Consider the following 72,089-nt stretch of genomic DNA (forward strand, 5'->3'; position numbering starts at 1 on the left):
GATATGGCTTGCTATTGCCTAGCCTATTGCGTCCACCATTGTTGAAGCCTTGTTGAGGCTTTTGTTGATCCTTCCAGGAGAAATTTGGATGATTTCTCCATGATGGGTTATAGGTGTTTCCATATGGTTCACCCATGTAATTAACCTCTGCCATGGCAGGGTTCTCAGGATCATAAGCTTCTTCAGAAGCTACCTCTCTAGTACTGTTGGATGCATGTTGCAATCCATTCAGATTTTGAGAGATGATGTTGACCTGTTGAGTCAACATTTTGTTCTGAGCCAATATGGCATTCAGAGCATTAATTTCAAGAACTCCTTTCTTTTGAGGTATCCCATTATTCACGGAATTCCTCTCAGAGGTGTACATGAACTGGTTATTTGCAACCATGTCAATGAGTTCCTGAGCCTCTTCAGGCGTTTTCTTCAGGTGAATAGATCCACCTGCAGAATGATCCAGTGACATTTTTGAAAATTCAGAGAGACCATAATAGAATATATCTAATAAGGTCCATTCTGAAAACATGTCAGATGGACATCTTTTGGTCAGCTACTTGTATCTTTCCCAAGCTTCATAGAGGGATTCACCATCTTTTTGTTTGAAGGTTTGAACATCCACTCTTAGCTTGCTCAGCTTTTGAGGAGGAAAGAATTTATCCAAGAAGGCAGTGACCAGCTTATCCCAGGAGTCCAGGCTATCCTTAGGTTGTGAATCCAACCATATTCTAGCTTTGTCTCTTACAGCAAAAGGGAAAAGCATGAGTCTGTAGACTTCAGGATCAACTCCATTCGTCTTTACAGTCTCACAGATCTGCAAGAACTCAGTTAAAAACTGATAAGGATCTTCATATGGAAGTTCATAAAACTTGCAGTTTTGTTGCATTAATGCAACTAGTTGAGGCTTAAGCTCAAAGTTATTGGCTCCAATGGCAGGAATGGAGATGCTTCTTCCATCAAACTTGGATGTTGGCTTTGTGAAGTCACCAAGCATTCTCCTTGCATTATTATTATTATTATTTTCGGCTGCCATGTCCTTCTCTTGTTCGAAAACTTCTGAAAGGTTGTTTCTAGATTGTTGTAATTTAGCTTCTCTTAATTTTCTCTTCAGAGTCCTTTCAGGTTCTGGATCAACTTCAACAAGAGTGCCCTTTTCCCTGTTCCTGCTCATATGAAAGAGAAGAAAACAAGAAAAGAAAGAGGAATCCTCTATGTCACAGTATAGAGATTCCTTTTTGTTAGTAGAAGAAGGAAGGGGATAGAAGAATGGAGATGGGGATTCGGATTTTTGGATGAAGAGAGGTGAAGAGAAGTGTTAGTAATTAAATAATTAAATAGAAGAAGAAAAGAGAAGGAAGATTTCGAAAATAATTTTTGAAAAAGAGGTTAGTAATTTTCGAAAATCAAAGACAAAATATAATTAAAATTAAAATTTAAAACAAAAAGAATTTTTGAAAAAGAGAGGGAGAATTTTCGAAAATTAGAGAGGGAAAAGTAGTTAGGTGGTTTTGAAAAAGATAAGAAACAAACAAAAAGTTAGTTAGTTGATTGAAAAAGATTTGAAATCAAATTTTGAAAAAGATAAGAAGATAAGAAGTTAGATAAGATATTTTGAAATCAAATTTTGAAAAAGATAACGTTTTTGAAAAAGATAAGATAAAAAGATAAAAAGATTTTTAAGAAAAAGATATTTTGAAAAAGATTTAATTTTTAAAATTGACTTAACTAACAAGAAACTACAAGATAAGATTCTAGAACTTAAAGATTGAACCTTTCTTAACAAGAAAGTAACAAACTTCAAATTTTTGAACCAATCACATTAATTGTTAGCATATTTTCGAAAATTAGATATAAAGATAAGAAAAAGATTTTTGAAAATATTTTGAAAAATAATTTTTTGAAATTTTCGAAAAATAGAAAGAAAATGAAAAAGATATGATTTTTGAAAAAGATTTTGAAAAGATAAGATTTTTAAAATTGAAATTTTGACTTGACTTGTAAGAAACAACTAATTTTAAAATTTTTGACCAAGTCAACCCAAAATTTCGAAAATTTGGAGGGAAATAAGGAAAAGATATTTTTTTATTTTTAAATTTTTAAAGAAAAACACAAAAATGACCCAAAACATGAAAATTTTGGATCAAGACATAAGATGCATGCAAGAATGCTATGAATGTCAAGATGAACACCAAGAACACTATGAAGATCATGATGAACATCAAGAACATAATTTTGAAAAATTTTTGATGCAAAGAAAACATGCAAGACACCAAACTTAGAAATTTTTAATGCATGGAAATTATGGATGCAAAGATGCACATGAAAAACAACAAACAACACAAAACAAGAAATCATCAAGATCAAACAAGAAGTCTTGTCAAGAACAACTTGAAGATCATGAAGAACACTATGAATGCATGAGATTTTCGAAAAATGCAAGAAAAATTTTTAAAAGCATGCAATTGACACCAAACTTAAAAATTAACACAAGACTCAAACAAGAAACACAAAATATTTTTGATTTTTATGATTTTCTAATTTTTTTTTGTATTTTTATTTAATTTTTTCGAAAAAAAACATTTTTGGAAAAACGAAAAAGAAAAGAAAATTTTTGAAAAAGATTTTTGAAAAGAAAATTACCCAATCTGAGCAACAAGATGAACCGTCAGTTGTCCATACTCGAACAATCCCCGGCAACGGCGCCAAAAACTTGGTGGACGAAATTGTGATCACTGTTCTTTGTGCTTCTATGGATTTATTCAATAATTGTCTTTATTTGAATTCACAACTCCGTTCAACTAACCAGCAAGTGTACTGGGTCGTCCAAGTAATAAACCTTACGTGAGTAAGGGTCGATCCCACAGAGATTGTTGGTATGAAGCAAGCTATGGTCACCTTGCAAATCTCAGTCAGGCAGATTAAATTGGTTTATGGGTTTCGAAAATAAAAATAAGAAAATAGATTATAAAAAGGATAGAAGACTTATGCAGATTCATTGGTAGGAATTTCAGATAAGCGAATGGAGATGCTGCATGGCTCAAGGACGCCTGCTCTCCTACTGCTTCTACTCAATCCTTCTTACTCCTTTCCATGGCAAGCTTTGTATAGGGGTTCACCATCAGCGGTGGCTACTTTCAATCCTCTCGGGAAAATGATCCTATGCGGCTGTCACTCGCACGGCTAATCGTCTGGAGGCATCACCCATGGTTGATGGCTACATCCCATCCTCGCAGTGAAAACTAATGCTCACGCACTCTATCACAGTACGGCTAATCACTGGTTGGTTCCCGCTCCTACTGGAATAGAATCCCTTGATTCTTTTGCGTCTGTCACTAACGCCCAGCACTTGCAAGTTTGAAGCACGTCACAGTCATTCATTACCGGAATCCTACTCGGAATACCACAGACAAGGTTAGACTTTCCGGATTCCCAGGATCCTACTCGGAATACCACAGACAAGGTGAGACTTTCCGGATCCTCATAAATGCCGCCATCTATGTAGCTTATACCACGAAGAATCTGTTGGGGAATCTAAGAGATACGCATTCAAGCTCTGTTGCATGTAGAACGGAAGTGGTTGTCAATCACGTGCGTTCATAAGTGAGAATGATAATGAGGGTTACTTATCATCACATTCATCATGTTCTTGGGTACGAATGAATATCTTGGAATAAGAATGAGAGAGAATTGAATAAAAGAAAATAGAATTGCATTAATACTCGAGGTACAGCAGAGCTCCACACCCTTAATCTATGGTGTGCAGAAACTCCACCGTTGAAAATACATAAGCAAAGGGTTCAGGCATGGCCGAATGGCCAGCCCCCTGAAACGTGATCAATAGCCTCTTAGGATGAAGAATAAAACAAAACTGAGACCAAAGATGTCTAATACAATAGATAAATGTCCTATATATACTAGACTAGCTACTAGGGTTTACATGAGTAAGTATTTGATGCATAAATCCACTTCCGGGGCCCACTTGGTGTATGCTTGGGCTGAGCTTGATCAATCCACGAGCTGAGGCTTTTCTTGGAGTTGAACTCCGAGTTATGACGTGTTTTGGGCGTTCAACTCCGGATCATGACGTTTTTCTGGCGTTTAACTCCAGACAGCAGCATGAACTTGGCGTTCAACGCCAAGTTACGTCGTCATTCTTCGAATAAAGTATGGACTATTATATATTGCTGGAAAGCCCTGGATGTCTACTTTCTAACGACGTTGAGAGTGCGCCAATTGGAGTTCTGTAGCTCCAGAAAATCCATTTTGAGTGCAGGGAGATCAGATTCCAACAGCATCAGCAGTCCTTTTGTCAGCCTTCTTCAGAGTTTTGCTCAAGTCCCTCAATTTCAGCCAGAATTTACCTGAAATCATAAAAAAACACACAAACTCATAGTAAAGTCCAGAAATGTGAATTTATCATAAAAACTAATGAAAACATCCCTAAAAGTAGCTTAAACTTACTAAAAACTATGTAAAAACAATGCCAAAAAGCGTATAAATTATCCGCTCATCAGTCTCAGAATGGGAACCCCCGAGATATCGTGCCCGGAACACGGTCCAGGATATATTGCCTGCACACTCTAGTGATTTCGAAGGGATGCGAGCGAGATACTCTTGCTATAGACCTCACATCTCAACGTGAGTGGGACGAATCACCGCCTTCACGCCACCACCGCGACCTCGATAGGCAAAAATAACTACCATCCCTGCCAGGCGCATAGCGTCTCAACAATCTCATTAGAAAACAATATATCATGGGTTTTTAGAAAACACTTTTCAGTACTCAGTAAAGCCATCACCAAATCCATGACTCCCCAATTCCTCATGCCAATCGTCTTTACAATACTCTACCACCCCACTCGACTAATCCACCGTCAGTACTCCAGAAACCTAAAGCCCCGTCTTCTAAACTTTTTACCAAAAAATATCTAGTTAAACTCACTTAGGGTATTCTCTATGTTTCAAGGTCTAAAAACAAGTTAAGACACCCTAGATAAGCATTACGGAAGTTTACAAGCTTGCCGGGAAGGTAAAATAGATAAAAACAAGGTTTTCGTTGAAAAGCAGAGAATTGTGCATACACATAAGGTTGTGTGTATGAACTCCTAGAAGAATTTTCACAAAGTGTGCGTACGCATAGAGATGTGTGTATGCACAGAAGATAAAAGTTTTCATTTTAAGCGCACGTACAGATTCGTGTGAACGCCCTCAACAGAATACACTTTCCAGCGTGTGCGTGCACATGATGTTGTGCGTACGCACCAGACTGTGCTAGCGCTTCCAACAGTAGGGATCTCCCTGTGTGTGCGTACGGACAAGTCAAAACATAGCCACTGTTCAAAGCACACACACAACAGTGTGCGTGTTCACACAAACCAGAAATCACAAATTCTGCAACATCACATAATTCAGATTTTTGACACCAACTTCTAACGAGCATATCTTTCTCTACACAATTTATATTTTTACAAAATCTATACCATTTTAAAGCTCTTTGAATTATCTTTAATTTGATGTAAAATTTCAAAAACCGTAGCTCAAGATATGATCCGTCGAAGTTCACCCAAAACCCATTTTTATCAAAAATCTCTAAACTCAATTTTACCAAACTCTCAATCCACAATCACTTATTCCCTTTTCAAAATAGTCCTAATGTACCTAAGTCATAGTCATATACCTTTTATTTATTCCATAACTTAGCAACACATCAAATCACCCATTTCATACACCAAATTCTACTTGTAAACTCAATTCTCAACAATTTACCTCATCATTCATTTACAATCCTCAAAATCATCATGTTCCAATGCCATATCATACATCAACACCATCATTTACCATAATCATGACAATCATCAAAATCATCTTACATCACACTTATCATTCAATAAGTTCAACGATCAATTCAATCCAAACCTATCCTACGGTTCACTAGCCTAAGTGTCTAGAAATATTATATATTACATAGAGAAAACCGAAATCATACCTTGGCTGATTCCCAATATGCACCCAACACCAAATTTGAGTCCAAAGCAAGCCTCCAAACACCACAATTCACCAACTCAAATCCAATGCTCCAAATCAACACCAACAATAACAATTTCAAGCTATACACAAGCAATATACCAAAAAATGAATATCTAGGGTCCACAAAATACCAAATCACAAGGGTTTTTAAAGTAACTCACCTTACCCAAAGGAAATAGTGGTAAAACACAACAATACTCAAATGCTAGATCACCCCTAAATAATCAAAATTACAAAACTCCTTTAAAACGCAAAACTAAAAACGTGAAAACTGTTAGGGCTGGGAAAGAGAGTGTAAAACGTGATTTCTTACCAGTAATACTTAGATAGAAATGACGGGCTCAACGAGAGCTTCGCGTAGCCACAAACGACACGCGAATTGGAGTTCTGTAGCTCAAGTTATGGTTGAATGAAGTTGAAAGTGAATAGTATTTTTGGAACCCTTGCTCTCCTCTCTCTCAATTCACGTTTTCTGCTGCTGGAACATGGTGAAGATGGCTGAATTTTCCACTTAAGTGGCTTTATATATGATAGGCTTGGACCCAATTTGGGCCCGGTCTAACTCGTTAACGTTTTTGGCCTGTTTGGCACAACTTTAGGCCAAACTTTTAAAATTAGTGCCCGGTTTTTAATTCTAATTATTTTCTTAATCTTTTCTACTGTTTTTATCATTCTCGCTCAATACCAGACAAATTTAAGCCGGTACTACTAGTTAATTTACCGGTATACGTTTTTACACAAGTTTTCGCAGAAAATTATATTTTCCAACTCAGAAAAATCTATTGAGTCCAAATATCATATTTAAATTTTCTAATTAACATTCTAAATTTTTGGATCCAATTTTAGACAATTAATTTAATTTAATTAAGCGGTTAATTAGTCATGTTCTTACAACCAACAATTGAATAAACATTGAATTAAACAAAAAAATTTGAGTTCTAACAAAAATTAGCACTAAATTTGAGTTCCAACAAAAATTTAACACCGAATATATAGCAAGAAAAAATGACTTTTGAAATAACGATACCTAAATCCAAATATCTAACGCCTTAAATTTCAGATCAACTTATTGTCCTTACCGTTTTTACAAATCAGATCTGGGAAACCCTAATCCCTAATTATTTCATCCATTTTACCCTAGGATACCAGTCAGGTAAAAAAATAAGCACGAGTAACCTACAACAAAACAATAATCAACACTACGTATCCGGATCGGTTCTTTTGAAATCGCCTTTTCAATCTACGACTTACACGACAAGAACTGCAACAAACAAAATTAGGTTAGTTTTCTTAGCATCAAATTGAATAAAATAATGAAAATCAAGAAGAAGTAGCAATGATTGAAAATAAATACGAACCAAAATGTGAAAACCGGAGTTGAGTAGCTAGGGTTTCTCAAAAAACTAGAGATTCATTCTCTTCTTTCACAACCCACTATCATAAATTGGAGTTCATCTCCGGAAACCCTAACCCAACCGCACAACATTCCTATAACATCGGGATATCCAGACATAGATAAAGCTCTGACGACCCACAAAAACAATGTAATCCAGAGAGCGAGAGCACACAACACTAAGAGAGAGCTAATTTAGCCCATGCTTTAAAGAAGTGACTATAGATTTTTTTAGGTCACACTTCATAAACCATGACCATAAGTTTCTTTAGGTCATGCATTAAAACCGTGAGCATAAATCTTTTCAGGTCACTGTTTTATAAAATTGTGACTATAACATAGGAATGGTAATGGATCTCCATGAGACAGGGACCCTTCCCTCGCTCTCCGTCTCCATTTAGTAAAATATCCTCTGTCTCCGCTCCATCCTCGTCACGAATTCCCGTTTATTTCTTCTCGCAAGGAAGTAGATACCCGTGCGTATCCATAGATATTATTAAGTTTTAAATTTTTTAAAAAAATTAACACAACCATAATAAAATCTTATACAATCAAATATATTAAATCAAACACAATTCAAACACAAATTTAACATGATAACGTACACATAAAATTTTTAACATATAAATTAAAATAAAATAAATTATGGTTTTTTGGGAGAATTTCACGGGTCTCCGTATGGCGGGTACCTCAATCCCTACCCCCGTCCCCATTTATTTGTGGGGGTGGGTCCCGTGAGACTTTTGCGTGTCACCGTGAGCCTCTTCGTTGTGGGTAATCCTCGCGGATGGGTGCGGATTTTTTTTTACATCCCTACTATAGACACTTTTAGATAACTCTTTAAAACTATGACCATAGATCTCTTTAGATCAGTACTTAAAATCGTGATAATAGACTCTTTAGGTCACACTTCATAAGCATGACCATAAATCACTTTAGGTAACACATTAAAACTATGACCATAAATCCTTTTTAGTTGACCATTTTATAAAATTGTGACTATTGACCCTTTTAGATCACTCTTTAAAATGTGACCATAGATATCTTAAAGTCATGCTTCAAAATTATAACGATAGACCCTTTTGATCACACTTCATAACCGTGACCATAGATCATTTTAGGTCACGCATTAAAATCGTGACCATAGACCTCTTTTAGGCCATCGTTTTATAAAACCATAACTATAGACCCTTTTAAATCACTCTTTAAAACCGTGACTATAGATCTCTTTAGGTCATGCTTTGAAACCGTAATGATAGATTTTTTATGTCACACTTCATAACCATGACCATATATTCCTTTAGGTTACGCATTAAAGTCGTGACCATAGACCCTTTTTAGGTCACCATGTTATTAAACCGTGACTATAGACCCCTTTTAGGTCACTTGTTAAAACCGTGACCATATATTCTTTAGATTACTACTTAAAATCGTGAGAATAGACCCTTTTAGGTCATAATTTTTTAAAAATCGTGACCATAGGTGTTTTTTGTCACGTTTTTAACCATGACAATAGAAAACGTGACCTAAAATCTAGAATAATTTTATTGAAAAAAATTCACCCTATAAAATAGTGACCATAGATATCTATGGTCACAGTTTTTAAAAAAATAGTGACTAAAGGTTTTATTTTAGGTCATAGCCAAAAACTGTGACTAGTTTTCAAACATGGGCAAAAACACCGTAGCCTAAAGATTAAAATATTGTAGTGGTGTAATTCACAATCAAAGATTAGTGACAAGAATGTTTTGGGTGTTATCAATTTTGACTTTTTTGTACTAATTTGACTATAACTTGAGATTTAGAGATCTAAATGAGGCGGTTCTAGTGGCACTAGAAAGCTAATATCTGGAGTTTCAAAATGATATGCATTTATCTATAGTGGACAGTGAATATGGACCGCGCATGCCACCATTTTTTGCACCGCGAATCAAGCTTCACATGACACTATTAATGAAGCACGTGGCTCACATTTTGGACCTCTAAAAGGTCGCAAACTTCATATTTTTTAGTATTTAAAGAGAAAATATGAAGGAAGAAAAGGGAAGAGAATTTAGGGTAGATTTAGTTAATTTTTTTTGTCAATTTTTCTCTAATTTTAATTTTTAGTTTATTTTTTTTTTTTTTTTTTTTTTTTATTTTTTTTTTTTTTTTATTTATTTAGTCTTTTAATTTTTCATTGTTCATGTTTACTTTATTGTTACTTACTTGAGTTGATATTATTGAATTCTTATAGCGGATAGTTGTAGTTTTTATTAATTCTTGAAATTTATAATGCTTTATGTTTATGCATTCTAAGTGTTTGATGAAATGTCTCACTTAGTCATATAGTAGATTTTCATTCTTTACTATTGAGTTGGAACTTAGGTGAATTTAAATTACTAATGTCCAAATTGATTGATAATTTAGAGTTGTTAATTAATTTTGTTTTTACTAATATTAATCTTCTATTAATTTCAATTAGTAAGTTAGTTATGACTTATGAATTAAGATTAATTAAACCTAATTGACTTTCTTCAATTTGCAGAAGTTGACGAATTGAGTTTTCTCTTTGTAATTATCATGTTGTGGTTAGTTGACAAATTTTAACTTACATTCTTTTTCTGGTTAATTTCCTTAATTGTTTATAGTTTAATTTCTTTTAACATTTAGTTATTGCTTGCTCCTTTAATTAATTGCCATTTAAAAATTTTATAATTGGAATCAAATCTATGATATTTTCATAACCAATGATAATACACTTGATTCAGAATTAAATTTTTGATTATTGATTTAAATTTTGTGAAATTTTTAGCTAAACTTTGATAATGTTAAATTTCGGTTTAAACCTAAAACGAATATTGAGTTTCTTAATTTAAAAATTTTTAAATCGATATTTAACATTCTTCCAGCAACATCGTCAACGGAGACCACAGTGTCTTTGTTGTTGGAGTAAGATGCACGTACTACGACAGATTATTCATGCTTACGCTTTTTCTCATGGAATCGACCACTATTGGATCACCGTCGCCGGAGATAAAAGAGTCTAGTGTGGCGGCAAAGGTGCTAGACTTCTTCTTGAAAAAATTGAACAAGCATATGCATTAACAAGCATTTTATAAAATGATCAGATCAAATAATCATAGTACTAATCACAACCAAAAGGCATTGAGAGAACCTAAAAAGAAATTAAAAAAAAAAAGTGACACAAAGATAATGATGATGTTGATTATAGGTAGTTATTTAAAATGCCTCTGAAAATGGAAGATAATTGGCATAAAGTTCAACTAATCTTAATCTTAAGAAAAAGTATATGTAAACAATTTTTAACTGACCAATTTTAAACAATTATAATTAATAATTATTCTTAGATAACACAAACTTGCGCATGAATTTGTCAACTCTCCTCTCCATCCTCAAATACTTAGCACATTCTTTATCTTCATTCCTCTTCTTTACGTCGCTCATAAGAAGAATGCTGTTATGATATATAAAAAAAAGTTAAATATGTGAAATTTTGTTCATAATAAAAACAATGAGTTGGGATAAATTTATAAATATTCTAGACAGTTCAATTGAATGGAATTCCATCGAATACTTTGCTTTGTTCAAATTGAAAGTTACAATTTCATGAAGTCTAAGGGACGTTGGTTTAATCATTTTCATTTACATTTTCAATAAAAATGAAAATATGATTGATTAAACATTTTAAAAATATTTTTAACGAATAGAACAAAGTTAAAAACGCTATTTCATGTTATTAATCTTTTCAGTTTTAACTTTAAAAACGTTTTCAAACTAAAATACGGTATTTTTTTATTTTGGAATAAAGGTTCGAATCTTTTTTACTGTTTTTACATATTTTTTGTTTACACTATATTTATTCACTCGTTTTTTTTGTCTTCTCTTTTTTTCTCTATATCTTTTATGGTTAGGATATTCATTATTTATTTCTGATTTATAAAAAGTAAATTTTTTTTATTTTTTATTTCATTTGACCCTTTCAATTTTTTATTTTAGGTTTAATTTTTGTATTTTTGAGTTTATAGATAAGGTAATTAAAAAAAATAAAGCTCTAATTAAAATTAAAATATATATTTATTAAATTTAATATTTTATGTAGTATTGAGTATGTATTCTCCGAATTAACATGTATTTGTTAAATTTTTTTATTTTTTACCATTATTTTTTCGTTTATAAAAAATAATTTTGTTATAAAAATAATTTTTTAAATCGACAATCAATTATGAGAATATTGATAATAAATTAAAAGAATACATAAAAAACTTAAAAATATGAACAAGAAAGTTGCCTTTTTGTTTTAAATTTTTTTAACTTTAATATTTATTTATTCATTATTTTATTAATAAATTATTTGTTAAAAAATTATTTACATCAATAAATTTTGATATTAATTAATTGATTCATTTGGTATAAAACTAATTTTAGTTTCGATTTTTTGTTTCAATTGATATTTCGTGATGAGGGCTTCCGGATGGTCCGGGTGGTTCGTTGGAGGAGATGAGGACGCTTCGGTCGGGTCACACTGAGTATGGGGGTGCCGAGCAGCCGAGCTCTTGTCGCGTGAGGGAGAGGGGGTGCCACCTGCAAAGACACTCCGACGCTCTAGTCAGCTAGTGTGCAGGCGGGGAAATGGTTAGGTAGGAAAAATGTGACGTACCTTGGGGGAAGGGCTGTCCTTCCCCTTATATATTGTGTCAGACGTGGGCCCTATGAGGGCAGGCCCACTTTCTCCAAGGCGTTTCCTCACAACTGCGGATGAGCTGTTCATGACGCGTGTCAGAGTCGGTTTGGGAGTGCTTCGCCCAACCGTCTGGGTCGGGTAGCGCTCAAGTCGGGTCGACCCGCAGGAGTTTGGGCCAGGTCATCATTCTACTAGAAAATTTGTCATCGCCTGCGCTTTGATGGCTTGCCGGGGTTCGTATCGAATGTCGTATTGGGAAAGTTCAATGGACCAGGTCATCATTCTTCCCGCCAAGTCTGGTTTTTGGAGCACTTGCCGGATCCCCTGGTCCGTTCTTACGACAATCTGGTGACTTTGGAAGTATTGCTTTAACCTCCGCGAAGAGGTCAGGAGTGCCAGAGCTAGCTTTTCCAATTTGTTATATCTCAACTCTGCCCCTTGTAGGGCCCTGCTGACAAAATAGACTGGTTGTTGCACCCTCCTTTCTTCTCGTACCAAAACGGCGGCCAGGGTTTCTCCTGTTATGGTGAGGTACAGGTATAATGGCTCCCCGTCCTTTGGCTTCCCGAGGACCGGGGGTGCTGCCAGGATTTCCTTAAAGTGCCGAAAGGCTTCCTCGCATGCGGGCGTCCACTCGAACGCTATTCCTTTCTTCATGAGGTTAAAGAACGGTAAGGCCATTGTTGCCGACGCTCCGAGAAACCGTGATAATGAGGCCAGCCGTCCTGCCAACCTTTGGACGTCCTTGATACTGCCTGGGCTCTTCATTTGGAGTATCGCCTGGCACTTCTCCGGGTTGGCTTCTACCCCTCTTTGGGTTATCATGAATCCAAGGAACTTTCCAGCTTCCATGGCGAAAGCACACTTGAGGGGGTTCAGCCTCATGCCATGTTGTCGAAGGGACGCGAATACACTCGCCAGATCGTTCAGGAGGTCGTCAGGTCGCGTTGTTTTCGCAAGGATGTCGTCCACGTAGACTTCAACTGTCTTCCCTATGAGGTCGTGGAATATCCTATTCATGAGCCTTTGGTATGTTGCCCCCGCATTTTTTAGGCCGAATGGCATCACCTTATAGCAGAAAGTTCCCCCCGGCGTTATGAACGCCGCCTTGTCTTCGTCTGGACGGTGCATCGGTATCTGGTTGTAACCGGAGTAGGCGTCCATGAAGCTTAGATACCGGTATCCCGCCGCAGCATCGACGAGTGCGTCTATGTTAGGGAGGGGAAAGCAATCCTTGGGACATGCTTTGTTGAGGTCAGAGTAGTCTACGCACATTCTCCACTTGCTGTTGTGCTTTTTTACCAGAACTACATTCGAGAGCCATGTCGAATAGTCTACTTCTCGTATAAAACCTGCTTCTAGGAGGCTGGCCGTCTGCTTGGCCACCTCCTCTGCCCTCTCCGCCGACATTTTTCTCCTCCGTTGGGCTACTAGACGCGCTTCCGCCTTGACGGCTAAATGATGCGACATAATTTTTGGGTCTATGCCCGGCATGTCGGCCGGTGTCCAGGCGAACAAGTCCCTATTGGCTCTTATCATTTCGACCAAGGGCTCCTTCAACTCGTGCGGGAGGTTCTTGTTGACGAACGTGAATCTTTCCTCCGCGTCGCCGATCATGAACTTCTCCAGATCCCCTTCTGGTTCCGGTCTGGGTTTGTCGTCTACTCTGGCATCTAGGTCGGCTAGGAACACGCCGGACGCCTCCTTGGACTTCTTTCTTAGGGAGAGGCTGGCATTGTCACAAGCGACCGCCGTCTCAAGGTCTCCTCTTACGGATCCTATAGATCTGTCATCGGTAACGAATTTCATGACTAGTAGCTTTGTGTTGATTATGGCCTCGAAATCGTTGATCGTCTTCCTTCCCAAGATGATATTATAGGCGGTGGAGTCTCGGAGGATCACGAACTCGGCCATCGCTGATCTTCGGCCCTGGGATGGTCCCACTGAGATTGGCAGGGATATTACTCCGTCTGGTTTGATGAAATGGTCGCCCAAACCAATGATCCCGTGTTGGTGAGTCGTCAAATCGGCGTCCCTTAGTCCCAGTGCGTCGAATACATTGCGGAACATGATGTTCAAGTCCGCCCCCGTGTCAACAAGGATGCATTTGACGAGACCGGTTCCCACTCTGGCCGTGATGACCATGGGTGGATTTTCCGGGGCGTCGTCGAACCATTGGTCTTCCGGGCCGAAAGAAATGGATGGAGGCTTCTTAGAGTTTCGCATCGACGAGGAGGAGATCGACAATATCTTTGCGTCTTTCTTGTGTGCCGATCTGGATCTTGGTGCGGCATTTTTGGCCGTCACCACGTTTATCACAGTGAGGCCGTGATTTCCGTCTTCTGGCTCTTGTCGCTGCTTTGCTGAACGGGTTTTGCCTTCTTCGTCTTGGTCGCGATAACGTCTCCTTGGCTCCCTGATTAGGTGGGATAATGCTGCTAGTTTACCTTCCCTTATCGCTTGTTCTAGTGCATCTTTTAGGTCAAAACAGTCCTGCGTTAGGTAACCGTAGCCTTTGTGGTAATCGCAATAGAGGTTTTTGTTCCCCCCAGTGCGGTCCTTGAGTGGTCGGGGCTTCGGCAGGATTCCTTTCTCGGCTATTTGTTGGTAAACTTCCACGATGGGAAGAGTGAGCGGAGTGTAGTTGGTGAATTTCCTGACTCGGGGGTATGTCCTTGGTGCCTTGTTTGGCGCCTCTTCCCTGGTTTGTTCCTTTAGCCTTTCCCCGTTGCCCTGTTGCCGGGGTTGATTGTAGCTGGACTGCCGTTTGTTGGCAGCCACAACTCGGCTGACTTCCTCGTCATTTATGTACTCTTTGGCTACCGTCTGGATCTCGTGCATCGTCCAAACCGGTTTCGTGGTAAGATGTTTTCGGAAGTTCTCGTTGAGGAGGCCGTTCGTCAGGCAAAGACTGGCCACCGAATCGGTTAGGCCGTCGATTTCCAAGCATTCATCGTTGAACCGATCCAGGTACCTCCTGGTCGGCTCTCCTTGTCTCTGGGTTACCCCCAGAAGGTTGATCGGGTGCTTTGCCTTTGCTATTCGTGTTGTAAATTGGGCCAGGAATGCACGGCTGATGTCTGAGAAACTGTAGATGGATCCCTGCGGGAGGCCGTTAAACCACCTGATCGCGGGTCCCGCTAAGGTTACTGGGAAGGCACGGCATCTTACCTCGTCCCCTACTCCCTCCAGATTCATCCTGGCCTCGAAGGCCGTGAGGTGTTCTAGAGGGTCTTGAGTTCCGTCGTACCTCATGTCCGTTGGTTTGTCGAAGTGTTTCGGCAACCGGACTTCGAGGATAGATCGGTGGAATGGGGTGGCTCCCATTATCACAGGTTGTCGTGTCCTCGCGGATCTCCCTTCCCCGTCTTCGCGATCTCGTGCCGCTCGGCGGGTTAACCTGCCCCGGGAGTAGATGATCGTGTCATTTCGTCTTCTCGGGATCGGAGACTCCTCGCGTGTGCTCTCCGCTTCCGTTCGGGATGCGGAGGTACGTCGCGGGCGGCTTCGGTGGGAGTCTCCCTCTTCGCTTTCGGGGATGGGGTGTAGCTAGGATCGGTGGTTCGTCCGTCCCGCTCCTGGTCGGCCAACTGTCGTTGTAGGTTCTGGACCCTATGGTGTAGCTCCTGCATTATTATGGCGCTGTCGCCGCCCGTTCCCCCGAAGGGTCGTGTCCTCGTGTGCTGTTCTGTGTGTTGTCGGGGGGACCTCCGCCGCCCCCGTAGTGAGGCGACGGAGGCTGCCCCCTCCGTTTCGGCTCCTCGGGCTTGGTCTCCGGGACCCAGCGCGACTTCCATTTAAGCGTGGTCCCCACAGACGGCGCCAATGTTCGTGATGAGGGCTTCCGGATGGTCCGGGTGGTTCGTTGGAGGAGATGAGGACGCTTCGGTCGGGTCACACTGAGTATGGGGGTGCCGAGCAGCCGAGCTCTTGTCGCGTGAGGGAGAGGGGGTGCCACCTGCAAAGACACTCTGACGCTCTAGTCAGCTAGTGTGCAGGCGGGAAAATGGTTAGGTGGGAAAAATGTGACGTACCTTGGAGGAAGGGCTGTCCTTCCCCTTATATATTGTGTCAGACGTGGGCCCTGTGAGGGCAAGCCCACTTTCTCCAAGGCGTTTCCTCACAGCTGCGGATGAGCTGTTTATGACGCGTGTCAGAGTCGGTTTGGGAGCGCTTCGCCCAACCGTCTGGGTCGGATAGCGCTCAAGTCGGGTCGACCCGCAGGAGTTTGGGCCAGGCCGTTACATATAGCACTATAGAAAATATAAAATCAACTATATATATAAGAGATACCAATTTTTTTAAAAATAGTATAATAAGACAATAATTTATTTTATATTGATACCATATAAAATTAATTGTTAATTTAATAAAAAATTAAATAACTAAAATTGACATTTAATAAAAATATAATTTTGTAATTTTAAACTATTAAAAATATATTTTAAAAATAAACCAACTAAATATATTTTTATTATTTTCGATACTTAAAAATTAATCTACTTTTTACAAATCAATTACATTTTTTTTAAATTAAAAATAAAAACAAAAAACAAAAAAATTTTCACAAACCAATCCCTAGCTAAGCAATCCAGAAGAACTTAGGAAGACAAGTGGTAACGAGAACCTTATGGTATGATGACCAAAAAAGAAAATAAAAGAAAGCTATGGTCTCATAACCGAAACCAAAAGGTCAACATGCTGATTTAGGTGACATTACGGATTTGTCATTTTGGAACCGAAATCGTTGAAATTTTTGCACACAAACAAAATGTTGGTTACATTTTTTGAGGGCATGCTGGTTCTACTTCCTATAGGCGGTAGTACATATACACTTGACTTGGCCTTAGTGCTTACATGTGTCAACAAAATTAAGAACTTGGTAACATGATGATTGTCTGATTGTATAATAAATCCATAGCTCCTAAAAGTAGGCCACAAGCCGTTGTAATATATTGAACAACAACGAGAACAACAACAATAATAAACAATACTACAATACTGAATTGGGGAGTGCTAGGGAAACAATGATTATCTTGAACAACATAAATAACCACCAATCAAATATAAGTACACTACACTCTAATTTAATATTACTCATTAAATTTACTCTTTTAACTCTATTAATTCACATTATTCATACATTATTCAAGAATGTTATTAGTTACTCATATTTTTCCTACTAAATTTGGTTGTACAGCATCAAAATTGTTAAAAATTGAAACTTTATTTTTATATTAAAAAATGGGGTAAAAATATTTTATATTTAATTATTTGTAAAAATTATTCTCGTATCAATGTATATATAAAAAATTATTCACCAAAATAACTATTTACATAAAATACATATTAAAATATAAAAATACATATTAACAATGAATCAAATATATATATATATATATATATATATATATATATATATATATATATATATATATATATATATAGTAATTAATTTGATGATTGACTTTTAGTGTACATATAGTATTTTGATATTTTATTGACAAAATTTTTTTAATAAAAGATAATTTTAAATAGATTTTAGGTTGTCTACGATATCCCTTAGTCCGACAGGTTAATAACTAATTCGTCGCGGATAGGAGTTCTATTTAAAGGTTTATTGCTGGCTAATAAATTATTATATACACAAGCCAAGATTTAAATTTTTGACACTTAATTAAATAGATTAATAAACTAATTATTAAACCAATTCAAATTGATTATTTTAAAATAGATTTAGTAACTTTAATTAAAGAATCAATTTACATACTTTAAAGTCTTAAAAAGCTCTACATATAAACCAAAACCAAAGTTTAAGAAGGAAATTACATATCAATGATAAATGGGGAACATTATCCCTATAATCAGGGGAGGGGCTACGATGATACAATGAACTGCCGGTGAATTAGAATATAAAATTATAAACTCTTGATTGCATGAATCTTACTATTTTTACTTTTGCATTGAAAGCAACTTTAACAATTGACAATTAACAATGGAAATATATTTGAGGTTGTCTCTATATAAGTTCCCAGAAGCTTGTTTTAGAACTAACTAGTAGCTCCAAATTACATATATTAAGTACAACCGACCATATCATTTCATATTTATCATTCAACCTCAAAGCTCAAGGAATGCATTAACAGATAGATACCAAGCCTTATTTGTGTTCTAATTACAAGGTGAATGGTTCATCTGTTTCTCTTTCTCAGGGATCTTTTTTATTTACCCTTAATTAATTTATTTTCTTTTCAAAATAAATATAGCTTCATCTAGTTGGTTTGCAATGAATGTTTCACAGACACCTTGTTCTCTATGCATGCTAGGAGTTTTCTTCAATTAATTACTGGTCATAAATATTTCTCTATAATTTGAGGCTTGATCTTGGTATGGAAAGAACAATACTAGATGTTATGTGAAATGATCTAATTTTAATTTATGTTTTGAAATAACAGAAGTTAATGATCTCTACAAGTTGTACTTAGGGAAAAGAAGTAAGAACTTTTAACCATGCTACCTTTTTAATAAAGTTGTAGCAATTTATTTTGCATCTTTCGTTAGTTTTACTGTGATGCCACTTGCTCAATCCTATATAATGTAGACATCCCAGCCCAATGGAATATATAAAATATGTACATATATCATTATTCTTTTAACTTAAAATTAAACAACGTAGGTTGTCAAAGATGGAATGGATAAGAATGTGTTCTTTAACCAGCAATTCCTTCCTCCTCGAAATATGCAAGCTGAATGAAATTGTTTCTGAAATTCTAGTTTTGTTACGTTGTCTTGTGTGCCTTGTAAGATTAATATGGTCACTAAAACTCAACTTTACATTATTCGCAGGTTTATAACATGTTAACCATAACCCTATTCACCGTTAATTCCCAAGTATCCGACCCTACCCGCAGATAATAAAAAAAAATGCAATATTCAATAATCTGATGAGATCTTAAGGTTATAATTTAGTATTTATATATCACTAAACAATTTTAACTTTTACATAAACAAAAATTTTAAACTTCTAATTGAAGATCTTGATTTGGTGATTAAAGACTTTATATATCAACTAAAGGTTCTTGGTTCTTCAACACTCAGCACATTTTTTATATACAGATTCTCTCAATGGTGTGCATATATTTGTTCATTTATTAAGGTGTGATTGTAATACTTCTTAATTTTTGTAGTTTATTTATTGTCTAAAAAAATTACTTAAATAAATCAAGAGATTGAGAAAGGAAAAAATTTCTTTAGGAAGATAGCCTACGAAAAAGAACATATGCAAATCATGATTCTGAATTAGTCGCTCTGCCCAACAAAACTCAGAAATATCACAACTAGAGACCACAGAATCATAAACAAAAAATGAAAATGAAAATGAAAATTGAATAATATCTAAAACTGAAATTTTATTTTTCAACTTTGAATAACAGCAACAGATAGGTTTCAAAATTGGTTACCAAAAGATGAATCCACTGTTGACAGGGCATTGAAGAGATTATCAAGCACAAGCTCTCACCAAGAATATGGAAGCTATTGAAGAGCTAAGCAAATATGAGGAGACCATCAAACATTTATTCAAGCTTTTAAACAAAGTTTGCCAAGAAAGAGATGAAGCAAGATACCAACTTCAATCAATACTAAAAAGTTCCCAACCAAGTAACACCTCTTACACAAGCCATCACTTTTCACAATCATCAATGGAAATTACTAAAAAACCATATTTGAGCAACAAAGCATTATTCTCATATTGTTCAAATGAGAAGCTTCCTTCTACTTGTGATTCCTCACATCATGCTAGAACAAAAAAAGAACCAAGCAAGTTGGCATTATTTCCAAACCATGAAAACAGAACCACTACTATAGAAAAGGGTGTTTCAAAATGTGATTTTGATCATAGTGCTTCACTTGTGATTGATGAACTTGTTTCGGGGAAGCCTTTGCCTCAAAAGGGTAGGTTGCTAAGAAGTGTAGCAGAAGCTGGACCTTTGCTTCAGACACTTCTTATTGCTCCTCTTCCGAAGTGGCAAAACCCTCCTCCTTCTCCTCCTTCTTCTTCTTCTTATCCTCCATCTTGCATTGTAAATGATGATAAGGATAATAACAGTGTTGGTGATCAAAGTGCAAGTGTTATTCCAACCTCTTTGAGTTTGGCATTTCCTGGGAATTACAGTGGAGCTTCTTTGCATAATAATGCATCATCAGAGTTTGAGTTACTAGTGAAGAATGAGCCAATTTCATGGGTGGATCATAAGGATTCAAGTATTTTCCACAATAATCATATGTTAATTGGAAAGAAGAGAAAGCTTATATGATGCTATGGTGATCCTATTTGTATGATTTGTATCATAATGTATCATAATTTTCTTAACTCCTTATGTAAAATATAGGTGTTTGCTCTAGTGCATAAAGTTTGGTGCCTAATTTGTGTTTGTGTTTATAGAGACTAGTGTTGGCTAGCTTATGAGTGGCTTCAAAATGTTGTGTATCATGCAAAATTATAAAAGAAATCGGAAAATACATGGATTCACTTTTTCTTTAAATAAGTTGGAGTCTTGGTGAGGTATATTTTGATATCATCAAATCAGATAAAGAAAATAAATAAATTAAAAGAGTTATCAAAATAATTTTGAAGATTATTTGAAAAAGATGATTGAACTCAAGCAGGAGTTACACTAGAGATCATTAAATATAGATAATTCGATTATAAGTCTAACTGAAAATGATTAATGTACTAATACTGGATCAACAAAGAAGTTTAGGAAAACAATAATCCAATATATTAGGTATTATTGAAACAAAAGTTCAATGGATAACCTGGTAAAAGATTTAGGCATTTAGCAGAGGCCAGCAACATCAGAAACAATAAATGATACTACTAATAAATAAAAATAAGAATCTATATTTTTTATATTAATTTTTTTTTTAATTTTCTGCAAACATCAATCTTATCTTACAAAGGATGCCCTCAACCTTCCTTTTCAGCACACCACAACCACCACCACAACACTCCACACCCAAACTTCCAACCACCACCACCGCCGCCTCCGCCGTCGCGCCAGCGACCACTCACTTACCGAACGCAGACAAGTTCGCACTCCTAATCGACAACGTCAAGTCGGTCCACCACCTCCTGGAAATTCACGCTGCCGTCCTCCGCCGTGGCCTGGAGCGCCACCTCCCCATTCTCCCCTTCAAACTCCAGCGATCGTACTCCTCCCTCGGCCACCTCCATCACTCCCTCTCCGTCTTCAACCTCACTCCAAACCCCACCGTGTTCTCATGGACCGCGATTATCTACGCTCACGCCCACCGTGGTCTCTTCCACCATTCCCTCACCCTCTACTCCCAAATGCTCCAAACCTCCGTGCAACCCAACAACTTCACCCTCTCTTCACTACTCAAAGGGTTACCCCTCGAACCCGCCATGGCCCTCCACTGCCACGTCGTCAAGTTCGGTTTCTGCGACGACTTGTATATCACAACGTGCCTGGTTGACGCTTACGCTCGCGGGGGTGATATTGTTTCCGCGCAGAAGCTGTTCGACGAAATGCCTGAGAGAAGCTTGGTGTCTCTCACAGCTATGATCACTTGCTACGCAAAGCACGGGAAGCTCGCTAAGGCACGGAAGGTGTTTGATGAAATGGAGGAGGAAAGAGATGTGGTTTGTTGGAATGTTATGATTGATGGGTACACTCAGCATGGGTTACCCAATGAGGCTTTGTTGCTGTTTAGGAAGATGCTTGGTGAGAAGAAGAAAAGTTACAGTAAGGTTAGGCCTAATGAGGTTACTGTGTTGGCGGTGTTATCTTCTTGTGGGCAACTTGGTGCACTTGAGTCTGGTAGGTGGGTGCATTCTTACATTGAGAACAATGGGATTGGGGTTAATGTTCAAGTGGGTACTGCTTTGGTTGATATGTATTGTAAATGTGGTAGCTTAGAGGATGCGCGCAAGGTTTTTGATGGGATTTCTTGTAAGGATGTGGTGGCTTGGAACTCCATGATTATGGGGTATGCCATTCATGGGTTTTGCGAAGAGGCTTTTCGGTTGTTTGATGAGATGCGAGGAATGGGAGTTTTGCCAACTGATATTACCTTCATTGCGGTTTTGAGTGCCTGTGGGCATTCTGGTTTGGTTGCCAAAGGATGGGAGGTTTTCGATTTGATGAAGAACAGATATGGGATTGAACCGAAGATTGAACATTATGGGTGTATGGTGAATCTTCTTGGCCGAGCTGGGCACCTTCAAGAGGCCTTTGACCTTGTAAGGGGCATGAAGATTGATCCTGATCCTGTTTTGTGGGGAACTCTTCTTTGGGCTTGTAGGCTTCATAACAATGCTTCACTGGGAGAGGAAGTTGTGGAGTTCCTTGTGAGCCACAACTTGGCAAATTCGGCGACTTATGTACTCCTTTCCAACATGTATGCTGCTGCTGGGAACTGGGAAGGTGTTGCAAATATAAGGTTACTGATGAAACAGTATGGAGTTGAGAAGGAACCTGGTTGTAGCTCAATTGAGGTTAACAACAGGGTACATGAGTTTCTTGCTGGCGATTTAAGACACCCAAAGAGCAAGGAGATATACTTGATGTTGGAGGAGATGAATTGTTGCCTCAAGGCCAAGGGTTATACACCAAAGACAGATATCATTTTGCATGATCTAGCGGAGGAACAAAAGGAGCAGTCCCTGGAAGTTCATAGTGAGAAACTAGCTTTGGCATTTGGACTAATTAGTACTCGTCCAGGAACCCCAATCAAGATTGTGAAGAACCTTAGGGTGTGTTTGGATTGTCATGCTGTGATGAAGATGATGTCTAAGATCACTGGGCGTAAAATTGTAATGAGGGACCGGAATCGTTTCCACCACTTTGAGAATGGTTCATGTTCATGTGGGGATTATTGGTGAACTTAATTCGTTAATCATGAAGTAAAATTCCTTTCATATGGGGAAAGTACAACCGGTGTTAAATTTCATTAGTAGATACTGAGATGTATGTTGTATACTATTAACAAATTACTCACACCACTGTTACTCGAACCTCTACCAATCTTGGTTATTAAGATAATGAATTTGTCAAGATCCAAGTGCATTTTCTGTTCGCTACATATCTATATCATCTATATTCCTCTCTGATGTAGTTTTAGCTCTCTAGAACATGACAAGCTCCCTTGACAGTACCAACACCAGCGCCACGATCAACACAAGCACAACTTCGATTAATTATACCACTCCAAACAGTTCAGTTACTGGGGTTAATTCTTCCAAGCTGTTATGGATTCAGTGGAACCTGGAGTTGGTGGTGTACCTAATCGTTTTCTTGGAATTACACCTGCTTATTTGTGGCAAACACAACATCAACATATGACATTATATGTGGTATGCTATTTAGCAAAATGTGAACATCAGCTTCTAAGAAAGGACCTGCTATGATAGCTTATATTTTGAAGTGATTCAGTTGGTCATGTTTTCCTTGTTGACACATGAAACACTTTTTAGGATATGACAGAATATCGCATGTCCCTCTCACGTGAGGTAGAGGCCCACTTTAAACTGAAATGCGATAGATCGTGCAATGCCTTTGTTTTGGATGACAATGGTAAGTTTGACCAGCATATGACTGATCTTATATAGGCAATTGAGGTTAACTGATAATTTTTTCTGTGGTTTGGCATTTGATTTTCTTGCTAGCTGATTTCCTTTTTTCCTGACTCAGATTCTTCATCATCAGGAGTTCAAAGTTCACGTTCTTGGCTTATAGAAAGGTCTGAGCTCATTCAATTACCTTAATCTTAATTGTTTTAGTGGTTGGCAAGTTGTATTGATTTTTACACAAAAACCATTAATTGTTTTTCATTGGATAAAGAAATGTTGTTATAAATTGGACCTACATGTATATTCAAACCCTTGTTTGAATCATATGACATTTAAGTCAGGACATGCTGTTTTTTTCTTTTTTTTGAATAAACTACCATTTGTACCAATGAAAGATGGGTTTTGTGTGATAAAAATACCAAAGCTCTAATTTTTTGTTGACCTTTTAATAAAATTCCTAAATTACCCTCATCTTTTATCTTCTTCCTCAAATTCCAAACTTTCTCAACTTTCACCACCACCACCACCAACATCTTCCCTGATTATCACTGCCTCCCCTACCCCTCTCCACTGTCACCACCCACCATCGACACCACCAGCACCACCATCATCATCTCTTACCACCATCATCTCTTTTTTTGTGGGATCAAACAAGCACCCAGAACCTGATCTCAGAGCATCGAAAACCTCAAAGATTCTCACAGGTAAGAAACTAGAACAAGGGCGCAATCATGAGAGACAACAAATTGTTGTACAAAACAAAACTCCAAGTGTTCAACCCTAAATTCATGACTATGTGCTTGATGTCTCACAGGTAAGAAACTAGAACAAGGGCGCAATCATGAGAGACAACAAATTGTTGTACAAAACAAAACTCCAAGTGTTCAACCCTAAATTCATGACTATGTGCTTGATGTAAACCATCTCAGTGGTGATTGTGACAAGATAAGCAAAAGCCAAAGAATAAGCATGTAAAAGCAGAATAAGTGGCGACATACCCCGGCACCGACGAGGATATGGAGAAAAATGTGAGCTTGGAAGGGCAAGGCTACTGGCGGAAGACGGTGTCCACAAGGGCGACGAGGAGAGGGGTGAGAGATCGGAAGACGATGAAGGTGTCAACATTGGCGTGGCGGAGGAGGTTGGTGTTGGTGAAGATGGCGAGGAAGAAGACGAGTGCGGCCGAGAAGAAATGCTTGGCAGTGTGGATAGTGAAGGGATAGTGGTGGAGGAACCCTAATTTGCCGAGAAGGTAGACTCCGAGAGCGGAAGTGAGGTATTGGAGTGCGGTTAAGAGGCCGGGGTAGTTGAATCGGGTGATGGCGTACTTGATGATGGTGAGGAGACTGGAGCAGAGTGCGTAACCGACCACAAGGAAAGGGGATTATGTGGAGAGGGGGAGGGGAGGCAGTAGTAATCAGGAAGGTGTTGGTGGTGGTGAGGGTTGCGAAAGCTTGGAATTTGGGGAAGAAGATAAAATGTGAGGGTAATTTGGGAATTTTATTAAAAAATAACAAAAATTTAGGGGTTTTGATACTTTTGTCACACGGAACCCATCTTTCATAGGTATAACGTTAGTTTTTTTATTTGATGGGTACTTTTGCCAGCGTTCGCAAAGTCCATTTTATGTAATGATTGTGTTAATAGAAATGATCAATGCTCAATATTTGTTTTATCTCTGTTTGTCTGAGTAACAAGTATCAATGTTATGCAAGTCTTGGTTTATTTAGCACTACAAAGATGGAGGATTTTTTTCCCCTTAAAAAGTAATCTATTTCATTTAGGTTTCTAGGTGATCGATCACATAGCTTATCTTTGCCATTACTTATGTCTTATGCCAACCAGCACCATTTGAGCTTTGAATGAAATTTCTAATATGAAGTGAGCAACATATCATTAATTTGCTGATTGCATGCTTCAGTATTTGTAAGTTCCATACTGTACATATATCCATGATTACGACTCCACGCTCGTCATATTACTTCTTTTTCCAGGGTCAAGCTGTTGATTGAGGAGAATGAAAGAGCCCACTGATTTATTACTCAGTTTGAGTGGGAAAGCTAGTTTGTAGTTGGGGTTGAATTAAAGGAAGTTCAGCAGGTGGAGAGGGATTATGTCTGGTCAATAGGTGTGTTTTTGGGGAGGAGGAATTCTCAAGTTTTCTGATAGTTGTACACTATACACTGGATTTTCTTTCATTTTTCTACCTTATTTTCTTGCAATTGGATACCAGTTGTAACAACATTATTCTCCATCAGGTCTTAGAGCAGATACTTGGAGTGCTTAGCAAACTTGTTAAGGATTTGAAGTTGGATCATCAGCATAAATATGTGAGTGACTGTAATATGATAAATTCCATGATTTGATAGTTAATGCTGTATCTTGATTTTTCCCAATGTGGCAATGTATTTTGTAGGATGAGCTGCAGAAGACATGGCTCTGTAAAAGATGTGAGACCATGAGTGCAAAATTGAGGTTTGATTTTTGATGTGCTCCGTTTACGATGTCGTTATTATCCAATACCAATTTGCTTCCAGGTATTTGCTTTGAAATTATATGATAATAGAAAACCACAGAAGTGATTCATTTGGTAAAAAAGACAATTTGCTGTTTCATTTTCTTGGTAGGGTTCATTTGAAATTCAGTTTTTCTTAGTCTAATTTCCTTATTCGGTCAGTTTTTAAACTTCCACCATTGGCTATTCACCACATCATTTCTTGGATGACTTTTCCAACATTCTTTTTGGTGCTTCCCTGCTGTGACTATTCTGTTAGCCTCTAGTCCACCACTGGTGTGCTCCCATCACCGTACCTTGTTGTTCTGCCACTATTCATTGTGTTTCCACCACTGTCCACCATGAACGGCTCTTTTTGTTGTGTGTTTCCTTGATGACAAACCTCTTGTCGCCTTCATCTACACAGCCAAACCAAGTGGTCGCATTTTGTGCCAGTCACCATTGTGCCTCAATGTGCCTTGGAACCTTCTTGTGTCCTGTTCAACTGCAACAGCATCTGTTGTGCGTGTTGAAACAAAATTAGATAGAATGCTAGGAAGCCAACACTTCTAGGTATAAAGAATAAGGGAGAGGGGGAGGGGGTTTCGCTAGTATTGGTTCAAATGTAAGGCAAAAATAAAGAAAAACTGTTGAGCACTAACATTTCTCAAAAATTATCTACCAAAATATTGTACATAACATATATTTCAAAACATTAAAGGTTAAAAGATGGCTCATCCTTAAATGCTCCTTGTTAAGTATAGAGTGTTGCACACCTTAGTTAATTGTTAAAACTGAACTCTTTATTTATTATATTTTATTTGAATGGTCTGAATTTAAAAAAGTAACCTGTCAATCAGGTTAACCATTTTTTTTTATAAATTTTAGATTTTTTTTATAAGTTACAGGATATTGGACTGAAGTCCAAAAAAAAAATAATATATAAATATTAAAAGCAATATGTCTGTACAATAAAAAAAATTACTGGATTTTAGAATTAAAATAAATAATACATGAAAAATAAGTTGAAAATCCATGTACTAAATTTAGAAAAAAAAAGATATATTAGAATCTTAAAAAAATGATATTAAATATATATTATGTATATAATATTAAAATTTAAATAAATTTTGTTTTGTGTAAAACAAAATTATAATATTAAATATAAATACAATAAAATTTTGTTATATATATATATATATAATTTTATTTTGTGTGAAACAAAATTATAACATTAAATATGAAGTGAATGATAAAAAATTTTTTATTATATAAATTTAATTTAAAAAACATATATACAACGTAAGAAGCAAACAATTTGAATTATAACTCTTTTATGAAGAAAAAATACTCTTAATTATATATTAAATAGAATAATTATTTATTAGACTCATTTTTATACAAATAAAAATTTTTCTTAGTTTTATATCTATAATATTTTATACCAATTAGCTTTAAAGTTTAATTATTTTTTGAATAAATTAATAAAAAATAATACAAATAATTATTTAAATATAATTATATTTTAATTTTTTATTTTATTACGTACACGTCGAGGATAATTTAAAATAAAAGATAATGGATTTATTGTAACTGTCATGTATTTTGTATTGTCATCTGAGAATTATGGGACCTTTATGAAGACCGGGATTCTTTTACAGAATCGATTTTGTATTTGGAATTAGCCAACCAACAGCGACGACAGACAAGCTTCTTCTTCTTTTATGGCTGCGATTTTTTCGGACTTTGAAGGTCATTCATGGCAGAGGTGGAAGGGAGTGGATTCAAGAGCGTCAAAATCTGTGGCTAACCAAAACGATAGTGGAAGCACCGCCAGCAAACAAAACAGCGAAGATGCTTGAAGACATCGCATCGACAATAAGAAGATTCGATCAAGTTTTCCTGAGTACTTTTGTAGTGCAAAGATCGTCGTTGTGTTAAACGAGGGAATTAGTTTTGTTTGTCGGTGTCAATTTGTTTATTCAACCTATGACCAAAAAAATAATAATAACAATAATAAATAAATTTAATTTACCTGATAACTTTTGATAGTAGGTTAATTTTTAAAGAGTGTTGCACTCTCTATTTTATTTGGAGTGCACTAGCTTTCGCCGTTAAAGATGGCATAAATTGAAATTTCCAGATTAGCTGGTTTGCCTCGCGTTTCATATTATATTTTGGTTTTATTACTTTGAAGGTCTTTATAATTTCAGTCAATTTTAGTATGCTTTTGGGCTGTTGTATATATTTTGATATTTTGAAAACCTTTTTAGTTTATTGCACTTTCTACTTCTTGTTTGTACATAATCTAGATTTTTATTTTAGTTTTACATATTTTTTTTATCTTCTTTTATGTTGGCTAGTATATTGTATATATATGGTTTAGTTGTAGTTAATTAGTGCGCAATTTACCTATATAAAATGAATGGAAGAAAATTTTACTCATGCAACAATTCAGATTCGTGTTCTATTAATTTTTTATATAATTTGTGGTAACTTACCACGTCTTAGTAAATTACACATAAACCGTGGTAACATACAACGATTTATGAAGAGGGCTTTATGAACATAAAACATGGTAACATACCACGGTTTATGAATAGAGCTTTGTAAAGATAAACCTTGATAACTTACCACGGTTTATGAGGAAAAAAAATTCTATGTATACACAGTGAAAATCATTGTGTTGAAGAGGAGCATTTTCATAATGGCAAGTAAGGATGAGAGTTTCCTAGTGTTAGTACATTGTTCTGGAAAAATTCAAAGATACAAGAATATTAAACAACTTAATATGAAATCAACATACATAATACAATGAACTCAACAACAACTACCATGAACTCAACATCTAATAATAAACAACTTAAGCATTCGTAATATAATGAACTCAACATCAACAAAAAAGCTCGTAACATCTAAGCATCCCTGGCAGCAGTATGTCCTCGCTGGTCACAGTTCCTCTGCGTATGGCCGGGCTGATGGCAGAGTCCACAACGCTTCGGGTGGTTTGGAGCAGTCTGATCCATACTACCCCGGATTCTGGTTGACTTTGGACGTCCATCTCTTGCACGCCTCATATTAGGGTCGAGAATGACAGCGGACCAGCATATGGCGGCCAGAGGCCTTCTAGGATAGGGGGCACAAACATTTGCTTGTACACGTTGAACACCTCAATCATATGATACACGTCATGAACATATGACGCCCAATTCAGACGTGAGTGGGCGCAACATGCAATGGCGTGACAACATGGGTAATGCAGAGCCTGAAAGTAGCCACACTCGCAAGTGTGATCCCTAAGCGAAACACGATAGCTACCAAGCGAGAAGTTACCAGTGGGTGTCGTCTCAGCCACCATATAGTCGGACTGGTACCTGTCATATAAAGTGACGGTAAAGCATCTCGAGTCTCTCATCACCAACGCCGGAAAAAAATTCATGCCCAGTCCCCATTTGTGCCTCCGCCATTTGTCCTTGGACCACGAATAGCTCAGCAAGCTTTCCGTATGTGGACTTATCCAACTAAGTTACCGGGAGGTTCCGAGTACCCTTCAACACAGAATTCACACATTCACTAATATTAGTTGTCATGTGACCAAATCGTCTCCCGCTATCCTGATGCTTGGTCCACTTGTCATATTCCATCCGATTGGCCCAATCACAAATAGCTGGATTCTCAGTCAGCATAATGTCAAACCAGTAATCAAACTCTGCTTTGGTCTTTGCATAGGCAGCATTCATCAACATCCTCCTCGCGTCTTGACCTTTGAAGCTGAGGCTAAAATTCGCCGCCACATGACGAATACAGAACGCTCGAAAAGCACGTGGAGGTAGCCAACCACCATCAGGGGCCTCAAGGGCCGCCTTCATGCCGTTATGCTTGTCGGAGATAAAGAATACCTTCCTGCGGCGTCACATGCTATCGTAGGTTGGACAAGAAAAAGAACCATGACTCCGCATTTTCTCCCTCTACATGTGCGAACGCTATCGGCAAGATGTTCGAGTTCTTATCTTGCGCTATCGCCAGCAACAAGGTACCTCCATACTTGCCATACAAGTGGGTACTGTCGATGCTCACGAGGGGCTTGCAATGTCGAAAAGTCTCAATGCAGGGTGAAAATGTCCAGAAAAGACGATGAAAGTAGACTGTAGACTCATCGACCTGATCCCCAAGTCTAACCGGAGAAGTCTTCAACACTGTAACCGTTCTAGCCATGGTGGACTGAGCCCCTAGCATCCAAGGTAGCAACTCGGCATACGTCGCTTCTCAATCTCTGTATATTTGTGCTATTGCCTCTTGCTTTGCCATCCAAACTTTCCTGTAACTAAGGATGAATCAGTAATCGGCTTCCGTTGCTTCCTGCAAGACCTTTTTCGTTACCGCAGCATCCGCCCTAACCAACAGATAGTGTAACACACCAATTACCCTAAGCTTTACCTCTAGCCGTAAGGCAAAGGTTAATCAGAGGTTACAACAATTTTAAGGCTTATACATATCTATATATAAAAAGAAATAATATAATCTAGAAGCCTGATGAAAGATATAGCTCAAAGACAGGATTTAAAAACGCAAAGCGAACTAACGAAGCGTCCAACTTAAAACACAAGAAACATACGTGATATAAACAATGATAATAGTAAAATAGTGTAATATCATAAGAAACTAGCCATGGCTCGCGGAGTTTAAGCCGGCTAGCCATACATATGGACAAGAGGAAACAAAAGTTTAAAATGGCTTATACAAGTTTTGTTCTCTCTCAAATACAGGCCTTTAGGCCAAAACAAAAATACAAAAGCGAGAGACAAATACAAAACAAACCGAAATACTCCAAAAAGGTGTCCGAATCCTTCGCTTCTGTCACCAACCAAACAATTCACCGAGGTAGGTTGCGATCTACATCTGAAAAACAACAACAAAGTATGGAATGAGAACCGGAGGTTTTCAGTATGGTAACAGTGCCCAATGATGTAAGATGTAAGGTCCCGGGACCCCGAAGGCATTCCTAGAACTTCACATCACATATGGATATTCAAGCTTAATGATATAAATAAAGAACTTAAACTATAAACTGGGTTATCTAACTTAGGGGAGTTCTAACTAATACTAATCACACCGCTGTATCCCACAGCCTTCGCCAGCCTAACCTCCGTGCGATCCCATCGCCACCACCTACCTAAACCCCTCAGCACCAGACAATCACATTTAACGCAAGCAAGTAATACACAGGTAATAATCATATATAGTAAGTAATTCAAGAAGCAAGTAGGCATATTATATAAGTAGGCAAACCCAAGTAGTCAAAGCAAGCAAGCACATAAGAGATGCATATGATGAATGCCGATCCTATTGGCTCGTGATATCACTTGTCGGTCTATGAATGCCAACCAGACACATCCTTTCGGATGTCACCTTTCTGCTTCCGAGGATATAGCGCCTAGCTCGCTCTTGTTCCGAGCATATAGTGCCAGGCTCACTATCGTTTCGAGGATATAGTGCCTGGTTCACTTGCATGCTCAATTCGAGGATATAGTGCCTGACACACTCTTGTGGCAGAGAAGGAAAACAACAACATATATAACTCATCACAAATCATTCCAAGGAAATAGTGCCTGGCTCACTATCCATATTCAACAAGATCATCATTCCTCTTTGAGTCATCAACTCATCATAACCATCATCATTCCCATTAACATCCTTAAACATTCATATTCTCAAGTTCATCCGTTTCTCACTTCGTTGTCAACAATCACCAAATTCACTAATCCTCCTTCCCTCTCAAACAAACTCATCCTCAATCCACCAGAAACCTAAATCCCTGTTTGTTAACTTTTTAGAATAAAACCAAACCAAACCTCCTAGGACCTTTCCCATGTCTTAATGCCCAAAACTAAGCCCAAGAATCATAAAATGGGGTTATAGAAACTTACAACCTTGTCGGGAAGGTGAAATAGTTGAAAACAAAGTTAAATTTGTGAAACAGGGCGTGTGCGTCCGCACAGGGGTGTGCGTGCGCACGCCCAGGAAGATTTTGAAAGTGTGCGTACGCACATGGATGTGCGTCCAAACAGCTACTAAAATTTATAAAGTATGTTCACTCGCACAAGCTGTGCAAGCGCCCCTAACAGACGACCCTTCCCGACTTGTGTTTGCGCACAGGTCTGTGCGTCTGCACAGGTCATAATGCTTCATTGATGCGCATGCACAACCTATGCTAGCGCTGCCACCAGAGCCCTTTCCCCTGCCTGTGTGTACGCACAGGTCTGTGCGTCCGCACATAATAGAATTTTCATAGGGTTGTGCGTTCGCACATATCAGAAAATCCTGAAATTATGCATTTTGCAGAATTTCAGATTTTTAACACCAACTTTGAATGATCATAACTTCTTCTATAAAATTAAAATTTTATCAAACTTTATATTGATTTAAAGAGTTTTCAAAGATCTTTAATTCTAGACAAGTTTCATCAGATTTTAAAAACTGAGGCAAAAGTTATGATAAGACAAAGTCCACCAAAAATCCATTTTTATCAAAGGCCTCAAAACTCCAATTTTTCCAAAACTCACAATTCAAAACCCAACCAACCACAACCCAAAAACAACATAAAAGCCCATACCCTTTCTTTTTCCAAGTCAACCATCCATAATTCCAATTACACTACTCAATACCATCAAATTCCTTACTTAGCAACATCCAAAACCATCATAAATAATATTTAACCAACATAAAACATCAACAACTACTTCAAATCTTGATCACTTAACTTCAACATTAACAATCATTATCCACATTCATATTACCACACTTAACATATACACTCACCAACATCAACCAACATCACAATTTATAATTAACACCAACAACATCAATATTCATCATCAACTTTTATAATCATTAAGTACCAACAACATCATTAATCATTCATCAATCCTTAAATACCAACAATCTCATCAACAACACTAATCATCAATACTCATCAACACCACAATTCCCAATAATCACTCTTAACCACAATAATCCAATACAACCCACAATTATCATCAATTCACATATAATTATTCATACACCAATAACATTCAATCTTATCTTAGGGTCAATTAGTCTAAGTGTCCATGAACATTACATATTACATAAAGAAAACCGAAACCATATCTTGGCCGATTTTCAAACGCACCAAACACCAAAACGAAGCCACCAAGCTTGATCCAAAACCTCAACCAACACCAACAAACACCAAGGCTCACACTAACAACACATATGTCATTAAAATCAAAACCTAAGGTACACAAAACAACTAAACACAAGGGTTTAATGGAATCTTACCTTATCCAACGAGAGTAAGGGTAAAATCCATCAATTATCCGCTACTAGAGATCACCTAAACAAGCACAACCACAAAACTACTCAAAACCATAACCTCAAAAATGCAAAAATCTAGGGCATGAAACTGGGACGAGTGACGTGATTTTTTACCAAGTTTCTTTGGATAGAAACGTAGAGCTCAACGAGAGCTTCACATAGCCGCAAACGACTTGTCAATCGGAGCTCCGGATCAAAAGTTATGGCCTCTAGAAGGTGGAGGTGAATAGTGTCACCCCTTGCCTTTTCCCTTTTCTCAAAACCGCGTGTCTCTCTCTCTTTTTAGGACTGAAAAATGAGCTTATATATGTTGGGTATTGGGCCCGGTTTGGGCCCAGTCCAACCCATTAGCGTTTTTGGTCCGTTTGGCCCACTTTGGGCTAAACCTTTAAGATTAGTGTCTGGTTTTCAATTCCAAAATTATATTTGTCCTTTCAAAACAATAAATCACTTTTCAAAATATTATTTTCCAAAATACGCGGTATTGTATAGTCTAGAGCCGGTACTGCCAGCTTAAACGCCAGTACGCATTTTTACAAAAACTTTTCGAAAGAAATACATTTTCCAACTCAGAAAAATTCACTGAAACCAAATTTCACATTTTTATTTTCAAATTAAAATTTGTAAATTTTGAATCTATTTCGGGCACTAAAATTATTTTATTAAAACAGTTTTACGTGAAAATGCGGGTTCTTACATCCTCCCCTCCTTAAAAAGATTTTCGCCCTCCAAAATCCGAATCACGCGATGGGATATATATATATATATATATATATATATATATATATATATATATATATATATATATATATATATATATATTCCCCATGAGGCATTCTACTTTCAACGTTGCTAATCCAACAAGTTGCCAAGGCACCTCGTTCTCCATCTTCCTACCGTGTCGACGTTCTCTTTCGCCTTCCGCTGCATCACTCTGATTATCGTCATTAAGCATCCGAAATTTTCCTTAAAACAATTACCTATTTTTGTAATGTGTTTCCAAAATCTTCAAAACAAGTTTATTCTAAACCAACTCATTGTTAAAACTTTATCAAAGAGTCAAAAATTCAGTTACTTGGAAGTCAAATACTTGAAATCACGTTTTCTTTAAATAAAAACTTTTCAATTTTAGATCCCTTTTGATAAGATAAATTTGAAACCAAGTTCACAAATTGATAAAATCCTAGAACTCTCTTTTCCTTTTAAACAATATCCTTCAAACCAAGAATTTTTCGACGTAGTTTCAAAACCGAATCATTTAAACCAAAAGTTTCAAATCAAATTTGAAAATCATTATAAACCATAAAACTTTTTCAACATGGTTCAATGCCATACCAGTTAGAAATCAAAAGTCACAATTTAAAAGCCGCAAAAGCAGCCGTGTGTACCTCCCCTTCTATAACCACAAACCACATTTTAAAGAACTAAAGCTTTTCATTACTGTGCCTAAAGATCGCACACGACATTACAACTATTCTCGAGTTTATTCAGAAGGATAAAAGACTTTGAAACAAGAAGGACAAGCAACAAGGATAATCTCCGCAAGAGTTTTGAAAGAACTGCTGAATCTACAAGTAAACGAGGATATACAATCGATGAAAAGTATTGGAAGAAATTCAATTTAACAACCTCAAGGATGACTCCCGAATCAGAGATAGCTGATAGGAACACAAAAAGGATAAGCAAGGCAGTATTTTGGAACTAATCAAGCTGAATTAACAAGTATAAAATCATAGAAGAAGGTTATCTAAAGCTAGTGATGACACTCTCAAGGTTTAAAAATTTATGATTAAGTACACCCAATACATTTGAATATAAAGAATGAAAAACTGACAGAAGATCACCTCATGTTCTAAAAGAAAGGTATGTAACTCGCATTTCACAAAAGAGTGATAGAAACATACACCAAAACTGCAATGTGGTTAAAAGAAAATTAAATTGCATTTTGTCTAAATAGTTTACAAGTAAAAGACAGAATAGGTGAGGTTTAGAAAATGAAAATCAATTGAGTTAAGGCCAAACAATATTAAAAATTCTGAAAGACATTTAGTTACTCAATCAAATAAGGTATACACTGAAATCACGACAAGGTTGTAAGAAATCGAAGGTTTGTTCAAGAATTCTCAAAGCTCATATTCAAACAAGCGTGTATAAATTTTATAGCAAATATGGAACTAGTTAAACTCTATTTAGAAAAGGAATCTTCGAGGTAAAAATTTGTTTATCAGTCGGTTTCAAAACTTTATTCAAAACAGTGCATGCCAACCTCCAAAACAATTTTGTCAATTTAAAGAATAACTATGGATGCAATTTAAGCGAGAAGAATTGATTTAGATTTAAGAGAATCCAAAACTTGTTTCAAAAGTTCACAGCAAAACTCTATGAATACACTTGAAATTGCCATCACATAAGAACATTCAAGAATACTAAGATGTGATTAAAAGAAATCAAGCCAAACAAGAAAGGATCTTAAATCAAAGGAGTTCAAACAAGATCCACGAAGCATGGGACATCAAACAAGCTTTTCATTGGTCTAAAAAAATACAAAACTCGTAAGGAAGGACAAATCAATCAACAGTGAATTTTCAAGAAGGAACCATTGACCAAGGAAGGACAATTAAGAGGACAAACAATGCACTAGATAGAAATAACTTCAAGTTGACTCGGACGAGTATGAGATTTGCAAGAGAAGAAAAACTAAGATTAGTGGTGACGACCATAACAGTAAAAGAATAATCAAAAACAGAACCGAGTATATCCTTCAAAGAAGTGAAAAGCTTAAAAAGGAATTGGTCTGTTCCTAAAAGGAAGGATACGAACTCAATACTTTCAAAAGAACAACAATTGCATAGACAATGTGTTGTACTAAACCAAATTCAAATTAAAAATAAATTAAGTGAAGTTTGTCAAATGAAAATCAACGGAAAAGAGGAAAAAATATTTCTTTTGAAGAATTCCTAAATACATAATCAAATAAAGATATTTGTAAAAACTATAATAAAGTTGTTAGAAAATCAAGTTGTATTTAAAATAAATATATTTCCATAAATCAGTGAAGAGACAGGCGAGGTATTGGAAACAATTAGTTTTAAACTGTAAAAGAAACTTTCAAAGTTTATATAGAGAAGTGTATATCAAATCAAAAGCGATTTTGTTAAGATTTGAAGAATGGCTGTAATTATCGTCAAATAAGAGGAAACTAAATTACAATTTGTTTACAAAGGACTCGGAATAAGAGCTTAAAAAGATATAATGCATCAAAACATGTTCAAATATATATCAAAGAATACACGACTCAAGAGAAAGTGCCTAAACAAAGAAGATAAATACACCAAGGATTTTAAGCAGACATATGCAGTTAGGATCAAACAAGAATGCATATGAACAGAGGAATAAGATTGGGGAAATCGAACTACTATCCAAAAAAAAAAAGACCACAAGAACTTCAGGATAGGGTAGGAAAGAACAAGTCACCTGATTCTAACAGAATCCAAAACACGTAATTAATTAACCTCGAGAAATAGTTTCTAACGTTCCCAAAACCCACGAATCGCGTTACCTATTACTCGTATCTTGTCTATGATAACCCATTACCAAAAAAAAAAAAACAAACAAATAGTTTTTCAAACTCTTTTCAACAGTTTCAAACAAATTCTCAAAATCGTTTTAAGCTTTAAAACCTTTTTAACAAGAATCCAAACCATACCGTGTAGAAATTGAAAATCTTAAGTAAAAACCGCAAAAGCGTCAATCGTTACTTCCGTTGCCACAAGTGTTAAGCCACACCCATCAGCCGATATGCCGCAAACTCCACGAACAGGCTTTTTCGGAACATGCTGAGCTCATCGTGCATAGGCTAGGTTATCCATCCTCACTACCGCTCTGTTAACGTAATCGACCTCATCCGTGAGTTGCCATTAGGGTTCCTCTCTTCACCAAACATTCGATATCAAGGTGATCAGTCTCAATATCGAAGGTCTAGTGTTTCAATTATCCCGAAAAGGCACTTACAAACAAGCATGCTATGAAATATCTAGTAGATAACTTAAATAGCAAGAAAGAAAAATGACCCAGAGTATGCAATGAAGCACAATCGGTCCATCCCTCAAGCTTACGAGGACGAACCGCTCTGATACCACTAAATGTAACACCTCAATTACCCTAAGCTTTACCTCTAGCCATAAGGCAAAGGTTAATCAGAGGTTATGACAATTCTAAGGCTTATACATATCTATATATAGAAATAAATAATATAATCTAGAAGCCTGATGAAGGATATAGCTCAAAGACAGGATTTAAAAACGCAAAGCGAACTAACGAAGCATCCAACTTAAAACACAAGAAACAAACGTGATATAAACAATGATAATAGTATAATAGTGTAATATCATAAGAAACTAGCCATGGCTCGTGGAGTTTAAGCCGACTAGCCATACATACGGACAAGAGGAAACTAAAGTTTAAAATGGCTTATACAAGTTTTGTTCTCTCTCAAATACATACCTCTAGGCCAAAACAAAAATACAAAAGCGAGAGACAAATACAAAACAAACCGAAAGACTCCAAAAAGGTGTCCGAATCCTTCGCTTCTGTCACCAACCAAACAACTCACCGAGGTGGGTTGTGACCTGCATCTGAAAAACAACAACAAAGTATGGAACGAGAACCGGAGGTTCTCAATATGGTAACAGTGCCCAATGATGTAAGATGTAAGGCCCCGGGATGCCGAAGGCATTCTTAGAACTTCACATCATATACGAATATTTAAACTTAATGATATAAATAAATAAAGAACTTAAACCATAAACCGGGTTATCTAACTTAGGGGAGTTCTAACTAATACTAATCACACCGTTGTATCCCATAGCCTTCGCCAACCTAACCTCCGTGCGATCCCATCGCCACCACCTACCTAACCCCTTCAGCACCAGACAATCACATTTAATGCAAGCAAGTAATACACATGTAATAATCATATATAGCAAGTAATTCAAGAAGCAAGTGGGCATATTATACAAGTAGGCAAACCCAAGTAGTCAAAGCAAGCAAGCACATAACAGATGCATATGATGAATGCCTATCCTATTGGCTCGTGATATCACTTGTCGGATGTCGCCTTTCTGCCACTTCAGAGGATATAGCACATGGCTTGGTCTTGTTTCGAGGATATAGTGCTTGGCTCACTATCGTTCCAAGGATATAGTGTCTGGCTCACTTGCATGCTCAATCCAAGGATATAGTGCCTGGCACACTCTTGTGGCAGAGAAGGAAAACAACAACACATATAACTCATCACAAATCATTCCAAGGATATAGTGTCTGGCTCACTATCCACATTCAACAAGATCATCATTCCTCTTTGAGTCATCAACTCATCATAACCATCATCATTCCCATTAACATCCTTAAACATTCATATTCTCAAGTTCATCAGTTTCTCACTTCGTTGTCAGCAATCACCAAATTCACTAATCCTCCTTTCCTCTCAACCGAACTCATCCTCAATCCACCAGAAACCTAAACATCTGTTTGTTAACTTCTCAGAATAAAACCAAACCAAACCTCCTAGGACCTTTCCCATGTCTTAATGCCCAAAACCAAGCCCAAGAATCGTAAAATGAGATTATAGAAACTTACAACCTTGTCGGGAAGGTGAAATAGTTGAAAACAAAGTTAAATATGTGAAACAGGGCGTGTGCGTCCGCACAAGGGTGTGCGTGCGCACGCCCAGGAAGATTTTGAAAGTGTGCGTACGCACAGGGGTGAGCGTCCAAACAGCTACTAAAATTTATAAAGTATGTTCACTCGCACAAGCTGTGTGAGTGCCCCTAACAGACGACCCTTCCTGACTTGTGCGTGCGCACAGGTCTGTGAGTCCGCACAAGTCGTAATGCTTCATTGATGCGCGCGCACAACCTATGCTAGCGCTGCCACCAGAGCCATTTCCCCTGCCTGTGCGTACACACAGGTCTGTGCGTCCAAACAGAATAGAATTTTTGCAGGGTTGTGTGTGCGCACAAGGCTGTGCATTCGCACATATCAGAAAATCCTGAAATTCTGCACTTTGCAGAATTTCAGATTTTCAACACCAACTTTGAATTATCATAACTTCCTCTATAAAATTCTAATTTTCTCAAACTTTATATCGATTTAAAGAGTTTTCAAAGATCTTTAATTCTAGACAAGTTTCATCAAAATTTTAAAATCGAGGCAAAAGTTATGATCAGACAAAGTCCACCAAAAATTCACTTTTATGAAAGGCCTTAAAACTCCAATTTTTCCAAAACTCACAATTCAAAACCAAACCAGCCACAACCCAAACATTACCAAAAAACATAAAAGCCCATACCCTTCCTTTTTCCAACTCAACCATCCATAATTCCAATTACACTACTTATTACCATCAAATTTCTTACTCATCAACATCCAAAACCATCATAAATAATCTTTAATCAACATCAAATATCAACAACTACTTCAAATCCTGATAAATTAATCTCAACATTATCAATCATTATCCACATTCATATTATCACACTCAACATATACACTCACCAACATCACAATTTATAATTAGCACCAACAACATCAATATTCATCATCAACCTTTATAATCATTAAGTACCAACAACATCATTAATCATTCATCAATCCTTAAATACCAACAATCTCATCAACAATACTAATCATCAATACTCATCAACACCACAATTCCCAATAATCAATCTTAACCACAATAATCCAATACAACCCACAATTATCATCAATTCACATATAATATTATTCATACACCAACAACATTCAATCCTATCTTAGGGTCAACTAGAGTAAGTGTCCATGAACATTACATATTACATAAAGAAAACCGAAATCATACCTTAGCCGATTCCCAAACGCACCAAACACCAAAACGAAGCCACCAAGCTTGATCCAAAGCCTCAACCAACACCAACAAACACCAAGGCTCACACTAACAACACATATATCATTAAAATCAAAACCTAAGGTACACAAAACAACTAAACACAAGGGTTTAGTGGAATCTTACCTTATCAAATGAGAGTAGGGGTAAAATCCATCAATTACTCGCTATTAGAGATCACTTAAACAAGTATAACCACAAAAATTACTCAAAATTATAACCTCAAAAAGGCAAATATTTAGGGCACAAAACTGGAAAGAGGGACGCAATTTCTTACCAGTTTTCTTTGGATAGAAACGTAGAGCTCGACAAGAGTTTCGCGTGGTCGCAAATGGCTCGTCAATCCGAGTTCCAGATCAAAAGTTATGACCTCCGGAAGGTGGAGGTAAATAGTGTCACCCCCTTCCTTCTCCCTTCTCTCAAAACCGCGTGTCTCTCTCTTTTTAGGGCTGAAAAATGAGCTCAAAGCTCATTAAATGAGCTTATATATGTTAGGTCTTGGGCTCGGTTTGGGACCAGCCCAATCCGTTAGCGTTTTTGGTCCATTTGGTCCATTTTGGGATAAACCTTTAAGATTAGGGCATGGTTTTCAATTCCAAAATTATATTTGTCCTTTCAAAACAATAAATCACTTTTCAAAATATTATTTTCCAAAATACGCGGTACTGTACAGTCTAGAGCCGGTACTGCCAGCTTAAACGCAAGTGCGCATTTTTACAAAAACTTTTCGAAAGAAATACATTTTCCAACTCAGAAAAATTCACTGAAATCAAATTTCACATTTTTATTTTCAAATTAAAACTTGTAAATTTTGAATCTATTTTGGGCACTAAAATTATTTTATTAAAATGGTTTTACGTGAAAACGCGTGTTCTTACAGATATATTCTCGCACAAATAACATGGTAATCAAGTTGCCGGTGGTCACTGAAAATGGAGGTGGCCAAGCAAGTGTGCAGACCGTTGTACGTCCTAACCTCCCAAATGCTTTTTCGTGTACGAAGCGATTTGCGAATTAACCAACTACAACCCTTGCCAAACTCCTTACATTTCCCATGATACTTCAGGTGATCCGACTCTAAGACCCTGTACTCAACACCTCGACGGATGCTATAATTCTTCACACTCAAAATAGCTTCATCTTTATTCTGGAATGATTATCCAATCTGAAACTCTGTAGAAGAACGCTCAGCAGCAGCATCTCCGTTTGCTTGTTGCCCCAAAGCCTCCAAGTTTAGAGTGGAGAAGTGCAGAGGGTACTGTTGTGTGCTGGAACTTGAAGGGCCATGATGTGTTTGTGGATTGGCACCTATATCGTCATCACTATTCCCATTTATATCAACAGGCTCATCATCGTCCCGCATTGCATTCTCAACTCCATCAGGTTCTCTGAACCCTTAAACATCGGGAATAATGCCAGGACCATTGTCACCTCATATGTCTGATGTCGGACCCCATGATTCTCGAATGGTACAAAACCAACTGCCTCTGTATGGTTTAAATCAACCGCAAAGGAAGGAGATGCAATGTAAGGAACATTTGGTACGACCGCAGTCATCGAACTAGACGCACCGCCCATGGTAGTCGAGCTAGGAACCGGAGCTGATGCCCCAGAACTATCGACACCGACCTCCAACTTCGCATACAGCTCGTGTATTTTGACCTCTGGAAAACTCCTGAGACAATGAAACAAAACCCGAATATCTTCATCGGTCGATATTACAAACGTATCATACTTCACATCGGTTGACACAACTGCGATGGGAATCTTATAGAATAACTTCTTCATCCACTTGCTCCCAAATATCCCAAGCTTCTGCAATATGCTGTTCTTTAGATTTGACAAAGTACTTGATGAACTGATAAATATACTCAAGGATTCTCTGTCAGTGAACTTCACACCGTATTTCTCGCTTCTTTGAATTTTTCCAAAGCAATGTACTAACACTAGGAAACTCTCATCTTCACTTGCCATTGTGAAAATGCTCCTCTTCAACACAATGATTTTCACCGTGTGCATATATAGAATTTTTCTCCTCATAGACTGTGGTAAGTTACCAAGGTTTATGTTTACAAAGCTCTCTTCATAAACCGTGGTATGTGTAAATCTTTAAAATGTGGTATGTTACCACGGATTATATAAAACACTAATAGGACACAAAGGTAAAGGATTCTCAATTGTTGCATTTGAGTAAACATTTTCTCCTTCTACTTCATTTAGGTAAATTGCCCTTGATTAGTAGTGATTGGACAATTTTGCATAATTGAAGCTAGTCGAATTTTCTATATACATGATGAATTGGTTTGATTGAAAATTAGGAAATGAACTTATGATTTCTGATTATTTTTATCCAATCGCATTATATATATATAGAATAAGCTTTAGTTAAATTAATGAAATTTTTAAGAAAGCTTTTTATACAGCGCATAAACATTCTGATTAATTTGAGTTGATATTTTTCATGGAAACGTGTTTGAATTATACATTGTGGAATGTGCTTTTTGAGCTAAGAACACACATCCTAGTGAGTTTTGAGCCTCACTGTGTAGTTATATTATATTAACCACTATTTTTATTCTTGTGTGTTATTCTTTTTTATGATTGCAATATTTGATTTGTTTGATTCTTTATGTCCATTATTCCCTGTGTATATGCATTTATGTGATTGATGCAATCATTTCAATTAGTTCACTTACCCATATAACTTTATCCTTTCTATTTACCTTTGTTAGCCCACTTTGAGCTTTATTAATTCCTTTTTGTTCTAAATTTTAGCACATTAGCCTTAAGTGAAAAATAATAAATGTCCTTAATTTAAATCTTTGATTAGCTTATACTAATGATAGTGTGTAATATCTAAGTGTTAAAAAATTCGGAACATTGGTTGATAAATGTGTGTTTGTATTTTTATTGAAAATATTAGGAATTGCGTTCATACTCATGTATTATTTGTGTAAACCATATGCATTGATTGTGTATATATGTTTCTTTTAAAAAAAAAGAAAAAAGAATGCAATAAAAAGGGGACAAAGGCCCCAAAAGAAAGTAATAAGAACAATGAATACGGATGTAATATGGATTGAATTGAATGCATGAGTGTATGTGAAAAGTGAGATAATGGGTAGCTAAGCTTGATATTAGAATTGCATAGGATGTTATATGTTAGGTGAGAGTTTAGGTTAATCAAAGATTCAAATTCTAACCCACTTAGTCATGTATGTATCATTACCTTTACCCTTAGTCCCATTACAACCTTGAAAAGTCCTCATGATACTTGCATATATGCATTAAATAATTGTTGATTGTTAGATGAAGAACAAACCTTAGAAAGCATGATTAGAGAAGAATTGAGCGAATCAACCCTATACACTTAGCGATTAGAGCGTATACACATTTGGTGAGGGGTTTGATTATTCAATACCATGTTTTTACCTAGTATTATCTCTTATCTTACAAATTTGTAAATTCTTTTTCATGACTTAATTCAATTGTGAATTTGACTTGGTTGCTATTGTTTTGGCCCTTTTGATTATTTATGTATTCTTAAAAATTGATTTATTTTGACTAAATAGATACAAATAGTTAATTAGATAGTGTTAGAATAGTTACATGCATTTAGATAGATTGCATATGGATAGTTTGCATGGAATAAATGTTGATACCCATTTTTTGTTTCTTTTGTTATGCTTAGCATAGGACATGCTTTGTTTAAGTATGAAAAAGTTGATAAATCACAATTTTATGATTTATCTTGTATTGAAATGAGTGAATTTTATCAATTTGTATTTATTCACTTAAATAGCATGGTTTTGTGAATTTCTCCTAAATTGTGCTTAAGATTAAAAACATGATTTTTAGGCTCTTAATTTGTTAAATTTAATTTACTTTAATCTCATTCGATGTCTTGATATGTTTGTTGAGTGATTTCAGACTTATATGGTAAGGATAGATTGAAGAAGTGAAGAAAAAGCATGCAAAGTTAGAAAATTCATGAAGAAATGAAATTTAGGGCATTTCATGGTCATGCATACGCATGAATTTCATGTTGCGCGTACGCATGCCTCATGCATACGCATGACTGAAGGCACGTGATTTCACTTAAGTGAACGCGTGAGTCGCGACTTCAGGCATTCTCAAGCCTAATCGAATTCATTTCTGAAGTATTTGAAGCCAAATTAAAAAATTAAGGGGAGAGGGGGGAATTAAGATAGTTTAGAAACATGTTTTAGGGTAGTTTTCTAGAGAGAAAAGCTCCTTCTTCTCTCTAGAATTTAGGGTTCTTAGGCCAATTTCTCTTTAGTTTTAGTTTTAATTCTTGTTTTGGTGTAATTTCATTTATATTTTCATATTTAATTGACTTAATTCTCTTAGTTTTATTTCTTAGTTCCTTCATTTTGTTAATTTTGGATTATGCACTCTATTCTCAATTTTAATTTTCTTTAACACAATTTAGTTTTTTCATGTTTATTGATGTTTGCTTGAGTTATTATTATTTTCTTGCAATTGGTAACTTTAGATTTTAATGATTCTTGTAATTTGATATGCTTTTCTTTTATGTCTTCCAAGTGTTCGATAAAATACTTCTCTTGATTTTAGAGTAGATTTTACACTTTTGGCTTGGGATTGGGGATTTAGATGACCTTAAGTCACTGATGTTCAATATTGATTGGTGATTTAATGTTGTTAGTTGATTTAGTTTCTACTAACGCTAGTCTTTCATAGTTTCACTAAACCAATTAGTGAGATGACTAGGATTTGTGAATTGAGATCAATTATGCCTATTTGACTTATCCTCGATTTTAGGGTTGACTAAGTGGGATTAACTCTTCATAATTGTCATGTTTGTGGTCAATGACTAGGATAAAAAACCTTAACTCTTAACCCTTGTCAAGAGGTCTTTTCACATTTATATTCATTTAGTTGTTTGCTTTACTTTCTTGACTTTTAAATCTCATTTATTGCTATTTCACCTCCTGACTCTCACAGCCGATAACACATATACCTCATTGCAATTCCTTTGAGAGACAATTCGAGATCTAATATTCTCGGTTTTTATTAGTTTGTGTTGTGACAAACAAATTAAATTTTGATTAGGGTCAATTGTTGGTTTGGAACTACACTTGCAACGAAGCGATTCTTTTTATCGAGAAAATTCGGAATCGACGTTTGACCTGCATCAGTTGTAAATGAGATTGGTGATGAAAATGATGAGTTGATAATGGAATTAATGTTGAATATGATTAAGATTGGGATTGAAATGTGTTTGTCCGAGTAGATGCAGTGGTGTGATTCCGCTTATTTTGAGACGTAGTGAAATGTAATCCCTTAGGTAGATGCAGTGGAGTGATTTTCGCTTGCTCCAGGATGTGATACTTTGATAATGATATTTGATCTAAGTTTCGAATACACCTGCTTGGATAAATGTAGTGGAGTGATTTTGCTTGTGACGGGATGTGGTGGAAATTCTGTTGACCCTGTGTTGCAAGTTATGGCCGGACACTTATACCTTTTCGGATGTTCCTGCTTGAAGATGTAAAATTCCTCTTGGTAGATGCACGCACGTTGAGACTGTCTAGGATTAGCTACTGCATGTCGAGTTTGATTGTATAACCGATAGATGAGCTTATTGGCCATAGGGCAGGCATGCATCATTTGCAATTATTTGAAATGTTTGGGTTTGGCCTTCTTGTTTTGACCAGGGACGGATCCATAAATTTTAACATGAAGGGGCCAAATTTTAGATAATTTTTTTCATTTCATAAAAATAATTAACATATAGTTATTAGAGTTAGTTTTTTAAAATATTTATCAAAATATATATATACAATTATAATTTTTTTACAATTTTATTTTTAATATGATAATTACATGAAAGAAATATACCAATATCAATAGTATATTATAAAATTATACAATACCAATAATTTATAGCGTGTTTAGTTAAAAATTATCACATATTTTATTAATTAAAATTAATTCTTTCAAAAATTTTAAAAAATTTGAAAATAAATTATAAATTATTAATTATTTGAAAGGCACAGTACCTTTATAGAATATAAGATATAAGATATCTTTAAAAAAATTATTTTAACAACATAAATTTAGAAGAAAAATGAGTATTTTTTACAAGAAAATAATATCTAAAGTACATAATGTGATTACCAAAATATAACTACATAAGTCATTATTAATATAATAATATAAATGTTAAATATATTAATATAAAAAATAAATATTTTTTTAAAATAAATATAGAGATTAGTGTATAAAAACTAATTTGAAAGGTACAAAGACTTGAGGGTATGATATTAAATTAATTAAGTAAAAAATATTAGAGAATTAAACAATTAAGACATAAATCCATCATATAGTGAAAAATAATACATATAAAAACCAACTATTAAATTACAAAATATTTTTTTTTATTTTTTGAACATATATCTCATATATAAGTATAGTTTCTTAAAATTTTGGGGGCCGAGGCCACTACTCGCCCCCTCTAGGTCCATCCCTGGTTTTGACTTGTCTATTTGTGCATAATTAAATGTTTATATTGTAAAACCCGCGATATTAATAAATAATTAGTCAATAACCAATAACAAGCACACATTCCATATTTATGTTGTTGTTTTTAGATGCAGGCCAAGATGTGCCTTAGAAAGCATCTGGAGGTTTCTTTGGCAAGCGAAGTTGGAAAGTTATATTTTGGGTTGTCTGTTATGTATTTTCTGTTTATAAATTCTCCTATGTATCTATATAGATGTTTAATTGAGACTTTTTGGAAAACTAGGTGTTTTCTTTATGCATGTTGGGTTATCTTGGAATATATACTTATGCTTATATATGTATTTATACTCCGGCTAGTTTTAGGTTTGCAGGTTGCATCCAGAGCTTGATATTCTGTATTTTGGCACTCAACTCTTTGTATATTAATGTAAGAATTATTGTTGGTCTAGAATTTTCTCAATAGAAATAAGAACTTTGTTGTAAGTATAGTTCCAAACTAACTAATAACTCTCAATCAAATTTTAATGTTTGGTTGTCTCAAGTCTAACCCAATAAAAGTAATTGAGAGTATTAGTCCCGGGTCATCTTCTCAAGAAATTGCAGTAAGGTATGAATATTATTGGTTATGGTATCCAAGGGGTTGGTTGGTAAACGTGCAAGAAAAATATATGGCAAGAAAATAAAGGTAATAACTAAAGAAAACAAGTAATAATGAGAGACATTCATGGCAAGGATTGAGAATTAAGGCTTTCTATCCTAGTCACACAATGATTAGCAAGAATTTATCCTATTTCGTCATCTCCAACATCGGAAAAAAGTCAAATAAAACTAGTTAATCTCAATCCAAAAGTCCTAATCAACTCACTAATTGAATTAGTAAGAGATTAGAGTCAATGGAAATAATAGTAATAAATAACTCTAGATCACCAATCTAAATTGGGTATTAATGACTCAAGATCACCCAATTTCTCTTTCCAAGCCAATAATACTAAAAAATCTACTCTAACATCCAACCAAGCATTTTGTCAAACACTTGGAAGGCATAAAAGGAAAGCATAATAAACTGCAAGGAAGAATAAAATCTACAACTATCAATTGCAACAAGGTAACAATGACAACTCAAATCATCAATAAAAGAACATCAAACATCCAATTGCATTAAAAGAAGATCCAAATCCAACAAAAGTGCTCATAAACATAAAGAGGCAAAATAAAGGAAATAGCAAGAGACACTAGGAGAATTAAACTACTAGAGCATGAAAATGTAGAAGAAATAAGATGAGAACAAGAAATTAGATCTAGATCTAAGATGCAATTAACCTAAAAACCCTAATTCTAGAGAGAAGAGGGAGCTTCTCTCTCTAGAAAACTAACCTACACGATGCTATCCTACAACTAATTGCTCGCCCCTTTGCTCAAACTTGAATTCTGCAAGAAATACCTTCATGAATGAGTTGGATTAGGGCCTGGAAAGCTCAAAAATTGCCCCCAGCACTTTCACTTTAATGAGGTCACATGCTTGCTGTGACGCGTACGCATCGGCCACGCCTACGCGTCGTCTGGAGTTTTACTTCTCGCGCGTACGCGTCATGTCATCATGCGTACGCATCGCCTGGCGACCTCATCTTTATGCGTGCACCTCATGCCACACGTGCGCGTCGATGTATGCACTTCAAATCCTTGTTTACTCTTAACTTTTCTCTGGTTTTACGTTTACGAGTGTAATGCGCTTTTCTTTTCACAGTTTTTGCTTAAACCTTTCTTTCAAGCTCCTAATTACAAACTTATTCAACTATATCTACGTATATATTTTATTCTTAGAGATCGTAATACATCACCACCTCTGTTTTATGACTTAAGCATAAAGCTCTGTATGGTAAGGTGTTATATTATGGCATCAGAGCAGTTCGTTCTTATAGAGCCCAAGGGACGGATCGACTATGCTTTTGTGCATACTCTGGGTGTCTGTACATGCCAAACTAGGTTATCTAACTGATAAATGTGGTATGAATGTTCATGAGCATGCATTTGGGACTTTAAAGCACTAGACTTGCGATATTGAGACTGATCACCTTTATATCACTTATTTGGTGTGAACAGGAACCAGATGGCGACTTGTGTACGCGATCGCCGGCGAGGCATAGGTAGAATAGGTAATGCGGACCATGAAACAATGAGAAACAACCATGTGAACTTTATGGCTACCCTGGAAAATATGGCTGCGACTATGCAAGTGACAGCCGAAGCGCTAGGGAATCAAGCTGGAAATGGGAGCGGCACTAATGGGGGTAACGGGCCAATGACGGCTGCAACTTTTCTTAAGATACATCCACCTATCTTTAGAGGAACACTAAATCCCACTGAGGTCAACAGTTAGTTTTAAGCAATCGAGCGTGCTTTACAAGCACAACAAGTCTCTGAAGATCAACGTGTTGAGTTTACAACTTATCAGTTAGCGGGTGAAGTCCAGTATTGGTGGCAAAGGACACGACGCCTTTTGTAGCATAGTGATGCTGCTATACCCTAGGATGCATTCCAAACTGACTTTTACAAGAAATACTTCCCTAATTCAGTCAGAACGGCTAAGGAGCTTGAACAGCTGCAATTGAAACAAGGTCACATGTCAATCGCTGAATACACGAACAAGTTTGAAGAATTGTGCCAATTTTCCAGGATTTTTCAAGGAGCTCTAGGAGACTTTGAGGAGTGAAAGTGCATTAAATATGAAGGAGGACTTCGGAGTGATACATTGAGTTATGTGGGCCCGATGAAAATCATAGTTTTCTCAGACTTGGTAAACAAGAGCAGGGTCATGGAAGAATGTTTAAAGAAGGTTGCTGTGGCAGGGGGTGAGATTTCCGTCGAAGGGACCACAACCAGAATTTCACACCGAAGGGCCAAGAGTTCAAGAGGAATGGCAGTCGCCAGGGGAGTGACAGAGGGAAGCAAGTGACGCCTTACCCAAAGGATGTGAGGTGCCGAAGGTACAAAATTTTTCATCTGAATAGGCCGTGCCGAAAGGGTTTAGGTCTGTGTTATAGATGCGGGGCGCCAGGTCATATCTCTAGAAATTGCTCCCACATAAAGGCTCAGGATGCTTATTAATCGTGACCACAAAGTGGAGGTAATCTTGAAAAATGTTAATAAAATTTTAATTGCATTATATGATATTGGGAGTGCCGCGTTTAGACATAGTATATGACAGAGGTGAAGATTTAGAGCTAAAAGTGTTAAGACTTAGTTGTGACTCGAGTGTGCATATTCCAACTTCTCAACTTATAATACTTAGACTTGAGGTTCCTTCTTGCTTATTGCTGATAGATATGGACTGGTTATCAACGCACTGCGTGTTGCTGGATTGCTTTGAATATACAATTCGATTGATGTCCGAAGGGTCTGAAAAAGCTGATGGTCGTGAGGGTAGTGTTTGAATTCTGTGATGGCGAGCTATATGGAGGAAGATTGATTGGGCGATAGACTTAGTATCCATGGACCTTCGTGACTCGATTGATTATTTTTCCCTTATAACTTGCTCGAGGTTTTGTCTCGGATTCTTTGTTTGCAAAAGATTTAATTGTCTCCCCAATTCTATTTCTTACTCGCATGTAATCGTGCATGAACTTTGTACTCTCCGAGGCGAGCCTAATTTTGTTTTGATACAACCAAGCGATTCTTGAATATTTGAAAACTAGCAGTCGAATTGCTTTTCTCCGTGAACTTGTGTCTCTTCAAAAGATCAACGGAGACTTACTTAATTCACTATGCCTTGCTTCTTTTTAAACAGAGTGTTTGATTTGGCTTCCCTCTGTGAGATACATCTTAATTTTTATCCTGTTTATTTCTTAAAATTTTCTACAACTTTATTTAATCAAAACACCAGACATCCTTCTGATTTCTTGTGAACATCGTTTAGGTTGTTCGTTCATCCTTTGAGCTTAGAATCTTTTCGGAAATCAACTCGAGCTTGATTTTGTAATGCGCACAATTCTTAGATATAATCCTCAGAGCGTTAGTTCCTTTAAACATGATTGGTGGATGCAGAATATGACGCTTGAGCGTGTGTAGGATCATGGGGAGTTGTGAAGTTTAATTTTCGCAGATTAAATCGTAAGGATACACTGTATGTATGGATGCCTGAATGCGAATGAAGCTTTCAAACCTGGAGAGAAAAGAATTAACTACAACGCCAGTAATACTCACGATTACTTGAAACTGACGAACCATTTAAGACTTACTACAATACATTACCAAAGGGATTAAGAGACGTGTTGATGCAATGTTATGATCTATTGGTGGATTCCTTGAGCAGGAAGTCTTTGAGTATTGTTTGTAGGATAATTAAGGAGAATAAACCATTAAGTATGTTCAAAATATTAAGTTGGAAAATGAGAAAGTGGATGGAGGTGTCAGACTGGATCAATTGCAAATGTTAAACAACTGAGAAGTTGGGATTCGAAGAGCGTAGTAAGAGGATAAGGAGCTACCAAGAATATCGAAGTTTGTTGGGCAAGGGAATCAAGAAGAGATCAATGAAAAATAGGAATGGAATTTAAATGTATAAGAAAAGACTTAGTGTGCCGAATGTCGAAAGTTACCACGTGAACTATTGTCCGAAGCACACGAGCGAACCTTCGATTTACCTTAAAATTACTAAGATGTGTCACGAAGGATGAAGTAGCGGTGCATATAACTCAGCATTTGACAGGTTATAGGGAAGACTATTATTTCTTGGAATCCTAAGCGTCCTAGGTCCCAAATCAAAAGGCAAGACAACGGAAAAAAACTAAGCAAATTCAAGTTGAGATTTTGACTGAGCAAAGCCGATAGGAAAGTTATGCGAATCGGGAGAGAAAACCTAGATAGTTTAAGAAAAGAAGTTACACATTTTTCGAGGTTGCTTCAATAGGTTGGAATCGAGGGGTAATCAAGACTAAGGGGATGAAACCAAGGTGTATTGAGCCATTGAAGTACTAAGACGAATTGGTGGCCAGCGACGTATCAAATAGTTTTGCTACCGTATCAGTTCAATTAGAATATTTAACGTTTCAAGTCCTTCTGGTTAAAATGGACGATACTAGTGTTGAGCGACTACGCAGAAGAGTAGTACCGTTAGTAAAAGTTTCTTGGAGTCGAGCTGGAATTGAAGAACACACTTGAGAACTTCAAATCCGAAATGGGAAGTGATTACCCACACCTATTATTAGGTAACTGAACTTGAATTTTGGGGACAAAATTCCCAATTAGGTGGGTAGGATGTAAAGCTCACGAAATTAATATATAATTAGCCAATAAATTAATTTTATTTAAAGAAATTAAAAAATTAAATTTTATAATTTAGAATGAAAGAAATAAATAAAATACGAATTTTGACACCAATTTTAAAGATTTTGACCCAAAAAATAGGCCAACGAACCGAACCCAAACCAGACCCAAGGCCCGTTTATATAAACATGGCTCAGCCCATTTTCTTCCTCATTACTTCAGTTGAAGCACGTCGAAGAAGAGAGAATGTGCGTAACCCACTTCCAATTTCAATCGTCCGTAACTTTTAATTCGGAGCTCCGACTAACGAGTGACATTAGGATTTTTGCTAGTAAAGAATTTATAAAAATATTCGCGTTGCAGATATAGCTTCTAAACCAACAAAAATCCCTTCATGCAAACGTTTGGGTTGTCACAAGTAACAAACCCCTTTAAAATTGATAATCGAGTATTTAAACCTCGGGTCGTCTTCTTAAGGAATTGCAGGGAGGTATGTTCTTATTATTGGTTATCAAAAAGTGTGTTTTGGGGTTTTGGATTAAGGTAAAAGGTTAGTTGAATGACAAGTAAAATAAAATAATAATAATTGTAAAATAAACCTTTGACAAGGTATAAGAACTGGAAGTCCTATCCTAGTTATCCTTATCAATTGTGATGAGAATTGGATTTTTCTCCCACTTTGTTAACCTCTAACTATGAAGGTAAGTTAAGTGGATGAATTAATTTTGATTCCTCAGGTCCTAGTGTTTCCATGGGAAAAGTCAGAGTTATTGGAACTTGAATTAATGAAATAAAGAAATCCAATTTTCAATCAACAATGAGTTTGATAACTCAAGAGTCACCAATTATTTAACAAAAGCCAAAGCGGGAAACTATCTAAATTAAATAAAAAGCATTCATAAATAAAACAATCATAAACTGAAATATCTCAAATAACATTAATTAAGAAAATCAATCTAAACATGGAACATTGAAAATAAATAAATACAAAGAACATTGAACCTGGGATCGAGAGTCACTCCTAAAACTAAGAGAAGTCCTAAATCCTAATTTCTGAAAACTCTACCTAAATCCTAAGAGAGAGGAGAGAACTTCTCTCTCTAAAAACTACATCTAAAACATGAAAAGTGAATTATGAGGGCATGATGAGTCTCTGCAAGTTCCTTGACTTTAATATGTGTTTCTGGGCCAAAAACTGGGTTGAAATGCGGCCCATAATCTCTGCCAGCGATTTTTGTAATTCTGCAGATCGCGCACGCCACGCGATCGCGTCATCCATGCGGACGCGTCATTTGCGTTTTTCCTGCCACGCGTTCGCGTCGTCCACGCTTCCGCGTCACTTGTGCTTTTCCAATCCGCGCGGTCGCATGAGCCATGCGGCCGCGTCACTGCGGATTCCTTTCTTCTGCGCGGTCGCGTCGCTGACGCGTACACGTCACTTCTCGCTGGTCATCTCCTCAACTTCTTGTTTTCCTTCCATTTTTTCAAGCTTCCTTCCCAATCTCTCATTTATTCATGCCCTATAAAGCCTGAAATACTTAACACACAGATCAAGGCATCGAATGGTAATAAGAAAGGATTAAGATTAGCTAAATTAAGACCAAAGAAGCATGTTTTCAATCATGTAATAATTTTAGGAGGAAAATATAAATGCATGCTAATTATATGAATAAGTGGGTAAAGACCATGATAAAACCACACAATTAAACACATTATAAACCATAAAATAGTGGTTTATCAACCTCCCCACACTTAAACATTAGCATGTCCTCATGCTAAACTCAGGGAGACCAAATAAATGAGTAAGGAAAGGCAAGACTCATGCAATGCAACCTATGAATGTGAATGCAACTACATGCAAAAAATGTTTCTACCTACTTGGTTAAAAATAAATAAGTTCTCCAAGACAAACATAAATCAGATTTCACTAATTCAAATCATATAAAATAAAGACAAGTAAACTTGTAAGAAGATAGCTCATGAAAGCAGGGAACATAGAATTAAGCACTGAACCCTCACTGGTAGTGTATATCACTCTAATCTCTCAAGTGTATAAGGTACTTCAGTCTAATCTTCTCTAATCATGCTTTCTAAACTTTATTCTTCATCTAACCAATCAACAAATATTTAGTATATCAATGCAAACATCATGAGGTCTTTTCAGGGTTGTAATGGGGCTGAGGTGAAGGTAAGGATGTACATATAAGGCTAAGTGAGCTAACAGAGTGAATCCTTGATTAGTCTAAGATCTCACCTAACATATACATACTTTATAAAATTTAAAATTCTTTACCTAGCTACCCAAAATTTTCACTTTTGTATTACATGCTCATGTATCGAACTTATTTTTGAGTTTTGTCCCATGTGCATTGCTTTATTTTGCATTTGGGGAATTCTTTTGTATCCTTTTTATTTAAATGCTGAATTTTTTTTGATATGCACATGGTAATTTAATTACTTTGATTTCACATGAGCATGCTTCCCAAAAATTTTTATTTTGAAATATCTTTATTCTTTTCAACTTTCTACCTTGTTTCTATCATCCATGTTCCCATAAAGTTTTTCCACACTTAAACAATTACACAATTTCTATCTTAAGCTAACCAAGGATTCAACTTGGGATTTTTATTTTGTTTTTCTGCTTAAGGCTAGTAATGTGGTTATAAAACAAGAAGGGATTTAAGGGCTCAAGGGAGCTAACAAGGGTGATGTAAATGTAGGCTAATTTCGGAATGGTGAGCTAGAATCAAACAATGGCCTCAATCATATGCAAGCATGTAAATATACTAAATAATAGACATATAGAATGGAACAAAGTAAAGATTGCAATTATAGAGAAGAAAACACACAAGAATAAAATATTATGGTTAAATAATGTAACCATGTGGTTAAGCTCAAAATCTCACAGGTTGTGTGTTCTTTGGCTCAAAAATTCTGTTCCAAATACAACTTCCAAACAAGTTTAACAAAAATTTTTCAATTTAAATTAGTGAAATAAAAAAAATTCTTGAAAAAGAAAATATTACTTCAACCAAGTAGTGACTAAATGCATAAAATCAAACAAACATGCAAATGCAATAATTAACAAATTAACATTGGTGTTGAGAAGGGACTAACTAACCTGTGGAGATCGGTATCGACCTCCCCACACTTAAAGATTGCACCGTCCTCGGTGCATGCTGAGATGTGCAGGTGGATGGGGGTTGTAGTTCCTCGGCTAGTGCTCTTTGTGTTCCTTTCCTTGCTGGTGGTTTGGGAGTAGCTTTCTCTCTTTACCCTTCTTGGTGGTCATCCTGAAAGGGGAAAAAGGAAAGTAACAAGTAAAGCTAGGGGATCCAGCAAGGAATAGAGCGGGAAAGGTGGTAATCAATGCACAGTAAAGAAGAATGATGTTAACACATGGCCATGACTACATGTGAAAAGCCATCAATGGAAATATAGTAAGTGCATGTGATGACAGTTAAATGCAAGATGTTTATTGGCATGCTGGCAAAGGCATGAGTAGCATAGATCAAGCATTCAATGTCCAAGTTAGATTACCAAGTCTTTCAAACTAACAATCATGTTTGTAATAACAATTATATTTAATTAATAAAATATAAAAAGGGTTTTGTGAAAAGCAAGCATTTAATAGTAGAATAGAATAATGTAGAAAAGTGCATGATGCCATACGGGCGTTTCCACAAACACATAGCATGCATGGTAAATAAGCTATTGAAAGTATTAAATTGAACATGCAAGCAACCCTTTAAAAAGTAATATATAATTGTCAAACAATCCCTTTAAAAATTCACAGAAATATAGAAAATGATGTTCCAAATAAATTTCTAACACCAATGAAAATAATGCAATGAATGAGAGTATGCAATTAAGTAAAAGAAAATGAAAGATAAGAAGAATGAGAAAGGAAACAAGGGAAGAAGAAGTAAGTAAGAAAGGAGGGAGGAAAAATTAGGATTGGGGAAGAAAAGAAAAGATATTTGGCAAATTAGGGTAAGATGTGTGACACAAGCGACGCGGACGCGTGGGGCACGCGGTCACGTGACTTGCGCTTTAAGTTAATCGACGCGGTCGCATGACACAATTCATGCTACTGGCGCGAGGGTAGCCACGCGCTCGCACAACTCGCTGTTCAAATTATTATGAGTGCCAAATTTTTAAGTGACGCGATCGCATGGGGCATGCGATCGCGTGAGTGGGCTTTAGAAGAATATGACGTGGTCGCGTGGGTCACGCGGCCGCGTGGGTAGAATTGTGCGTTCAGCACCAATCCAGCACCACTCTAGCACAATAATTGGTTGTGCACCTTTTACGTCGAAATCCAGGGCACGCGGTCGCGTGGGAGGCCATTATTCCTATATGACGCGGTCGCGTCAGCGACACGGTCGCGTGGGACGATTTGTGCCATTGGCACGCCTCCAGCCACGCTCTTGCGTGACTCTCTGTTCGATTTTATTTTCTCCCCTCTCCTTGCGACGCGGTCGCGTTGCGTGGCAAATTTTTTTTATTATGCATGAAAAATGCAGAATGCAATGCTAATATGAATGTTATGCAAAACTCCCGATTCAATATAATAAGATAAAATAAGACTCGGAAACAAATAAAACTAGATAAAAATGAAAAAGAAACGATCATACCATGGTGGGTTGTCTTCCACCTAGCACTTTTAGTTAAAGTCCTTAAGTTGGAGATTTGGTGAGCTCCCTGTTATAGTGGTTTATGCTTGTACTGATCCAGGAATCCCCACCAATGTTTGTACGTCCAGTAGCCTCCGGGGTCCCAAACTAAGCATGTAAAGCCCTTAAGAAGCTTCAAACAGATTCTTAGGCTCCCGGGGTGACAAATGTCAGAACAGATTCCAGGATCCCAAACCTTACTTTTACACCCGTTTTTGTCTCGATTTGCATTTTTCCAGCCGGGTGAAAGGTGATCTGAATTCTCACTGCAACGACCAAACAGCTTTCTAGACCCATTCAGTTGAGCTTTACACCAACCTTTGTGTTTAAACTTAAAGCTTCCAATCATGATGAACCTTGCAGGACAACTCTTACCACTGGCCATCTTCCTTTTACTCTTAATGCCACAAAGAGCTCTAAGTTGACCATCCGTCTCCAGTAGCCCATATTCAAGTGGAATTAGAAAGCTAAGGGATATGAATTTTACCCACTTGAATGTTGTGAAGGATGATGGCAACTTAAGGGGATGTATTTTTAATGAAATTGCAAGCTCCACTTCCTTGTGCTCTTCTCTGATAATTACCACCTCTTTGCAAGCTTCTTCAATTTCAACCTCTTCCTCTTGGTAGCTTTCTTCCAATTCAATCTTTTCTTCATTGCTCACCAAGGGCATGAGAGGTTGTGCTTCTTCTTCTTGAATCTCCATCTCTTGATCAACCTCTTCCAAGTCTTCAACTGTGATATGCCTTGGAGGTTATACACCCTCTTCAGCATCAATTTCAAATATCTTGGAAGGGGGTTCTATGACTGGACTTTCCCATGGAGGTTCTGCATCTCCTAAGTCTTCAACCATTCCTTCTTCTTTCTTCTTCTGCAACTATTATGGTTTTCTCCACTTGTTCCAATACAAAGCCATGTTCCTCATTGTCCACCGAAGTTTCTAGTGTCTCCTTCAAGCTTTGCTCTTCTTTTGATTCTCCACATGCAGCCATGGGAGTACTTTGAGTGCTCAGATGTTGGGATGCTATTAGATTTACTAACTTGCCTAAAGCGGCCGCAAAATTTTGCACACTCTTATTCATCCTTTCTTGCCTTTGAAGAATAACACGAGGTCTGTCATCCATTAGAGGTTGGGCTGGATATGAGGATTCATTGGTTGGGAGAGAGGGTTCATAATAGGAAGGTGGTTCATCTTGATAATGATATGGAGATGATGAATATTGAGGTGGTAGTTCATGAGGGTAGTTGTGTTGGAAAGGTGGTGGTTTTGTGTATGGTTCATTTGGCTCATAAGGTGGTTGGTATGGTGGATGAGGGTTAGGGTCTGGTGCACGAAATTGTGATCATCAATGGCGCCATCAACATGGTACGCTCAATTGCAATCTCAACTCTTTATCACAACTCCGCACAACTAACCAGTAAGTGCACTGGGTCGTCCAAGTAATAAACCTTACGTGAGTAAGGGTCGATCCCACGGAGATTGTTGGTATGAAGTAAGCTATGGTCATCTTGTAAATCTCAGTCAGGCGGATTCAAATGGTTATGAATGATTGATAATTAAAAGATGAAAAAAACATAAAATAAAGATAGAGATACTTATGTAATTCATTGGTGAGAATTTCAGATAAGCGTATGGAGATGCTTTGTCCCTTCCGTCTCTCTGCTTTCCTACTGTCTTTATCCAATCCCTCTTACTCTTTTCCATGGCAAGCTGTATGTTGGGCATCACCGTTGTCAATGGCTACAGTCACGTCCTCTTAGTGAAAATGTTCAACGCGCTCTGTCACAGCACAGCTATTCCTCTATCGGTTCTCGATCATGTCGGAATAGAATCCAGTGATTCTTTTGCATCTGTCACTAACGCCCCACAATCGCGAGTTTGAAGCTCGTCACAGTCATTCAATCCCTGAATCCTACTCAGAATACCACAGACAAGGTTTAGACCTTCCAGATTCTCAAGAATGGCCGCCAATGGATTCTAGCTTATACCACGAAGATTCTGATTAAGGAATCCAAGAGATATCCACTCAATCTAAGGTAGAACGGAGGTGGTTGTCAGGCACACGTTCATAGGTGAGAATGATGATGAGTGTCACGGATCATCACATTCATCAAGTTGAGGAACAAGTGATATCTTAGAACAAGAATAAGCTGAATTGAATAGAAGAACAATAGTAATTGCATTAATACTCGAGGTACAGCAGAGCTCCACACCTTAATCTATGGTGTGTAGAAACTCTACCGTTGAAAATACATAAGAACAAGGTCTAGACATGGCCGAATGGCCAGCCTCCCAAAGAGGGTTCAATCATAAAAACATGATCAAAAGATGATCCGAAGATTGAAATATCCTTCAAATACAATAGCAAAAGGTCCTATTTATAGAGAACTAGTAGCCTAGGGTTTATAGAAATGAGTAAATGACGTAAAAATCCACTTCCGGGCCCACTTGGTGTGTGCTTGGGCTGAGCATTGAAGCTTCCATGTGTAGAGACTTTTCTTGGAGTTATACGCCAGCTTTTGTGCCAGTTTGGGCGTTTAACTCCCACTTTTGTGCCAGTTCCGGTGTTTAACGCTGGGAATTCTGAAGCTGACTTGGAACGCCTGTTTGGGCCATCAAATCTCAAGAAAAGTATAAACTATTATATATTGCTGAAAAGCCCAGAATGTCTACTTTCCAATGCAATTGAGAGCGCGCCAATTGGGTTTATGTAGCTCCAGAAAATCCACTTCGAGTGCAGGGAGGTTAGAATCCAACAACATCTGCAGTCCTTTTTCAGTCTCTGAATCAGATTTTTGCTCAGGTCCCTCAATTTCAGCCAGAAAATGCCTGAAATCATAGAAAAACACACAAACTCATAGTAAAGTCCAGAAAAGTAATTTTTAATTAAAAACTAATAAAAATATAATAAAACTAACTAAAACATACTAAAAGCATACTAATAACAATGCCAAAAAGCGTATAAATTATCCGCTTATCACAACACCAAACTTAAATTGTTGCTTGTTCCCAAGCAACTGAAAATCAAATAGGATAAAAAGAAGAGAATATACAATGAATTCCAAAAACATCTATGAAGATCAGTATTAATTAGATGAGCGGGGCTTTTAGCTTTTTGCCTCTGAACAGTTTTGGCATCTCACTTTATCCTTTGAAGTTCTGAATGATTGGCTTCTATAGGAACTCAGAATCCGGATAGTGTTATTGATTCTCCTAGTTAAGTATGATGATTCTTGAACACAGCTACTTTATGAGTCTTGGCCGTGGCCCAAAGCACTCTGTTTTCCAGTATCACCACCGGATACATCCATGCCACAGACACATAACTGGGTGAATCTTTTCAGATTGTGACTCAGCTTTGCTAGAGTCCCCAATTAGAGGTGTCCAGGGTTCTTAAGCACACTTTTTTTGCTTTGGATCACGACGTTAACCGCTCAGTCTCAAGTTTTCACTTGACACCTTCACGCCACAAGCACATGGTAAGGGACAACTTGGTTTAGCTACTTAGGCCAGGATGTTATTCCTGTAGGCCCTCCTATCCATTGATGCTTAAAGCCTTGGATCCTTTTTATTATCCTTGCCTTTTGGTTTAAAGGGCTATTGGCTTTTTCTGCTTGCTCTTTTTGTTTTTTTTTTGAATTCACTGCTTTTTCTTGCTTCAAGAATCATTTTTATGATTTTTCAAATCCTCAGTAACATGTCTCCTTTTTCATCATTCTTTCAAGAGCCAACAATTTTAACATTCATGAACAACAAATTCAAAAGACATATGCACTGTTCAAGCATACATTCAGAAATCAAAAGTATTGCCACCACATCAAAATAATTAATCTGTTATAAAATTCAAAATTCATGCAATTCTTCTCTTTTTCAATTAAGAACATTTTTCATTTAAGAAAGGTGATGGATTCATAGGACATTCATAACTTTAAGGCATAGACATTAAGACACTAATGATCATAAGACACAAACATAAATAAAACATAAAGCATAATTTTCAAAAAACAGAAAAATAAAGAACAAGGAGATTAAAGAACGGGTCCACTTTAGTGATGGCAGCTTGTTCTTCCTCTTGAAGATCTTATGGAGTGCTTGAGCTCCTCAATGTCTCTTTCTTGCCTTTGTTGCTCCTCTCTCATGATTCTTTGATCTTCTCTAATTTCATGGAGGAGGATGAAATGTTCTTGGTGCTCCACCCTTAGTTGTCCCATGTTGGAACTCAATTCTCCTAGGGAGGTATTGATTTGCTCCCAATAGTTTTCTGGAGGAAAGTGCATCCCTTGAGGCATCTCAGAAATTTCATGATGAGGAATTTCCTCATGTCCATGAGTGGGATCTCTTGTTTGCTCCATCCTCTTCTTAGTGATGGGCTTGTCCTCATCAATGAGGATGTCTCCCTCTATGTTAATTCCAACTGAATTACATAGGTGACAAATGAGATGAGGGAAGGCTAACCTTGCCAAGGTAGAGGACTTGTCCGCCACCTTATAAAGTTCTTGGGATATAACCTCATGAACTTCTACTTCCTCTCCAATCATGATGCTATGAATCATGATAGCCCGGTCTATAGTAGCTTCAAACCGGTTGCTAGTGGGAATGATTGACCGTTGGATAAACTCCAACCATCCCCTAGCCACGGGCTTGAGGTCATGCCTTCTCAGTTGAACCAGCTTCCCTTTTGAATCTCTCTTCCATTGAGCGCCCTCTTCACAAATGTCTATGAGGACTTGGTCCAACCTTTGATCAAAGTTGACCCTTCTAGTGTAGGGATGTTCATCTCCTTGCATCATGGGCAAGTTGAATTCCAACCTTACATTTTCCGGACTAAAATCTAAGCATTTTCCCCGAACCATTGTAAGCCAATTCTTTGGGTCCGGGTTCACACTTTGATCATAGTTCTTGGTGATCCATGCATTGGCATAGAACTCTTGAACTATTAAGATTCTGACTTGTTGAATGGGGTTAGTAAGAACTTCCCAACCTCTTCTTCAGATCTCATGTCGGATCTCGGATATTCACTGTTTTTGAGTTTGAAAGGGACCTTGGGGATCACCTTCTTCATGGCCACAACTTCATAGAAGTGGTCTTGATGCACCCTTGAGATGAATCTCTCCATCTCCCATGACTCGGAGGTGGAAATTTTTGCCTTCCCTTTCCTCTTTCTAGAGGTTTTCCCGGCCTTAGGTGCCATAAATGGTTATAGAAAAACAAAAAGCAACGCTTTTACCACACCAAACTTAGAAGGTTTGCTCGTCCTCGAGCAAAAGAGGAAAGAAAAGAGTAGAAGAAGAGGAAATAGAGGAGATGGATGGGGCTTTTGTGGTTCAGCTGAGGGGGAGAAGTAGTGTTTAGGTTGTGTGAAAATGAAGGAGTGAAGTAGGGTTTATATAGGGGTGGAGAGAAGGGTAGGGTTCGGCCATTATGGGTGGATTTGGGAGGGAAAGTGGTTTGAATTTGGATGGTGGGGTAGGTGGAGTTTTATGAAGGATGGATGTGAGTGGTGAAGAGAATGGTGGGATTTGATAGGTGAGGAGTTTTTTTTTTTTGGGGAAGAGGTATTGAGGTGATTGGTGAATGGGCGAAGAAGAGAGAGAGTGGTGGGGTAGGTGGGGATCCTGTGGGGTCCACAGATCCTGAGGTGTCAAAGATAGCTCATCCCTACACCAAGTGGCATGTAAAACGCCCTTTCTGCCAATCCTGGCGTTAAACACGGGCTGCTGCCCTTTTCTGGCGTTAAACGCCAGTCTGGTGCCCCTTTCTGGCGTTAAACGCCCATAATGGTGCCAGACTGGGCGTTAAACGCCCATTTGCTGCCCTTACTGGCGTTTAAACGCCAGCAAGCTTTTCCTCCAGGGTGTGCTATTTTTCTTTCTATTTTTCATTCTGTTTTTGCTTTTTCAATTGTTTTTGTGACTTCACATGATCATCAACATATAGAAAACATAAAATAACAATGAAAAATAGATAAATATAACATTGGGTTGCCTCCTAACAAGCGCTTCTTTAATGTCAGTAGCTTGACAGTGGGCCCTCATGGAGCCTCACAGATGTTCAAAGTAATGTTGGAACCTTCCAACACCAAACTTAGAGTTTGAATGTGGGGGTTCAACACCAAACTTTGAATTTGGTTGTGGCCTCCCAACACCAAACTTAGAGTTTGACTGTGGGGGCTCTGTTTGACTCTGTTTTGAGAGAAGCTCTTCATGCTTCCTCTCCATGGTTACAGAGGGATATCCTTGAGCCTTAAACACAAAGGATTCTTCATTCACTTGAATGATCAATTCTCCTCTGTCAACATCAATCATAGCCTTTGATGTGGCTAGGAAGGGTCTGCCAAGGATGATGGATTCATCCATGCACTTCCCAGTCTCTAGGACTATGAAATCAGCAGGGATATAATGGTCTTCAATCTTTACTAGAACATCCTTTACAGGTCCATAAGCTTGTTTTCTTGAATTATTTGCCATCTCTAGTGAGATTTTTGCAGCTTGTACCTCAAAAATCCCTAGCTTCTCCATTACAGAGAAAGGCATGAGGTTTATGCTTGACCCTAGGTCACACAGAGCCTTCTCAAAGGTCATGGTGCCTAATGTACAAGATATTGAGAACTTTCCGGGGTCTTGTCTCTTTTGAGGTAATCTCTGTCTAGTCAAGTCATCCAGTTCTTTGGTGAGCAAAGGGGGTTCGTCCTCCCAAGCCTCATTACCAAATAACTTGTCATTTAGCTTCATGATTGCTCCAAGGTACTTAGCAACTTGCTCTTTAGTGACATCTTCGTCCTCTTCAGAGGAAGAATACTCATCAGAGCTCATGAATGGCAGAAGTAAATCCAATGGAATCTCTATGGTCTAATTGGAGGCCAGTGGACGTCCATTGAGATCTTCCTCAGTGGCGATCACTGCCTCTTCCTCCTCTCCAATTTTGGCCATGTTGATGGCCTTACACTCTCCTTTTGGATTCTCTTCTATATTGCTTGGAAGAGTACTAGGAGGGAGTTCAGTAACTTTCTTACTCAGCTGACCCACTTGTGCCTCCAAGTTTCTAATGGAGGACCTTGTTTCAGTCATGAAACTTTGAGTGGATTTGATTAGATCAGAGACCATGGTTGCTAAGTCAGAGTGGCTGAGCTTAGAATTCTCTGTCTGTTGCTGAGAAGATGATGGAAAAGGCTTGCCATTGCTAAACCTGTTTCTTCCACCATTATTGTTGTTGAAACCTTGTTGAGGTCTCTGTTGATCCTTCCATGAGAGATTTGGATGATTTCTCCATGAAGGATTATAGGTGTTTCCATAGGGTTCTCCTATGTAATTCACCTCTTCCATTGATGGATTCTCAGGATCATAAGCTTCTTCTTCAGATGAAGCGTCCTTAGTACTGCCTGGTGCAGCTTGCATTCTAGACAGACTTTGAAAAATCATATTGACTTGCTGAGTCAATATTTTATTCTGAGCCAATATGGCATTCAGAGTATCAATCTTAAGAACTCCTTTCTTCTGATTCGTCCCATTGTTCACAGGATTCCTTTCAGAAGTGTACATGAATTGGTTATTTGCAACCATTTCAATGAGTTCTTGAGCTTCTGTAGGCGTCTTCTTCAGATGAAGAGATCCTCCAGCAGAGCTGTCCAATGACATCTTGGACAGTTCAGACAGACCATCATAGAAGATACCTATGATGCTCCATTCAGAAAGCATGTCAGAAGGACACGTTCTGATCAATTGTTTGTATCTTTCCCAAGCTTCATAGAGGGATTCACCTTCCTTCTGTCTGAAGGTTTGGACTTCCACTCTAAGCTTACTCAATTTTTGAGGTGGAAAGAACTTTGCCAAGAAGGCATTGACTAGCTTTTCCCAAGAGTTCAGGCTTTCTTTAGGTTGTGAGTCCAACCATATCCTAGCTCTGTCTTTTACAGCAAAAGGGAATAGCATAAGTCTGTAGACCTCAGGGTCAACCCCATTGGTCTTGATAGTGTCACGGATTTGCAAGAATTTAGCTAAAAACTGATGAGGATCTTCCAATGGAAGTCCATAGAACTTGCAATTCTGTTGCATTAGAGAAACTAATTGATGCTTAAGTTCAAAGTTGTTTGCTCCAATGGCAGGGATAGAGATGCTTCTCCCATAGAAGTCGGGAGTAGGTGCAGTAAAGTCACCCAGCACCTTCCTTGCATTGTTGGCATTGTTGTTGTTTTCGGCTGCCATGTCTTCTTCTTGTTTGAAGATTTCTGTTAGGTCCTCTACAAAGAGTAGTGCTTTAACTTCTCTTAGCTTTCGCTTCAAGGTCCTTTCAGGTTCAGGGTCAGCCTCAACAAGAATGCTTTTGTCTTTGCTCCTGGTCAAATGAAAGAGAAGAAACAAGAAAATAGGGAATCATCTATGTCACAGTATAGAGATTCCTTGAGATGTCAGAGAAAAAGAAGAATAAAAGAAGGAGGTAGAAGAAGAAGAATTCGAACTTATCAAGAGAGATAGAGTTCGAATTGTTGATAGTGGAGGAGTGTTAGTCCTTAAAGAGAAGGATGTGAGAAGAGGGGAAGAATTTTCGAAAATAAATTAAAAGATTTTGAAGAAATTTTGAAAAATTGAAGAATGATTTTCGAAAATTAAAGTTGGGAAAGAAATAAAGTGATTTTTGAAAAAGATTTTGAAATTAGAAATAAAAAAGATTGAAAATTATTTGCAAAAAGATGTGATTAAGAAGATATAATTGAAGAGTTATGGTTTTAAAAAAGATATGATTGAAAAGATATGATTGAGAAACAATTTAAAAAGATTTGATTTTGAAAAATTATGAAAACTTGAAAAAAAATTTGAATTAAAAACAAAATCTTCCCTCTTGTATCATCATGGCGTTAAACGCCCAGAATGGTATCCATTCTGGCATTTAACGCCCAAAATGCTACCCTTTTAAGCGTTAAACGCCCAGCCAGGTACCCTGGCTGGCGTTTAAACGCCAATTTTCCTTCTTCACTGGGTGTTTTGAACGCCCAGCTTTTTCTGTGTAATTCCTCTGCTGCATGTTTTGAATCTTCAATTCTCTATATTATTGACTTGAAAAGACACAAATTAAAATTTTTTTTTTGAATTTTTAATGATGAGGAATAATCAAAATGAAACTAAGATCAAATAAACAATGCATGCAAGACACAAAACTTAGAAGTTTGTATACTATTGACACTAACAAATTGAGAATGCATATGAGAAACAACAAAACACTCAAGACAAGAGAATTTAAAGATCAGAGCAAGGAAATCATCAAGAACAATTTAAAGATCAATGAAGAACATAATGCATGTAATTTTCGAAAATTAGAAGAATAAAGACATGCAATTGACACCAAACTTAAAATTAAACACTAGACTTAACCAAGAAACATAAAAATATTTTTTATTTTAAGATTTTATAAATTTTTTTGTGCTTTTTCAAAAATTGAGTTGAAAAGAAAAACAAGGGTTCAAAATTCTTAATGAGAATTCCAGGAATCATTGCAATGCTAGTCTAAGACTCCGGTCCAGGAATTAGACATGGCTTCACAGCCAACCAAGCTTTCAGTGAAAGCTCCGGTCCAAAACACTAGACATGGCCAATGGTCAGCCAAGCTTTAGCAGATCATTGCTCACAACAGCAAAATTGATAGAAATCAACAAGCTCTTGTGATGATAAGTTGAAACCTCGGTCCAAAAGATTAGACATGGCTTCACAGCCAGCCATACCTCAACAAATCATCATGAAACTCTAGAATCCATTCTTAAAAACTCTGAAGAACAAAATAGAAATATTTTTTTGTATTTTTGAAAAATTTTCGAAAAGTAAAAAGCTTAAACATAAAATAAAATTACCTAATCTAAGCAACAAGATGAACCATCAGTTGTCCAAACTCAAACAATCCCCGGCAATGGCGCCAAAAATTTGGTGTTGTTACCGGATCAGAAAAACTTGGCGCTATTGTTGCACGTAATTGTAATTCAAACAATCCCCGGCAACGGCGCCAAAAACTTGGTGCACGAAATTGTGATCATCAATGGTGCCATCAACATGGTACACTCAATTGTAATCTCAAATCTTTATCACAACTTCGCACAACTAACCAGCAAGTGCACTGGGTCGTCCAAGTAATAAACCTTACGCGAGTAAGGGTCGATCCCACGGAGATTGTTGGTATGAAGCAAGCTATGGTCATCTTGTAAATCTCAGTCAGGCGGATTCAAATGGTTATGGAGGATTGATAATTAAAAGATGAATAAAACATAAAATAAATATAGAGATACTTATGTAATTCATTAGTGAGAATTTCAGATAAGCGTATGGAGATGCTTTGTCCCTTCCGTCTCTCTGCTTTCCCACTGCCTTCATCCAATCCTTCTTACTCCTTTCCATGGCAAGCTGTATGTTGGGCATCACCATTGTCAATGGCTACAGTCCCGTCCTCTCAGTAAAAATGTTCAACGCACTCTGTCACAGCACGGCTATTCATCTGTCGGTTCTCGATCATGTCGGAATAGAATCCAGTGATTCTTTTGCGTCTGTCACTAACGCCCCACAATCGCGAGTTTGAAGCTCGTCACAGTCATTCAATCCCTGAATCCTACTCAGAATACCACAGACAAGGTTTAGACCTTCCGGATTCTCAAGAATGGCCGCCAATAGATTCTATCTTATACCACGAAGATTCTGATTAAGGAATCCAAGAGATATCCACTCAATCTAAGGTAGAACGGAGGTGGTTGTCAGGCACACGTTCATAGGTGAGAATGATGATGAGTGTCACGGATCATCACATTCATCAAGTTGAGGAACAAGTGATATCTTAGAACAAGAATAAGCTGAATTGAATAGAAGAACAATAGTAATTGCATTAATACTCGAGGTACAGCAGAGCTCCACACCTTAATCTATGGTGTGTAGAAACTCTACCGTTGAAAATACATAAGAACAAGGTCTAGACATGGCCGAATGGCCAGCCTCCCAAAGAGGGTTCAATCATAAAAACATGATCAAAAGATGATCCGAAGATTGAAAGATCCTTCAAATACAATAGCAAAAGGTCCTATTTATAGAGAACTAGTAGCCTAGGGTTTACAGAAATGAGTAAATGACGTAAAAATCCACTTCCGGGCCCACTTGGTGTGTGCTTGGGCTGAGCATTGAAGCTTCCATGTGTAGAGACTTTTCTTGGAGTTAAACGCCAGTTTTTGTGCCAGTTTGGGCGTTTAACTCCCACTTTTGTGCCAGTTTCGGCGTTTAACGCCGGGAATTCTGAAGCTAATTTGGAACGCCTGTTTGGGCCATCAAATCTCGGGAAAAGTATAGACTATTATATATTACTGAAAAGCCCAGAATGTCTACTTTCCAACGCAATTGAGAGCGTGCCAATTGATTTTCTGTAGCTCCAGAAAATCCACTTCGAGTGCAGGGAGGTCAGAATCCAACAGCATCTGCAGTCCTTTTTCAGTCTCTGAATCAGATTTTTGCTCAGGTCCCTCAATTTCAGCCAGAAAATACCTGAAATCACAGAAAAACACACAAACTCTTAGTAAAGTCTAGAAAAGTGATTTTTAATTAAAAACTAATAAAAATATAATAAAACTAACTAAAATATACTAAAAGCATACTAAAAACAATGCCAAAAAGCGTATAAATTATCCGCTCATCTGGGTCATATGAAGGTGAATGGTGAAAAGGGACTTGTGAGTATGGTGGTCCAAAGCTATGTTGAGGAGGGGGTTCATAGGCGTATGGTGGAGGTTGTTGATAGTCAAAAGATTGCTCACCATAGCCATTGCCTTGATATGCATCACAGAATGGTTGTTGATAGTCCATTAGAGATGGTTATTGCCATGAGGGTTGATCAAATTCTTGTGGCTCCTCCCATCTTTGATTGTTCCAACCATGGTGCATGTTGTCATTATAATCTCCTCTTCCTGCAACATAATTGTAACCAGACTCATAGCCAAAGGAGTGAGAGTTCATAGTAGTAAGAGAAAATAAAAACAAAAATTAATAAAAAGAAAATATTTTGAAAAAAATATAATTTTTGAAAAAGATAAGATAAGAAAAAAGTTTTAAAATCTGAAATTTGAAAAAAAAAATTTTTGATAAATATTTACAATAACCAATAATAAGGCACACGTTTGCAATTCCCCGGCAACGGCGCCATTTTGACGTTAGGATTTTTGCTAGTAAAGAATTTATAAAAATATTCGCGTTGCAGATATAGCTTCTAAACCAACAAAAATCCCTTCGTGCAAACGTTTTGGTTGTCACAAGTAACAAACCCCTTTAAAATTGATAACCGAGTATTTAAACCTCGGGTCGTCTTCTCAAGGAATTGCAGGGAGGTATGTTCTTATTATTGGTTATGAAAAAGTGTGTTTTGGGGTTTTGTATTAAGGTAAAAGGTTAGTTGAATGACAAGTAAAATAAAATAATAATAACTGTAAAATAAACCTTTGGCAAGGTATAAGAACTGGAAGTCATATCCTAGTTATCCTTATCAATTGTGATGAGAATTGGATTTTTCTCCCACTTTGTTAACCTCTAACTATGAAGGTAAGTTAAGTGGATGAATTAATTTTGATTCCTCAGGTCCTAGTCTTTCCTTGGGAAAAGTCAGAGTTATTGGAACTTGAATTAATGAAATGAAGAAATCCAATTTTCAATCAATAATGAGTTTGATAACTCAAGAGTCACCAATTATTTAACCAAAGCCAAAGCGGAAAACTATCTAAATTAAATAAAAAGCATTCATAAATAAAACAATCATAAAATGAAATATCTCAAATAACACTAATTAAGAAAATCAATCTAAACATGGAACATTGAAAATAAATAAATACAAAGAACATTGAACCTGGGATCGAGAGTCACTCCTAAAACTAAGAGAAGTCCTAAATCCTAATTTCTGAAAACTCTACCTAAATCCTAAGAGAGAGGAGAGAACCTCTCTCTCTAAAAACTACATCTAAAACATGAAAAGTAAATTATGAGGTCATGATGAGTCTCTGCAAGTTCCCTGAATTTAATCTGTGTTTCTGGGCCGAAAACTAGGTTGAAATGTGGCCCAGAATCTCTGCCAGCGACTTTTGTAATTCTGCAGATCGCGCACGCCACGCGATCGCGTCATCCATGCGGACGCGTCACTTGTGCTTTTCCAATCCACGCGGTCGCATGAGGCATGCGGCCGCGTCACTGCGGATTCCTTTCTTCCGCGCGATTGCGTCGCTGACGCGTACGCGTCACTTCTCACTGGTCATCTCCTCAACTTATTGTGTTCCTTCCATTTTTGCAAGCTTCCTTCCCAATATCTCACTCATTCATGCCCTATAAAGCCTGAAATACTTAACACACAGATCAAGGCATCGAATGGTAATAAGAGAGGATTAAGATTAGCTAAATTAAGACCAAAGAAGCATGTTTTCAATCATGTAATAATTTTAGGAGGGAAATATAAATGCATGCTAATTATATGAATAAGTGGGTAAAGACCATGATAAAACCACACAATTAAACACATTATAAACCATAAAATAGTGGTTTATCAACGAGCTGTTAGCAGCCACGCGTTCGTCTCAGAATTCTCTACAAAATTCACATATCAATTTGGTAAGAATCTAGTAGTTTCTTACTCAGATACTCTTCCCTAATTTCAAAATTTAAGGTTTTGAGTTTGATAGATTATGTGATTTTGATATTCTAGGCTTGAGTTAGCTTGAGGAAACTATTGAGTTTTGTTCATTTGAGCCGTGGGTAAGGTAAGGAACTTTTATTTCTTGGTGAATTTCCAATTTAGTGAACTCTATATTGATTATAGTGATATTGTATGAAATATATTGTGTTCTTGTAGATTTGGAGTTCAATTGGGAGGTTTAGAACAAAATTCGGGTAATTAGGCTTGAGAAATTGACGTTTGGAAGCTTGGAGCTTGTGAAAGGAGAGGTTTTTGAGATGTTCCGAACTTAAGGAGGAATTGGCCAAAGTATGATTTTGGTTTCTCATAGATAATACATAATGTTTTGTAAAAACATATGCTAGATGACCATAGGATAGGTTGGAAATGTGAGAATATGTTAATGCTAGTAACCTTGATGAAAATGTGAAATTATATTGCGAATGAGTTGATGAATGATGATTTTGTTGAGTTGGTTGTAGGAATTATGTTAATTAATGTTGTTGATAGGAGTTGATGATTGATTATTGATGAATGTGAGTATTAATGATTAAAGATTGAGGATTGGTTGAGTTATATATATAGATATGTGTTTGTTGAATAATGAATAAATTGAGAGTTGGAAATGATTTTGACATTGGAATTGGTTTAGCCTATTGGAAATTATTTGAAAAGAGTTTGAAAGGTGGTTTGGTTAGGACTTGAGAAAGATGGCAAAGTTCGAATTTTAAAGAAGATGCTGTTGAAATTTTTATAAAAATTAGAGATTTAGTTTGAAGTATTATTTAGAAAAGTATGGATAAAAGAATTATATTATTCGACTTTGATTTATAAAGAAAAGAAATGCATTATGTTTTGGAACTTGATTTATTAAGAAAATTATTATGTTAGAGTTTCAATTTATCAAAAAAAAAGGATTATGTTTTGAGTTTTACTTAGTTAAGAAGAGAATTATGTTTTGAGTGTGAATTATTTATGAACAAAATGGGAGGTGTGATGATGATAATTGTTGAATAAATTGAATGATTAAGAGGATGAATTTGATAAGAAATTGTTTTGAGGGGATCATGGTTATTTTTTGCCTACCAGTTTTGATAAGAAATTATTTTGTAGGATCGTGGTTATCTACCGCCCACGTGTGTGATGTTTTCTAATTGAAAACGTTTGTGGGGATCTAGGTGGTTTAACGCCCGCAGATGGTGGGGATCGAAGTGGTTTATCGGACATATCGGGTTGGCTATATAACCGACAGATGAGACTCATCAGCCATAGGACAGGCATACATCATATGCATATGTGTGTTTTACTTGATTGTGCATTAATTGGGCTTGCCTATGTGATTACTATGCTTACCTACTATATTTGCTACCTATTGTATCTGTATCTTACTTGTGTTTGCTTTGTCTGTATTACTTGTCTGTGCACCAGAGTTTTGGAGGATTAGAGAAAAGCGAAAATTAGGGCTTTAGTTAGAAAGAAATTAGAAATAAGAACCTTAAATAACCTACCATGTTT

The 72,089-nt window shown here is 37.0% G+C and overlaps 3 protein-coding genes, 1 long non-coding RNA gene and 1 pseudogene across 6 annotated transcripts; 3 read left to right on the top strand and 2 right to left on the bottom strand.

Moving 5' to 3' along the window:
• Positions 1-12,281: 12,281 nt before the first annotated feature.
• LOC140176926 (uncharacterized) lies at positions 12,282-15,425 on the bottom strand. The gene is made up of 2 exons (XM_072208496.1): positions 13,401-15,425; positions 12,282-13,235 (listed from the first exon to the last, which is right to left on the bottom strand). The coding sequence occupies exons 1-2, from the start codon at positions 15,423-15,425 to the stop codon at positions 12,282-12,284; spliced, it is 2,979 nt and encodes a 992-aa protein (XP_072064597.1).
• Positions 15,426-18,134: 2,709 nt separating this feature from the next.
• Positions 18,135-20,644, top strand: LOC112742228 (uncharacterized). Its single transcript, XR_011869368.1, has 2 exons — positions 18,135-18,280; positions 19,532-20,644. It is a non-coding gene; the product is annotated as an uncharacterized lncRNA (long non-coding RNA).
• Positions 20,645-20,924: 280 nt separating this feature from the next.
• LOC112742241 (pentatricopeptide repeat-containing protein ELI1, chloroplastic) lies at positions 20,925-23,176 on the top strand. Its single transcript, XM_025791482.3, has one exon. The coding sequence runs from the start codon at positions 21,061-21,063 to the stop codon at positions 23,002-23,004; it is 1,944 nt and encodes a 647-aa protein (XP_025647267.1). The 5' UTR covers positions 20,925-21,060; the 3' UTR covers positions 23,005-23,176.
• Positions 23,177-23,328: 152 nt separating this feature from the next.
• Positions 23,329-28,227, top strand: LOC112742250 (AUGMIN subunit 4-like). Of its 3 annotated transcripts, none has more exons than XM_025791494.3 (7): positions 23,329-23,475; positions 23,596-23,695; positions 23,813-23,861; positions 24,396-25,257; positions 25,686-25,819; positions 25,950-26,021; positions 26,108-28,227. In XM_025791494.3, the coding sequence occupies exons 1-4, from the start codon at positions 23,371-23,373 to the stop codon at positions 24,397-24,399; spliced, it is 258 nt and encodes an 85-aa protein (XP_025647279.1). In that variant the 5' UTR covers positions 23,329-23,370; the 3' UTR covers positions 24,400-25,257; positions 25,686-25,819; positions 25,950-26,021; positions 26,108-28,227. The 3 variants fall into 3 exon arrangements, with proteins under 3 accessions (XP_025647279.1, XP_072072473.1, XP_025647274.1); XM_072216372.1 differs by lacking the exon at positions 24,396-25,257 and having other exon boundaries at positions 26,108-26,228; positions 27,847-28,227; XM_025791489.3 differs by having other exon boundaries at positions 23,813-25,257.
• Positions 24,514-25,075, bottom strand: LOC112723421 (GDP-fucose transporter 1-like; annotated as a pseudogene).
• Positions 28,228-72,089: the final 43,862 nt, after the last annotated feature.

The sequence above is a fragment of the Arachis hypogaea genome, chromosome 2, assembly GCF_003086295.3.
Source record: "Arachis hypogaea cultivar Tifrunner chromosome 2, arahy.Tifrunner.gnm2.J5K5, whole genome shotgun sequence".
Classification (NCBI taxonomy): domain Eukaryota; kingdom Viridiplantae; phylum Streptophyta; class Magnoliopsida; order Fabales; family Fabaceae; genus Arachis; species Arachis hypogaea.

Bases quoted from the DNA above. Each gene is read 5' to 3' on its own strand.
- LOC140176926 (XM_072208496.1), bottom strand. From the start codon at position 15,425: ATGGGAGCCACCCCATTCCACCGATCTATCCTCGAAGTCCGGTTGCCG. The intron at 13,236-13,400 runs GTAAAAAAGCAC...GGTTACAACCAG, and splicing joins GGCTCTCGAATGTAGTTCTG to ATACCGATGCACCGTCCAGA.
- LOC112742241 (XM_025791482.3), top strand. From the start codon at position 21,061: ATGCCCTCAACCTTCCTTTTCAGCACACCACAACCACCACCACAACAC.
- LOC112742250 (XM_072216372.1), top strand. From the start codon at position 23,371: ATGGATTCAGTGGAACCTGGAGTTGGTGGTGTACCTAATCGTTTTCTT. The intron at 23,696-23,812 runs GTAAGTTTGACC...TTCCTGACTCAG, and splicing joins CTTTGTTTTGGATGACAATG to ATTCTTCATCATCAGGAGTT. The intron at 23,862-25,685 runs GTCTGAGCTCAT...TTCTTTTTCCAG, and splicing joins CGTTCTTGGCTTATAGAAAG to GGTCAAGCTGTTGATTGAGG.